The 72,089-nt window shown below is 48.3% G+C and overlaps 1 pseudogene; it reads right to left on the bottom strand.

Annotated features, from left to right (window-relative positions):
• Positions 1–29,505: 29,505 nt before the first annotated feature.
• Positions 29,506–49,591, bottom strand: LOC144098058 (uncharacterized; annotated as a pseudogene).
• Positions 49,592–72,089: the final 22,498 nt, after the last annotated feature.

Here is a 72,089-nt window from a genome sequence, read left to right on the forward strand (position 1 = left end):
CCGATCATACTGCAGCAGCCGCGGGTGCCGCCAACTTTCAATGGATCTCTAGGCGAAGACCCTGAAGAATGGTTGGATCAATTTGAGCGCGTGGCGTCATTCAACAAGTGGGAAGATGCGGCAAAAATTGGACACGTGCTCTTCTCATTGGATGGCTCGGCACGCACGTGGCACGAAAACTAAGAGTCGTCCCTTGCGACATGGGAGCTATTCAAGAGAGAACTATTGAAGGTATTCACCAGTGTCGTGAGGAAAGAAAGAGCCGAACGACTCCTCGAGCCAGGATCCAGCTTCCGAATGAGCCCGTCCGCGGTTACATCGAGTCGACGAGATGAAGCGCCCATTTCGCCGCGCCGACCCCGGGATTACCGAGGAAAAGAAAGTTCAGTTTTTAATGCGCCGCGTAAAAGAACAACTCTTTGCAAGCCTCGTCCGCCAGCCGCCAAAAACAGTTGAGGAATTCATGCAAGAAGCCTGCACGATTGAGAAGACCCTCGACGTCCGAGCTCGGCAGTACAATCGCCCTTCCTCTGCCTGTGCAATTCGTTCGGACACGCCGGCCACCACCAGCGACAACTTGCGGGAAGTTATCCGCGAAATCGTCCGAGAGGAGCTACGCCGATTACTGCCATCCTCCCCACAGCCACAAGCAGCGACTCTGATGGACGTGGTACGGGAAGAAGTGAAACATGCACTTGGCACCCCGACGGCCACAGAACCCCAGGCCATGACCTACGCCGCTGCAGTAATGACTGCCCAGCCCCGACGACAACCCCCACGTCCTCCCTGAGATGAGCCCCTTGTTCCACAACGCCGCCTCCTAGCCCCCGCCCGCCCAGCCTATGACCGACGCTCAAGCCCCAGGAAATGCGACGCCTGGAGGACTTCCGACAACCGGCCGTTGTGCTTCCATTGCGGTGAGGCCGGCTATATTCTTCGTCACTGCCCGTACCGACGTATCGGTCTTCGAGGATTTGCCATTAACGCCCCACGACCACTCTTCGGGCAACGTCCGCAGGAAATCGACGAGTACCTGCGTAGAGAAGAGTACACGCCGAACCGCTTTTCGCGCTCACCATCGTCGTCAACCTCGCGCTTTGCGTCGCCACGCCGCAGCTACGCAACCGCGGCACGAGGAAGGCCTTCCAGCCCCCGTAGGGGAAACTGAGGGCAGCAACCTCTGGTGGTGAGGTTGCTCAAGAGCGAAACGCCGAAGATCCTCCACCGACCACGCCCCATGAAAACGCTGCACCCGCGATGCCGCATGAACAACCGGCGCTCGCTGCACCGACGCCGCACACAATGAGAACCCCGACCACGACGCAGGCTGCCTTGAAAACGACGCCGCCACTCAGAAGAGCTTCGACCACACGCCCCACCCGCGACTCGGATACGCGACGAAGCCGTGACCCGACGCCAAGAGCGACGTGCAATGCAAGAGCCAGGACCTCTGATTTATAAGAGACAATCGACGGCCGGAAAGTTACCGCTCTAGTCGACACAGGAGCCGAATACTCGGTGATGAATGGGACATTCGCTGCGCAGCTGAGAAAAGTCACAACGGCTTGGGACGGCCCACAAATTCGCCCCGCAGGGGGCCACCTCATTACGCCATCAGGACGATGCACAGCGCGAGTGACTGTCAAAGGACATACCTATCCTGCGACCTTTGTTGTGCTACCGCAATGCTCCTGCGAAGTGATCTTGGGTATAGATTTCCTTAATGAGCATCAGGCGATCATCGACCTGCGATCCAATCTGATCACGCTTTCGACGGACGAAGCCATCGCTTCGATGAAAACTCGGGAAAATCACGTTGCCCTGAGTGTCCTGGAGGAAGAAGTGAGCGTCCCACCCCGATCAAGCGTTATCCTGACCGTAGGCGCCACGAAAGCCATTAACACTGAAGCCATCATCGAGGGCAACATGCAGTTGCTCCTAGACCGAGGAATCAGCATCGCAAGAGGCATCGCACATTTGCGCAATGGCCAGGCCGAAGTACTGCTGACTAACTTCAGCGAAGAATACCGACACATTAACAGAGGAACGACGATTGCTTTCTTCAACGAAATATCTGACGTACGAGACTCCTTCGCCCTCTCCGACCTCTCCGCAGAAGTTTCGCCTGACCAAGAAAACTTGCCCACTTTCGACATCAACCCAGCCCTGCACCGGTACAGACAAGACCAGATCCGCAATCTGTTTCAAAGCTACAGTGAGTGTTTTTCGACATCGCCGAAGGTGCGACAGACGCCAATTGGCAAGCATCGCATTATAACGGATCAACACGTCCGACCTCTCCGTCAAAGCCCCTACCGTGTGTCACCGCGAGAACGACAAGCCATCCTAGACCATGTCAAATAAATGCTTCACAACGACGTCATCCAGCCTTCAAACAGCCCATGGGCGGCACCGGTTGTTCTAGTGAGAAAGAAAGATGGCTCACTTCGATTCTGCGTGGATTACCGCCGCTTGAACAACATAACAAAGAAGGACGTCTACCCCCTACCCCGCACCTCCACCAGATGTAACAGTGGTGACGGCATTCGAAGCAGCGATGAAGGCAGACGAAAGGGTCTTTTAAAAGAACTGTTTATTGGGCTGACCTGCACCAAAAATGGACTGAATCACTCGGCGGCGGCGAAGCGACAAGCGTGCTCGGCGGTCATCGAACAGAATGCCGGCTAATGTCGGCCGTGCTCAATTTAAAGCTCATAGCGAACTTTCGAGGTAAAGAGCGCAAAGTTACTAGAACATTCCGGAACAACGTAGAATCGGCTCTGCCTGGCTGCGATCAATCGAGATAAATCTAGTCGCGTCTTGCGTCGCAAACAAAGCGATAAAGTGATGTGGCGGCAGATTTGAAAAACGAACACACTGCAAATATTCGCGGCAATATATATGTCACATATATTAAGGAGCCTAAATTAAATTTTAAAGGAAAAAGGTGTGAAGAAGACGACGCGAATTAACCGAACGGTTAAATAACTACGGAAGGCAAACATTGGGTTTTCAAATAACTAATGCGTTGAACAGCAAAGACTTACAGTTGAACTTCGATACAGGTCTCCAGGCTTTTAAAAAATACTGCAGAAGCTTCTTGTGAACAGTGATATTAAATTTTCATTAACGTAAATTATTGCAAAAGTTTCTACATGCGTTCTCGTATTCTCTCTTGCGATGTCCCCGTCATTACCCGCAATTTTCTGTACTGTCTAAAAGACTGCCATAGTGTCTCGGCTGCCCATTCAATATCATGGTTGCGCGTGATTGTGCGGTGACTGTTGGTTTGAAACCAATTTGTTGTGCTTTATGTTCCTGCAGCAGACATGTTGCTATTTGCCATTTATATAATGCATTGTTTTATACTTATCATTGTATTGCTGACAAAAGTGTTTGTGATGACATGCTATTCTCGCAAAGACTAGTCCCTTACAATTGCAACATCGACTGCCTGTCCGAACATTATCTTTTTTGTTCACATCGTGTAAGGGGCCCGAGACCTTTGTCAGGTGCGTGGACGCCTTTAGCCTCAACCCCCTTTTAGGCTTTGTCTAAGGAAACAATAAAGAAAGAAAGAAATAAAGAAGAGGAAGAAGAAGCATTCGTTGAGGTGGAGAAGCATACGGTGACGTGGAGAGAGATGATTGGTGGAGAAGAGAAGACGACGACAAGGCTTACGTGGACTAACACCGAGGCTATAAAAGGGCGAGCGAGAGCGAGGCACAGGGGGAACAGCAGAGAAGCGGAGGCTCCGGCGGGTCAGGGACACTTTGGCTGGAAGAGAGCGACGCCGGCTACTGCTCCGGTGAGCTCGCGTTCTACGACATCGCATCGTAGACTTCCTGCCGTGCCTGAGCCCGTTCCGGATAGTCAACAGAGGACGCTACCACCTGCTACGGCCTGGGGTGTCTCCAGCGCTGTTGCAACCCATCCGGGTGGTGCCCCCAACGTCAACAACACCGGCATCACCTCCACGGGCGCTTGAACCTGGAGCTTATACGACGCAGCCAACGACGCCGCCACTAAAGCCAACACCGGCATCATCTCCACGGGCGCTTGGACTTGGAGCTTATACGACGCAGCCAGCGACGCCGCCACTAAAGCCAACACCGGCATCATCTCCACGGGCGCTTGGCCCTTGAGCTTGTACGGCGCAGCCAGCGACGCCAGCCCGAGCACGTCGAATACCACCAGCGACGCCAGCCCAAGCACGGCGAACGCCGCCTCGACGCCGCCTGCTGGATCCATACAGCGCCGCAGCCACACTGAACCAACCGTGAACATGAACGCCGACCACGAATAGTAGAACGCTAGCAGTAGACGCTGGCAGTAGTGTGCCCGGGTCGTGTGTATTTATAGTCTGTGTTTTGTGTTAGTTTTGTTAGTTTTGTGTTCTAGTGTGTGTGCCACCTAGGGTGAATTAAATGTGCGTTTGTGTGAGTACACCCGTCGCCTAGTCCATTCTTTCAGTCCAAGTGTTCTCCGGAGAGATCCGTGACAAAGATAAGTGGCGGGCCTGTGCCAGGATCTATTTCCTTTTTTCTCTTTGCTTTGTCTCGGATCTTTCCGATCTCTCGATGGCAGAAAGTATGGAATTGGCAAGAACGTTAGAACTGGCGCTCAAGCTGGGGTTAAGCAAAGAAGAGGCGATGCGTCTCTATGACGATGTGATGACCCCCATAATACGCAGGTCCACACGGGACGGAGAGGCAAAGAGACACCGTATGGCTCAGTTTAAACAAACAGGTATATTCAATAATTACACATGATTAAGATTATACATCAGAGGCTGGGGCGTCCGAGCTTACGTGCCGACGACTTCATGGGGGCGATGGATTGGCTCCGGAGTTGGGCTCGAGCGGTTGCTGGCAGAAGCTGCACGCCGTCGGGCTTCGGCGCTGAAGGCCCTCTTGGCGAACGATGTCGTCCTGAGCGTGTGTGCAGTAGAATTTCAATAGTCGTCCGTTTCTTCGAGGATGGTTCACAAACCCTTCCTCTAGTGTCGTTCGGCTTGGAAGATGAACAGTAGGCGAGCTTGTAGATGATGACAGCAGAGCATAATTTTACAACATACATATACAGAGAGTTAAACTGGAAAAAGCAGAACTGAATTTACAAAAGAACAAACTTTGCACTACTTTACTCATCGACCGGGCAGGTTAGTGCCTAAGTATCATCACATTACATGCTAAGCATGGAGCCCCAGCTCAGACTCGACTGCATCCGTTTACATGCGCTTTTAAGCACTTGATTAACAAAGGGCTAAGGGCGGTCATTTTCAGTGGCCCGCCCAAAGCATCAATTCTCCAATCAAAAATAACATGCGAGATGGGGACAACCCCTTGGGTTGGGCTTAGCCTCGAACCCAGAGTCTGTTAACAATACAAACTAAATAAACAACAAAAACGCCACCACTCTCTCTCAAGTGAGAGTATACACAGGCTCTCTCTTCGGAGCTAATTCACTAGCGCCTGTCTTTCCACATTCTTGGCGAGTACTGCCTGTCCGCCATGACAGGTGTCCGTCACGGCCCTTCTGGGAAGGCGCTTTTGTTCACGAGGCACGGCGGGAAGCTGTGGGTGCCTTCCCGGCGATAGCCCACGTCGAAAGGGGAAGGAGGGAAAGAATGTTGTCTTCGCGGTAGCGCATAGCGTCGGCTGTGGTACGGCGCGCTCTGGCCCGCTGACAGCTCCCTTGTCCTGGAATGTGCCCGGAAATTGGGGAGGATAAAGCCTGTTTCCCCGCGGCGGCGGCGGCGGGTATGGTTGTTCTGGTCGTCACTCAAAGAGCATGGCTGGGTAATTGATGATGCCGCTGTCACGGCGGCGGGTCCCCGTCTACGCCGCGCCGTGGAACGCGGAACCTCGCAGCACACAAGGAATGTCACAGTCGCTCACCCTCCAGAAGAATGTTCTCCGAACATTTGAGTCCCTGCAGCTCCCCTTGTCTTTCTGAATCGCCTCGCACAGTGCGTCCGACAAAACACTTTTCGCTGCACTCAACACCACTGCACAACACCAATGCCTCCGCTGTCATAACTGGCGTCTCCAGGGGCAGCACTGATCTTCTTTTACCGATAAACATGAAACTCAGCACCCAAGCCTCTCCTTTCTAGTCCAAACTGGACGAAATAAATTTACCACAGTTACAAAGGAGCTCCCACTTCTAGCACGATCACGGCACAGACAAAAATATAGATAACGAAAGGAAGTAGGGCAGGTTCTGCATGCGCTCCGCATGCTCTCCTGTGAAGGTGTTACTTAATGACAGAAAGGTTTAACTATTAACTCCGATAACTTAACACATGCGCATATAGCAATGTTATGAGCTGCGGCATTACAGAATTCTAACCAGTTCACAACTCCGCTCTGTTTACGCCATTAGTCCGACTTAGCTTTCCGATTTCGCAGCGGATATCGGCCTTCATGAGTCATACTAAGTAAGTCTGTGCCCCTTTGTCTGCTTTGGGACTCGCGAGGGCTCGTGGCAGGAGCCTCTCCTGGCGTTATCTGCGCGGCAACCTCGCGCGCTTCTTCTTCTAGCAATGCATGAAGTAAATCCGGTGGCATTCTGGCCGTCACCTCTGGCGCCTGCCGAACAAATGCAGGAGAGGGCGTTTCTTGCGAACTATCTGCGCGCTCCGCTTCACTTCTGTCCCCATCAAAATCCGCGCTTTCCCTTTCCTCATTTCGTGAATACTGAACCGGTGCCGACTTGAGGCGATTTGCGTGTATCCTTATCAAGCGCCGGTTCACGTCTCGGACTCTGAAGTTTACCGGAGAAAGCTTCTCGACAACCTCGCACGGTCCTCTCCACTTCGTCTGGAACTTACGAGCTAGCCCAATCTGCCTTTGGCAGTTTTCAATGTACACGCTGTCCCCCACATTAAACGGCGCGTCTCTAGCACTGCGATCGTGCACCTCCTTCCTGCGCTTCGCCGCTTTCTTTAAGGCCTCCTTTGCGATGTCCCTCGCCACTTGCAAGCGCGATTCTAGCTCCACCTTATAGTCGTCCAGTGAAGCGTATGGGACACGACGGGGGCCCTCTGGCACTTCACTAGGCTGGTCCGGGTCTCGGCCGTAGAGAAGAAAGAATGGCGATTCGCCCGTGCTCTCGTGTGCTGCGGAATTGTAGGCAAACATTGCATACGGGAGCCACAAGTCCCAGTCCCGCTGGTCGCGCGAAACAAAATGCGACAGGAACCCGGCCACGGTTTGGTTCAGTCGCTCCACCGCGCCGTTGCAAGCCGGATGGTACGGTGTTGTCTGCTTCTTAGCGATCTTAAGCAGCTCGCAAACTCTCCTCATTAGCTGCGACACGAAGTTCGTTCCCCGATCTGTCAAGAGTTGCCTCGGGGGTCCATGTCGGAGCACGATCTGTTCGACAAATGCTCTTGCAACCATGTCTGCCTTCTGATCTGGGAGTGCTACCGCTTCCGCGTATTTTGAAAGGTGATCGACAAATACTAAAATGTACTTGTTTCCGGAAGTGGTCGTGGGCAATGGGCCCATTATGTCCATACCTGTCCGCTCGAAGGGAGCCGAAACCTCAGGGAACGGCTGAATTGGAGCTGGTCTTCGTCCCTTGGGTGTTTTTCTTTCGAGACAGGAATGACACTTCGCACAGTAGTCTCTAACATCCTGTCGCATGCCACTCCAAAAGTACAAACGCTCCACACGCCTGCGTGTCTTCGCTACGCCAAAATGATCGGCGCATGGCGCATCGTGAAACGCGCGAAGAACCCTTTCTGTCCACGACCGAGGTATGACGACTCTCTCCCAAGCGGTTTTCTCTGGTCTCCCTTTCCTGGTTGGCCTCGTGCGCCGACGCAGGGTGCCGTCTTTGCCAATGAAATAACCTAGCTGTTCGGGGTGAGACGGTGCGTCCTCTAAGCTTTCGATTATTCGCTTCAGGTCCGGATCTTTGCACTGCTCTGTGCGTAATTCGGCGGGGTCGACTACGGGGACAAACTCATCTATAGCTGCCACGGCAGCTGTGCGGCTGAGTGCATCAGCATTCAGATGCGTCTTTCCTGACTTGTGCTCAACTTCAAAGCAGTATTCCTGCAGGTGTAGATTCCATCTAGCGAGTCGCGAGCTAGGGTCCCTGAAACTCATCACCCATTTCAGAGGATGGCAGTCTGTGACTAGCTTGAATTTGCGGCCGTAAAGGTAGCATCTGAAGTGCTTTACTGCCCAGACAACGGCGAGGCACTCTCTTTCCGTAGCTCCGTACTTTTGCTCTGTGGGGCTCAGCTGTCGGCTAGCAAAAGCAATGGGATGTTCTTTGCCCTCGATAACCTGAGATAGCACGGCACCAACTGCGAACTTTGACGCATCTGTGGCCATAACGAAGGGCAAATTAAAATCCGGGTGGCGCAACAGCGGTGCACTCATTAGCTTCCTTTTCAGGGCCCCAAAAGCATCCTCCGCGTTTTCGTCCCAGCGAAAGGCGACATTCTTGGCTGCTAAGGCGGTGAGCGGCTTAGCGAGCTTGGCGAACTCCTCTATGTGCCTTCGGTAGTAACCGATCAGGCCGAGAAACTGCCGGACCTGGCGGACGCTAGTCGGGGATGGAAAATGCGAGACACACCTTAGTTTCTCAGGGTCCGGTCGCACGCCGTCAGCTGAAACAACGTGCCCGAGGTATTTCACCTCGTTTTTGAGGAATTGGCACTTAGAGGGCTTCAGCTTGAGACCCGCTCCTCTTAGTCGCACCAAAACCTGCTCAATATCGCGCAAATGGTTCTCAAAACTGTCACTGTATATGATAATGTCATCCATATACACGAAGCACAGCCTCCCCAGAAGACCTGCCAGGATAACATCAGCGGTTCTCTGCCAGACAGCAGGGCTGTTGGCCAGACCCATCGGCATTCTTTTCCATTCATAGTGCCCTGAGGGCGTGTTGAATGCCGTTTTCTCGGCATCTGCCGGATCCATTGCTATCTGCCAGAATCCCGCCGCCATGTCCACTACCGTGAAGTACCTGGCAGAGCCCAGCTGAGAAAGCGTCTCCTGTATATTGGGGATGGGGTATGGATCGATGCGAGTTACGGCATTTAGTTTGCGGTAGTCCACTACCAATCGATACGAGCCATCTGGCTTTTCCACCAATAGTGCTGGTGCTCCCCAGGGTGACTTTGAGTGTTCGACAATGCCGCGATCAATCAGGTCCTGCACCTGCCGCTCCATCTCCTCACGTTGGGAATAAGGAATCCTGTACGCACGCTGGTGAACGGGCGATGAAGTGCCGGTTTCTATCCTGTGCTTTATAACGCCACAGCAGCCCAAATCCAGGTTGGACGCGGCGAATACCTCCGAGTATTCGTTCAGCAAACCAGCCAGAGCCTCCCTCTCCCTGGATTTTACGTGAGAAAGATCGAACGACACCTTTGGAGCAGCCGAAGGACTAGCATGCTCTACAGTTGCGGGTACGGTATCGGTGGGCTCACGTTGCTCTATCGCAGAGGTGAAGAAAGCCAATGTGTTGTTCTTGGGAAGGCTCAGTGGCTGCTGGCTACAGTTAACCACCCGTAGGGGCACTCTGTGGGCGTCATTAACTGTCACGAGGCACGCGGCTGCCTTCAGGCCATTGCTGAGAGAGTCGACCGGCTCAAGCACTCCCACGGCGCCGCTCTCTACATCTGAAGGCACAAACGCGTACAAAATGTGCTCCGACCAAGGAAGGACGACCGCCTCATCGACCAGCCTGACGGCAACCCGCGAATATACCTTCTCCAATGATCCCACTGTTTGACGGGTGTCAATATCGGTAATGCGAATCTCAGCCCCTCTCCTGTTCAAAAACGGAACTTTTGAGCCGCCCGCATTAACCTCTTCCTCAGAGAATGAGACTACTACCTTCCCTTTTCTCAAAAAATCCTGCCCTAATATACCTGACACTCCGTTTGGCAGAGACACCGTGTCCGGGCATACGTAGCAGGGGTGCTCCAATGCAATTCCGCCGAGAGAGAAGTGTAACCGGTAGAGTCCACTTATGCCAAGAGGATCCCCCGTTATGCCTACAAATTTGGTTGCCATACCACCCGACGCTTCCAACACCTCGCGGTCCCCCTTCCTTCGAAGCGTGTTAAAACTGCTCTCCTTAAGCAATGTCACCTTTGACCCCGTATCTATCAACAATTCCATGCAGCAACCATTTAACTTGCAACGCACAACAGGGCATGCCTCGTCGGCCACACAAACTACCACCACCTCATCATCCACTGCTCCCTCCCCACGCTCCTCAGGCTGGGGAGGACTAACTAGTTTTTTGTCTCGGTATCTGGAGCCCCGCTGTCGGCTTGCTTAGGGCGTGTCTCGCCTGCTTCTCTTTGTGGCTCCCCACGGCGCACGTTTTGGCAGAACCTGGCGATGTGTCCGCGACCCTGGCAAGCGAAGCATACGATTTCTTCAAAATCTCGCATACCGCGCCTGTAGCTTTGTGGCGGTCTCCGGTTTCCAGCGAATGGGCGCTGTTGAGCGCGCGCTTCAACCTGGCGTTCTACCTGCTGAGTTAGCAGCTGTTCCAAGCGATCTAACCGCTCTGTCAAGAGAGCAACCTCAGGGTTGAGCACCGCTCTCTCTATGACGCGTACTCTCGCTGCGGCTGTCGTTAACGCCTCATTTAGTTCCTCATCCAATGCGGCCTCCACGGCTTGGTCGAAATTGCTCGGCTTGCGCGAGAGCACGAACCGGCGCACGGGGTCTTGCAGACCAGCCACGAACAAAGCGGTGATTTCCTCTTTAAGTATATCCTCCGCTTATTTCTTCCTTAGCTGGTCTCCTTCCTCCTCCCTGCTTAACGTATCGCGTGCTAGGCGCTGAAGCCGCGACGCAAATGTTCGCACGTCCTCCCCTACCATCTGTCCGGCGTCACGGAACCTCTGTACCCGCACGTGACGTGGTTCAGTGTCGAAATGCTCAAACGCGAGCTTCTTAAATTCCGCAAATGATTTTGTGGATTTTACTTTTTCGTCTCGCCATGCAAAATCATGAGCAGCTCCTGCCATCTTACACCTCGCCATTCCCAGCATTTGAGCATCGGACCATCCCCCCATTTTCCCAATCTCTTCTAGCATGGAAAAGAAATCGCAGATTGGAACCCCTGTCTTATCTCCCGTAAACGTCGGAATGACGCTTCCTAATGCCAGCATGCTTGCTCCGAGCGACGGCTGTGGAGTGGGAGCTCCCTCAGATACAGTCATTTTTTTTCAAGCCCTCCAGTGCCTCAAGCCTCTCAAATGGGGGTAAAAGTCCCACAATCAGTCCCGTGATTCCCTTTTGACTACAATTTTGAAGTCATTAATGCAACCGCATTCAGAGGACATTTGCTTTTGAGACCCCACTTCTGACACCAGTGTGATGACCCCCATAATGCGCAGGTCCACACGGGACGGAGAGGCAAAGAGACACCGCATGGCTCAGTTTAAACAAACAGGTATATTCAATAATTACACATGATTAAGATTATACATCAGAGGCTGGGGCGTCCGAGCTTACGTGCCGACGACTTCATGGGGGCGATGGAGTGGCTCCGGAGTTGGGCTCGAGCGGTTGCTGGCAGAAGCTGCACGCCGTCGGGCTTCGGCGCTGAAGGCCCTCTTGGCGAACGATGTCGTCTTGAGCGTGTGTGCAGTAGAATTTCAATAGTCGTCCGTTTCTTCGAGGATGGTTCACAAACCCTTCCTCTAGTGTCGTTCGGCTTGGAAGATGAACAGTAGGCGAGCTTGTAGATGATGACAGCAGAGCATAATTTTACAACATACATATACAGAGAGTTAAACTGGAAAAAGCAGAACTGAATTTACAAAAGAACAAACTTTGCACTACTTTACTCATCGACCGGGCAGGTTAGTGCCTAAGTAGCATCACATTACATGCTAAGCATGGAGCCCCAGCTCAGACTCGACTGCATCCGTTTACATGCGCTTTTAAGCACTTGATTAACAAAGGGCTAAGGGCGGTCATTTTCAGTGGCCCGCCCAAAGCATCAATTCTCCAATCAAAAATAACATGCGAGATGGGGACAACTCCTTGGGTTGGGCTTAGCCTCGAACCCAGAGTCTGTTAACAATACAAACTAAATAAACAACAAAAACGCCACCACTCTCTCTCAAGTGAGAGTATACACAGGCTCTCTCTTCGGAGCTAATTCACTAGCGCCTGTCTTTCCACATTCTTGGCGAGTACTGCCTGTCCGCCATGACAGGTGTCCATCACGGCCCTTCTGGGAATGCGCTTTTGTTCACGAGGCACGGCGGGAAGCTGTGGGTGCCTTCCCGGCGATAGCCCACGTCGAAAGGGGAAGGAGGGAAAGAATGTTGTCTTCGCGGTAGCGCATAGCGTCGGCTGTGGTACGGCGCGCTCTGGCCCGCTGACAGCTCCCTTGTCCTGGAATGTGCCCGGAAATTGGGGAGGATAAAGCCTGTTTCCCCGTGGCGGCGGCGGCGGGTCCGGTTGTTCTGGTCGTCACTCAAAGAGCATGGCTGGGTAATTGATGATGCCGCTGTCACGGCGGCGGGTCCCCGTCTACGCCGCGCCGTGGAACGCGGAACCTCGCAGCACACAAGGAATGTCACAACGAGGAGGCAAAGACGGAGAGAGAGGAAGCAGATAGGCAGAGAGAGGAAAGGGCGCAAGCACGCGCAGACGCCTGTGAAGCAGAAGAACGCGAGGCGAAAAGAGCTCGCGAGGCAGAAGAGCGAGGAGAGAAAAGAGCTCGTGAAGCAGGAGAGCGCGAGGCGAAAAGAGCTCGCGAGGCAGAGAGAAGAGCTCCTGAGGCGGAAGAGCGAGAAGAGAAAAGAGCTCGCGAGACAGAGAGAAGAGCTCGCGAGGCAGAAGAACAGGAGAAAAGAAGGATAGAACGGGAAAAGGAGTTTATTTTGTGGAAACAGGCGCATGTCGCGGGAGGATATGAGGAGATCACGGACAATGATCAGCGTTCTTTAGCGGGTGCAGAATCTCTTAGACCAGCCAGAGTTTGTCCAAGGAAGCTGATGGCTAATTTTGATGACAAGAGAGATGATTTGGATGCATATCTGCAACGATAAGAGCGGATAGCTTTGGGGCAAGGCTGGGAGCGCTGTGAATGGGCCACGGCATTGAGCATGTGTTTAGTCGGAGAGGCGCTGAATGTGTTTGGAAGGATGCCTGCTGCTGATTCCATGGACTACGAGAAAGTCAAAAACGCACTCCTCCAAAGATTCAGGCTTACGGCAGAGGGTTTTCGTGAGAGATTTCGCACTGCGAAACCTGAGGATTCGGATACCACTAAGCAGTTTTCCTGCAGGCTATCCAACTATTTTGATAGGTGGCTTGATATGTCAAACACAGAAAAGAGTTTTGAAGGTGTGCGTGACAAGCTGATCACAGAGCAATTTTTAGCGTGTTGCAGCTCAAAGCTGGCGCTATTCCTGAAGGAAAGAAAGTTGTGTGCATTAGAAGAGTTCGCCGACACTGCAGACCAATTCCTCGAGGCTCAAGGGCTAGGAAATTTGAGTAAGGCAAAGGAGGAAACCCAAAAGGTCCTAGAGACAGATGCGGCAAAACCAAGAGCTTATGGCGGTGCGTCTAAGGCGCCAGTAAGGTGTTTTCTCTGCGGCAAGGTGTGACACCATGCAGCTTACTGTCGGACTAGTAGCGCTGCCCAAAAAACACAGATTGTGTGTCAAGGTTGTAAGAGGAGGGGTCATACGCTGGATGAGTACCAATACAGAATTCAGGACCGAGCTGCATGCGTTGTCGACTCAAGGGTAGAACTTGTCACGCCATCCGAAGTTCCACAGCTGAAAGGAGAGCTAACGGCTCTGGAAAAAGAGGCAGAGAGTGGAACACCGAAGTCGAAAGCAGCAATGCCAGTGGTGGTTGGGCAAATAGGAGGCCGTCCTATATTGGTGCTTACAGACAGCGGAGCTAACAGTCTTGGTTCATAGAAGCCTGGTGAAGGACGAGGATCTTACAGGGGAAGCGTCGGCCATCACTCTTGTAGATAGCACAGTGAGGTACCTTCCTGAAGCAAGGATTTTAGTGTCCACGCCATATTATACAGGACAGGTAGCGGCAAAGTGCGTAGACCAACCCATCTAAGATCTCATCTTGGGGAACATTACGGGTGCAAGAGGTGTCGAAGACCCCGATCCCGAGTGGAGGATGCTCGACGCTGAGGAACATTCACAGGAGGAAATGACTGCGACAGCTCAGACGGGCGCAGTCAGTTTCTCGTAGTGGAGGCAAGAGCTCAAGCGACAGCCCGAGCAACGCAGCGTCCGCTCTGTACTCCTGTTACGATGTGCCTGAGCGTAACACCGGGCGAAATTGCAATTAGGCAAAAAGAAGACCCGAGCATGAAGACCTGCTTCGAAGGAGTCGGGGAAAAAGTGAAAAGAAAGAAGAGTCGCACTTCATTCGAATACCAATTGGTAAATGGTCTTCTGCACAGGGAATGCATATTTAGTTCAGGAAGGCGTGTCCAACAGCTGGTGTTACCGAGAGATATGCGAGAGACTGAGCTACACTTAGGACATGACGCCATTATGGCCGGACACCAGGGTGTTCAAAAAACGGTGTCTAGGATCACCGAGGAGTTCTTTTGGGCAGGGTGTTCAGAGTGACGTTAAGCGCTTTGTTCGGTCATGTGATCTGTGCCAGCGCACAGTTCCGAAGGGAAGAGTTGGTCCCGTACCTCTGGGAAAGATGCCAGCCATCGACCTACCGTTTCAGCGAGTGGCTATTGACATTGTGGGGCCAATCTCTCCAGTATCCGCCAAAGGCAATAGATATGTGCTTACTCTAGTTGACGAGGCCACTCTATCCTGACGCTATTCCACTGAGAACTATTGACAGTATCTAAGTGGCGGAGGGTCTCGTGGTAATGTTCTCGCGTTATGGGTTCCCGAGGGAATTTTTGAATGACCGGGGCTCGAACTTCACATCGAAGCTAATGAAGGAGTTTAACCGCCTTTTGTCAGTAAGAGAGTTCCTGACGACGCCTTACCATCCCATGTGTAATGGGCTTGTAGAGCGGTTCAACGGCACCCTCAAAAATATGATCAAGAAAATGTGCCAGGAGAGACGTACAGATTGGGATAGATATCTCCCAGCTCTCTTGTTCGCTTACCGCGAAGTACCGCAGACGAGTCTTGGTTTCTCGTCTTTCGAGATGTTATATGGGAGAACCGTTAGAAGTCCACTTGCAATACTCAAGGAGCTTTGGGCTAATAACGAGATTGCATCAGATCTCAATACCTCATACACATACGTGTTTGAGTTGCGGAATAGGTTGCAAGAAACATGCAGGCTTGCACATCAAAGCCTGGAAAAGGCGCGTGAACGCCACAAGGGATGATATGAAAAGAAAGCCATTAACATAAATCTGAATCCGGGCGACAGGGTTCTTGTGTTGCTACTTATGGATCATAATAAGTTACTGATGCAGTGGAAGGGCCCGTACCTTGTGACGCGGAAGAAAAAGGACATGGATTATGAGGTAGTGATAGATGGAACTAAGAGGGTTTTCCATGTTAATACTTGGAAGAAATATGAAGAACGAGGTCCCGTACGGCGGTACGCCCCCAGTGCAACTTGTTCGGTAATGGCCGAGGAGACAGGTGATGCTGCCGAGGTGTCCATGTTCAGTGGGAAGAAAATCGCAGGAGGGGATGAGGTACTTGAGAAGCCCAATTTGAATGCAGACAGAGGATTACAGCTCTACTCCAAATCAAGGGGGAGACGTTTTGGGATGGGCCAAGCCAAACTGAGTTCATATGTCACAAATTAGACTTGTATAGAGATAGAGGTAAATGGTCAGCTTTGGGTGTCTCTGGGATATATAATGTTTTTGCTGTGTTAATGTGTCTATGGGATTTACATTGTTGTTGTTGTTGCTGCTATTGTTGGTGTTATGTGATCATACAAGGGAGCATGTTGTGGACATGAACATGTTTATTAAGGACTCTGTGCGGACAGCGGCCGCGGTGTGTTAGTGCTCTGAAAACGCAATTTGGTGTGCTGTGTTAGTGGTGTGCTTTTGGTGTGTCATGGACATCTTCGGTGTGGTGTGTGTTGAGTCCAGAATCGCCACAGAAGATAGTCGGCTGGCTGGATGGCTTGAAGGTGAAGATGACGTGAGCAGTTTTTCATGGAAAAACTCTTGAGAGAGGGGGCCCTTGTCACATATATTAAGCAGCTAAATTAAATTTTAAAGGAAAAAGGTGTGAAGAAGACGACGCGAATTAACCGAAGAATAAGCAAGAGGAAGAAGAATCATTCGTTGAGGTGGAGAGATATGATTGGTGGAGAAGAATACGGTGACGTGGGGAGAGATGATTCGGGGAGAAGAGAAGACGACGACGACAAGGCTTACGTGGACTAACAACGAGGCTATAAAAGGGCGAGCGAGAGCGAGGCACAGGGGGGAACAGAAGAGAAGCGGAGGCTCCGGCGGGTCAGGGGCACTTTGGCTGGGAGAGCAACGCCGGCTACTGCTCCGGTGAGCTCGCGTTCTACGACATCGCGTCGTAGACTTCCTGCCGTGCCTGAGCCCGTTCCGGAGAGTCAACAGTGGACGCTACCACCTGCTACGGCCAGGGGTGTCTCCAGCGCTGTTGCAACCCATCCGGGTGGTGCCCCCAACGCCAACACCGCCATCACCTCCACGAGCGCTTGAACCTGGAGCTTATACGACGCAGCCAGCGACGCCGCCACTAAAGCCTACACCGGCATCATCTCCACGGGCGCTTGGACCTGGAGCTTATACGACGCAGCCAGCGACGCCGCCACTAAAGCCAACACCGGCATCATCTCCACGGGCGCTTGGACCTGGAGCTTGTACGACGCAGCCAGCGACGCCAGCCCGAACGCGTCGAACACCGCCAGCGACGCCAGCCCAAGCACGGCGAACGCCGCCTCGACGCCGCCTACTGAATCCATACAACGCCGCAGCCACACCGAACTACAGAGTAAGGGAACACAAAAAACAGGTGGTCCGGTTTTTTGCGCTTCCAAGTTTACAACATGCAACACCGAACTAACCGTGAGCATGAACGCCGACCACGAATAGTAGAACGCTAGTAGTAGACGCTGGTAGTAGTATTCCCGGGTCGTGTGTATTTATAGTCTGTGTTTTGTGTTAGTTTTTTTAGTTTTGTGTTCTAGTGTGTGTGCCACGTAGGGTGTATTAAATGTGCGTTTGTGTGAGTACACTCGTCGCCTAGTCCATTCTTTCAATCCGAGTGTTCTCCGGAGAGATCCGTGACAATATATATACGAAAAGAGTTAAGAAACTTTACCTTTGTTACGGTGACTGTTGGCTTCCTTAATATGTTTATCAAACGAGCCCTTCATCTCCTTAACTTTGTCTGCTAAAAGCTTAGCGAGGGTTTCAGTTCTGGCAGTCTTGATGCCATAGGTAGCATAAGACGGCTTTCGCACAGTTTCCGCGCTCACCGTTAGATGACGTTCCACAACGAGCAATTCAAACGTCATCTTACGTCATCTTACGCCGTTAGATTACGTGGAACGTAATCTAACGGAGACTGCGGAAGCTGTGCGAGAGCCCTCTTATGCTACCTATGGCCTCAAGACTGCCAGAACCGAGACCCTCGTTAAGCTTAGCAGACAAAGTTAAGGAAATAAAGGGCTCATTTCACGTCACACTCGCGGTAATACAGGACGTGCTACGTCCGCCGCTATGGACGAGGGTGGCACTGGTGAACACACTCAAGGTTCGGTTACACCCAATAAACATAAATACCTACGAGAGCAGCAGACTGGACAGCAGTCGCTGTATTCAGTTGGTAGAGCACCGGACGCGATATTCGGAGGTCGTCGGTTCCGATCCCACCAGCGGCATGGCTGTTTTTTCTGCTGCTTTATAAGTAATTTTCTTTAAGCGATAGATAAATCGAAGTATTATTATCACACTGATCAACACTTGTAAAAAATTAAACATTCGCCTACGCCCCTTTGTTTCGGTGACTGTTGGCTCCCTTCATAAGTTTATCAAACGAGCCCCTCATCTCCTTAACTTTGCTGATATCTTAACGAGGGTCTCGGTTCTGGCAGTCATGATGCCATAGGTAGCATAAGAGGGCTCTCACACAGTTTCCGCCCTCGCCGTTAGATGACGTTCCGCGTCACATTCGCGGTAATACAGGACCTGCTAAGTCCGCCGCTATGGACGAGGGTGGCGCTGGTGAACACACTCAAGGTTCGCTAGCACCCAATAAACATAAATACCTACGAGAGCAGCTGATTGGACAGCCGTCGCCGTAGCTCAGTTGGTAGAGCACCGGACGCGATATTCGGAGGTCGTGGGTTCGGATCTCACCAGCGGTATGGTTGTTTTCTCTGCTGATTTTGAAGTAATTTTCTTTAAACCGATTGATTGGCACTACAAAAAAAATTAAAAACATTCATCTATGCACCTTGGTTTCGGTGACTGTTCGCTTCCTTAATATTATATATATATATATTGTAAGGAAGACGACGAGCGCATGCGCGAGCCGCATGGTCATCGCCTGGTGCACGCTCCTGGCTGGACTAGCTGAACTCGGACTGCTGTTGGCCTTGCCCCGTTAAGCCGTTAAGAAGCTTCTCAGAATAAACCCCACCCTACATTTGGTGGAGGTGCTGGGTTACATCCTCTCGCCGTGGAACTTCGCAACCGAATGCTACCCCGTACCGCGATGCCTAACCACCAAGGCGTCCAAGTGAGCCCGGCCGCCGTCCTCTGTACTGGTTCTCTCCGCCAGCGAGACCCCGCTATCTTCAGTGGCACGGACGACCATGATGTTGAGGATTGGCTCGCATCGTATGAGCGGGTGAGCGCATACAACAAGTAGGACGCGGAAACCAAACTGAACAATGTGATTTTCTATCTGACATGGCGTTGCGAATCTGTGGTATCGGAACCACGAGGCGGACATTACATCATGCTCTGCTTTCAAAGCTAACTTCTCCGAGGTATTCGGTCGCCCGGCAGTCAGAAAACTCTATGCCGAACAGCGCTTGCGTGCGCGGTCGCAGCAGGTTGGCGAAAACTTCACGAGTTACATCCAGTATTTCGTCGATCTGGGCAAGAGGGTGAACGCTCAGATGCCCGAAGCCGACAAGATCAGGCATATTCTCAAGGGCATTGATGACGACGCCTTTCAGTTGTTGGTGGCGCGAGACCTGCGCACCGTCGTGGAAGTCGTCACCCTGTGTCAGAGCTTCGACGAACTACGCAAGCAGAGCGCTCTGACACGAGAACACACCACGAACATCGACTCGCTTGCTGGCCTGAACGATGCAAGAGACCAGTCATCGCTTCTACCGCACATCAAGAGCTTCATCCCAGAAGAAGTTGCTCGCCAGCTCTCGCGTATTTCACGCCATCAAGAGCCATCACCACACATAACTCCGAATTTTCGGCACATCGTTCAAGAACAGGTCGCTGAGGCTCTCCCGCAAGCCCCTCAGCCCACACCTCTCGCGGCCCCACTGACATACGCGGACGTTGTTGCGCGACATCGTCCACCTACCTATGCTCGGCCTCCTGGTCCCGTTCGGGAGCCCGCCGCTTTTATTCCGCCGCCTGCTCATCTGCAAACCTCCTGAGGCATGCCTGATAATGATCGACCGCCTGCTCAACTGGGAAACTCCTGGCGCACGCCTGGCAACCGCCCGATCTGCTACTTTTGCGGCTTGCCAGGTCATGTGGCGCGGCTTTGCCGTCGACGCATGAACGTCTCACGAACACCTCCTGAAGTTTTCGGTTACTGGTCCCAGCGTCAGTACTCACCTCCTGCTGAGCCTCCCCTAAGCCGCCCTCAATCTCCAGAGCGCACCTCCTTTGCTGGACGCCGTTCGCCTTCTCCACGTCGGCGCTCCATCTCTCCGATGCGACGGCGTCCCTCGACTACTCAAGAGGAAAACTAGGAGCTGCAGTTCCTGAGGCGAGAACTGCGCAATCGTCGAAATTTAAAAGGCATCGTCTGTCTGCCGCCAACTTAATTGAAGTTTTTGTAGAGGGCGTATCTGTGATGGCGCTTGTAGACACCGGTGCTGCTGTTTGTCATGGATGCAGCGCTTTGCCAATATTTGAAGAAAGTGAAGACGCCCCTTTATGACCTGGCGTTACGAACAGCAAGTGCGCAGCTCATCCAGCCGTTAGCAGCGTGTACTGCAGAGTAGTCATAGAAGACATTCTATATTTGATTGAGGTCATCGTTCTGGGGTCGTCATGTTCGAATTCGATCATGTTGGGCTGGGACTTCCTATCGCTTCATGACGTGGTCATCGACTGTGCTCGGGCTCAAGTAGCGCTCTCCACGTTGCCTAATCGCGTGCCAGAGACTGAAATTTGCGCTGCCCCTGTTCCTGCCAAAGCTTTGTCGCCGACAGTACCGATGTTCCTGCGTGCTCTTCCGTGATTGGGCCTCTCTCCTGTGCTTGTGTTGGCGACGCCAGTGTCCTTTTCACGCCGTCTGCTACTTTTCTGCGTCGTCATTGCGTGCCGCTACCTTATGCCCTGCTCACTATCTCCGCCGGCCTCACCGCACTGTGGGTCTTCAACGCCTTTTTAAGCCCCTTCACTTTGCGCCGTGGAGAATGCGTCGGCACCGTGCAGCTCTTTGATTCTTTTTTCAACCATCCCGACGCTGCCGCAGAATGACCGCCGGTCACCATGGACGCCCTCAGCTCACCTACTCCTGCGTCCGCCCTATTGTTGACCGACCAATTCCTTCGCTCTATCGACGCCACTCTACCTCCAACTCAGCGAACCCAGCTTCTTGCGCTTCTTGAGGAGTTTCGCTCGTCCTTCGATTGCCACCAACGCGGTTTGGGGCGCACGTCGACTCTCGAACATCGCATTGACACCGGCGCCCATGCCTTTCTGCGTCAGCGCCCATATCGTGTTTCCGCCACTGGACGACGAGTTATTGAACAAAAGGTAGACATCATGCTTCAGAGCGGCGTTATTCAGCCTTCCACCAGCCCCTGGGCCTCCCCGGTTGTCCTCGTCAAGAAAGAGGATGGCTCCGTTCGGTTTTGCGTCGATTACCGCCGCATTAATAAGATCATCCGCAAAGACGTTTACCCTCTTCCCCGTATTGATGATGCCCTGGACTGTCTACAAGGCGCAGAGCTCTTTTCTTCCCTTGATTTGGGCTCTGGTTATTGGCATGTCCCAATGGCAGCTGCAGATCGTGCCAAAACCGCGTTCGTGACCCCTGACGGCCTCTACGAGTTTACTGTCATGCCTTTCGGCCTGTGTAACGCTCCTGCTACTTTCAAGCGAATGACGGATACCGTTTTGCGTGGCCTCAAGTGGAAGACTTGCCTGTGCTACCAGAAGGATATCGTTATCTTTTCACCCGACTTCCAAACGCATCTATCTCGCCTGCGGGACGTCTTGACATGCCTCACAAACCTAGGCCTGCAGCTCAACTTAAAAAATTCACCTTTGCAGCCCGTGAACTGACAATTTTAGGTCACGTTGTGTCGAAAGACGGTGTACGCCCTGACCGAGCGAAACTTCATGCCGTGACTGAATTCCCCAACCTTCCACCACTAAGGAACTTCGCAGCTTCATAGGGCTCTGCTCTTATTTTAGGCGTTTCATTCGCAGCTTTGCCTCAATTGCTGCCCCTTTGACTCAGCTCCTCGGCGCCAATGTCGATTTTTCGGATTGGTCACCCGCCTGCGACGACGCCTACAACACCTTAAGTCGTCTCCTCACGGCACCTCTCATCTTGTGCCATTTCGACCCGGCAGCCCCGACTGAAGTTCACACGGAAGCCAGTGGTATTGGTCTCGTTGCAGTGCTCGCTCAGCGCAAATATGGATACGACGAATATGTCGTTGCCTATGCCAGCCGCACACTCACAAAGGCTGTCTCACTACACTGTGACTGAAAAAGAGTGCCTCGCCATTGTGTGGGCCTTAGGCAAGTTTCGCCCTTTCGTGTACGGCCGTCCTTTCGATGTCGTTACGGATCATCACGCCTTTGTTGGCTTTCCACTTTGAAAGGTCCTTCCGGCCGCCTAGCGCGTTGGGCTCTGCGTCTTCAAGAATACAACATCCGAGTCGTGTACCGGTCGGGCTGCAAACATCAGGACGCCGACGTATTGTCTCGCTCCCCGCTGAACTTGCCAGCTTCTGCGAAATCGGAGCCCCAGCGCCATCTCCCACCGTCAGTGACATGTCTTCTGAACAAGGCAAGGATCCCTGGATTAGTGCTCTTCTGGACTTTCTCTCCGACCCCCGGCGGTTAATCCATCCCGTGCGCTGCACCGTCAAGCTTGCCATTTTGAGATCCGGTATAACCTGCTTTATCGCCGTAATTATCATTCTGATGGACGAAAATGGCTCCTCGTCATTCCTCGCCACCTACAGTCCTATATCTGCTCATGTTTTCACACTGACTTGCAATGCGGTCACATAGGCTTTTTCAAGACTTGCACGTGCCTCCGCCTCCGCTACTACTGCCGTGGCGTGTACACTTTCGTTTTGAAATACGTACGCTCGTGCCCCGATTGCCAACGCCGCAAGACACCCACTACCCGTACTGCTGACGATTTGCAGCCGCTATCTTGCCCGCCTCACCCTTTCGACCGCGTTGGCATTGATTTATATGGCCCCTCCCGTATACTGCTTCTGGCAAACGATGGATCATTGTTGCCGTCGATCACCTCACGCGGTATGCAGAAACCGCCACGCTCTCTGCGGCCACGACACAGGATATGGCATCCTTTTTTCTGCGTCGGTTCATCCTTCGACACGGTGCCCCTAGAGAACTCCTCAGCGACAGAGGCCGTGTCTTCCTATCTGATGTCATCAAAGCTCTGCTACGTGAGTGCAGCGTCATCCATCGGACTTCCACCGCTTATCACACTCAGACCAACGGCCTCACTAAACGGTTTAACCTCACTCTGGGGGACATGCTGGCTATGTACGTCGGTTCGAACCACACGACTTGGGACCTTATTCACCCGTATATTACATTCGCGTACAATACTGCTATGCAGTCTACGACAGAATTTTCTTCCTCCTTGATGGCCGCCATCCCTCCGTTCCCATTGATACTGTTCTCCCCTACCACCCTGACGCATCTGTGTGCACCACCGTTTCCGAAGCCCCCAGGCACACCGAAGCCTGCCGCCTGATCGCCCGGTCGCTCACGACAGCTACCCAGTCCTTTCAAAAAACGCGCCACGATGAAGATCAACGTCCCCAGCATTTCTCACCCGGCTCTCTTATCTGACTATGGATACCTCCCAGTACTCCGGGCCTCTCCCGGAAACTGCTGGCTAAATATCAAGGGCCCTATCGCATCTTGGAACAAACATCTCCAGTCACTATATTGTTGAGCCCCTCACGCCGTCACCCAATCTCAGACGCCGCGGCCGTGAGACTGTACATATCCAGCGCATCAAGAAATACTACGACCCCGCTGTCTTGTCCGTCCCTTAAGTCGCCAGGATGGCTCCTCTTCTGTCCGGGGGCCATTGTAAGGAAGACTACGAGCATATGCGCGAGCCGCATGGTCATCTCCTGGTGCACGCTTCTGGCTCCATTGTAACGAAGACGACGAGCATATGTGCGAGCCGCATGGTCATCGCCTGGTGCATGCTCCTGGCTGGACTAGCTGACCTCGGACTGCTGTTGGCCCTGCTTCCGTTAAAGCGTTATGAAGCTTCTCAGAATACACCATATCTTACAATATATATATATATATATATATATATATATATATATATATATATATATATATATATATATATATATAGATTTAAGAGAAGTGGGCACTTCCACAAAGACACTTCTATTTATCAACGTTTCGACCGCGGTGCGGTCTTCTTCAGGACTGTAGTGGTCTCGCGTCAGATGGACGTTTTAAGTTTGTGAGCTCAAGAGGAGGGAGAAAGGAGTGTGACTCGCAAATAGCTACAACAGTTCAAAAAAAATAAAATAAAGATGGGGGTGCGGGGAGCAGACAGGGACAATATTGTTGGAGGAAGCAAAAAATATAAATAAGAAAAAAGGGGGAAAACTAGTATAGTAAGAAAGGGTGGGGTACAAAAGGAGATGGCGAAACGATAGAAAGGGAGAGAAAGACGGTGTGGGGGACATGGGCAGCACGGCAACCACAGGCGTACGAAAGCAAAACGTGCAAACAAAACACACAAACAAAATGCACAAACACAAAGGGCGCCGCGGTAGATGCGTGGCCAAAGAGGAGCCGCTGCGCAAATGACACTGGCAGTGACGAACAGGCCAAACCAGGCGCCTTTTGAGGGTCTCACTAATTTCCGGTGAGCCGAGGGCTAGAACGTTAAGGAAGGAGTGGGCTACGTTAACGAGCACATGTGTAAGAACTTACTCACAGGGTCTGGGTTTCACTGAACGGTGCACCCCTCTCCCTGGGCGGGTCGTTGAACCAAGCTCGCCGGGAATACTTGTTTGTAGGGGAGGAGAGATGGGCTAGCTGTGTGCAAAGATTTCAAATTGTCGGAAAATGTAAGGAAGGAACGTCAAAAGCTTATCAATACTGCACGAGGCAGGATAGTGTAAGTAAGGAGGGGTATGACTGCCTGGGATATACACTAGGAGTTATAAAAGGTATATCTGAGTTAGCCAATTAACGAGAAGTGTAGTATTATTTTGTTTGGAGGTCGTGAATAAAAGAAAGGGTACCAGGCTTTTCGTGAAGACCTTCTTGAATAGTATTAAACTTGTGGATAAAATAGGATTCACGTTGTTCACCTTCTCGCCTGTTTTTGAAGCCCTCATGAATACTTGTTACCTTTAGTTGGTCAAATTGGTGTCCGTCTGTGTTTACATGCTTGGATAGGGGAAGGTTTGGGAGAGACTTGGCGTGTGCGCGGCTATTGTTAAATCGAATGCGGAATGCAGTGTTTGTCTGTCCTATGTATTGCTGGTTACACACAGTGCATTCAAGAAGGTAAATAATGTTTGATGAGTCGCAGTCAAAGTTACCGTTGATTGAATGCTGGAAAACTGACCTCGTACTAGTTGCGGAACATGTAGTCTGCATGTGCTTGTAAACTTTGTAGCGACCTTTACCACAGGGCTGGCATCCATATTTTGGGGTTTTGTGTTCCTTGGAGTGGACTAGATGGTTCTGAATGTTTTTGGCACGCCTGTAAATCACGCGGGGTGCGCATGTAAATATTTTCGATAGTCGTTGACTTTGCTGCAGAATGTTAAAGTGCTTATTAAGAATTCTGTTTATGTTCGGTGCGTTACTGTTAAATGTGAGGATAAGGTTTGTAGTGTAATCATTTCGGTTATCTATTCGGTGCCCCTGGAGTATTTGACTACGGTTAAGATTTGAAGCTCTGCTTATGGCGTCATCAATAAGGGAACGTGGATAGCGCTGTGTTAAGAGCACGTTGCCCATGTGCTCGGAGTTTTCATGAAAGTCTAGGTCGTTAGAGCAGATTCTTCAAAAACGATGGGCCTGCGATTAAGGGATGCTGGTTTTGCAGTGACGGGGATGGGCGCTTTGAAAATGTAGATATTTTTGTGAGTCGGTTGGTTTTCCATAAACGGTTGTACGAACTGACCCCTTATATTTATGATATTATAAAAATATCATCCAAATAGCGCTTGTAAAAGTACGACTGAATTGGACAAGAAGAAAGAAATTTTGACTCTATATGATGCATGAAGATATTGGCATATTTTGGGGCCATTCTTGTTCCCATAGCGGTTGCACTTACTTGCAGATAATATTGAAGATCAAATTCGAAGCTATTATATTCGAACACAATTTTGGCTAGTGTTCCTAACACGTTTGGGCTTGGAGATTCATGAGGTCTCTGCTGTTCATAAGATTCGAAAAGGGCTGCAATGCCGTCGGCATGGCGAATGTTTGTGTATAAGGATGTTACATCCATGGTCACAAGAAAGGCTCCTTCTGGTAATGTTATATTGTCTATCTGGCGGAGAAAGTGGTTCGTATCTTTGATCTAGGATGGATGTGTGGCTGGAATGTGGCTAATTAGAGTGTCAATGTACTTTGATATTGGTTCGGTGAGAGTGCCGATACCTGAAATTATTGGCCGTCCAGGAATACCGGCTTTATGTAATTTAGGGAACATGTAGAAACGCCCAGGACAAGGATGGGTAGCCGTGAGTGCCTTGCATAGTTTCGGGGAGATTTCATTGTGTTTTGTGAGGTCGAGGAGAATGTCAGATATAGCTTTTGAATGCTCGTCGGTGGGGTCGCCATGCAGTTGTTTATAAAAATGGTTGTCAGAAAGCTGTCGGATGCCTTCTGCTATATAGTCATCCCTGTTCGAGATAACAATGCCTCCGCCCTTATCAGCTGGCTTTATGACGATGTGGTACGGTTGCTGAGCGCCTCGAGAGCAGTACGTTCTCTTTTAGGAAGATTGACTGGTCCTATCCTGCGGTTCTTAAAATTTTCAATAATGTCATTTTGAACTGACCTAATATAGATATCCAAGTGTTTTTCCCGCCCGATGTTGGGAGTCCAATTTTGGTTTGCTGGGTGGAAGTCCGAGTTTTGGTGGGGGTTTTCGGGCTTACCAAAGAAGTATTCTCTCAGGCGAAGTTTTCTGGCGAAGTCGTCAAGATCTTTCAGGAGTTGGAATTCATTGTATTTGCCTGTGCAGGGCCAAAAATCAGCCCTCTAGATAGGACGGCTCGCTCATACTCTGTGAGCGGTGTTAGAGATAGATTTGTGATGTTGTTTACACTGTGATGGCCCTGTTTTGAGAGTGTTTGCCCTTGGCTGACCTTTGACTGAGCGATATCGGGGTTGGGAGAATTTGATCCAACCGCACTTAGTACTTCTTTCATCCATTCGTCATGGGGAACTTTTGTCCCATGTATATTTTCTAATTTTGATTATGCCAATTTCTGAAGTTTTTTTTTTGTTTTGAAACGTTCTAGTTCCTCGGCCTCCAGCGCGGAAACAAGAATATTCCGAGCCCGACGCTCCTCTGTTCCCAGTATCACCAAAGCTTTCTCAGAGTGCCGAATTGTGATTTTGAGTAACTCTAGGGAAGCTGATTTTAATATGTCGTTCCATTTCTTTTTGTCTCCTTCTGATAGATTATTCATTGCTGGTATCAGCTTCGCTTGTAGACCTTTCGGTACGATATTAGCCCGAAGGTACGTTTTTAAGGTTTTAACATGAAGGTCACGTCTAAGCCACTTATCAATTATTTTTCGCAATCTAAGAAAAGCTGAAGATTTGAAACAGGGCTGCCGGTGATATGAGAACAAGGGAGGCGGAGTACTCACGCGGCCTGTGTATCAGTCCCGGCGCACTCGGTGGGCGGAACCACAACGCTTCCGGAGGTCATATGATATAAAACAGGGGTGCTGGGGATCAGTCCACAGTTATATGACGGGCTGCTGGTGATCGGTTGCAGTTCTGGTGCAGAATCCACGGCAGGTTTCCGTCTCGGTTGCGTACTTCTCTTCGGGCTTGCCTCTCGACACGATGGCTTGTTTGATGTGCTCGCCAGGGCTGAGGTGCTTGCTGTAGGGGAATGTGCTGCTGCTGTGCCACTGGTGGTCTGGGGTGGCTGTTTTAGTGCTGCGCTGCAGTGTCCCCTCGATGTTCGGGAGGTGAGTAGTGGCTTGGTGGTGATGTCTGGACGGCTGGCTGCTGCTTGTCTGGTAGACATAGCATTTTGGCCTACGACTTGTGCAAATGTTCGAGGCTCTGGAGTACTCATCGAATTTTGTTGCTGCCGAGGCTGTGGATGTTGTGGCGCGTAGTCTCTCCATTGCCCCAATGTGAGGTGGCGAATTCGGAGGAGTAAGTTATAGATATTCCAAGACAGCAGCGAGACTCTACCGAAGCTGGGGTGCACGCCATCTGCAGACAGAACTGTGCTAGGGTGGAATATTTCCATTTGGTGGTCTACGAAGAAGGTGTTTTGCTCTCGTCGGCAGATGTCGACAAGAAGAGCAAGGAAGGAAGAGGAAGGAAGGGCGTCAGGCAAGGAGGCACGATCTCGCCAATGCTATTCACTGCCTGTTTACAGGAGGTATTCCGAGGACTGAACAGGGAACAGTTAGGGATAAGAAATAAAGGAGAATGCCTAAGAAATCTGCGATTCGCTGATGGCATTGCCTTGCTGAGTAACTCAGGAGGTGAACTGCAAATCGTGGTCAGTGAGTCAGACAGGCAGAGAAGTACGGTGGGTCTAAAAATTAACATGCGGAAAACCACAGTAATGTTAACTGTCTAGCAAGAGAACAGAAGTTCACAATTGGCAGCGAGTTGCTGGAAGTGATAAAGGAATAAGTTTACTTAGTGCAAATAGTGACAGCTGATCGGTATCATGAGGGGGAAATACCTAGAAAGATAAGAGTGGGGTGGAGCCCATATGGGAGGTTTTCTCAGATTATGAATGGCAGTTTACCAGTATCTCTCAAGAGAAAAGTGTACAACAGCTGTATCTTACCGGTACTCACCTACGGGGCAGAAACGTATAAGTGTAACCTTTGGAGACCGGAAGCAGGCGGAATGGTCGATGGAACAAAGGCGGGTTAATGACATCCTAGTCGAAATCGAGAGGAGGAAATGGCCTTGGGCAGGGCATGTAATGCGAAGGGAAGACAACAGCTAGTCCTTAAACGTATAGGGGAGTGGTTTTCAAGAGATTGCAAGGGTAGCAGGCGGCGGCAGAAGGTTAGGGGGCGGATGATGCATTGGAGGTTGCATGGTGATCGAATGCGGCGTTGACAGGTCCAACAAGTGTGTATATTGTCAGCGTAGGCGCCACTTATCTCGCCATTCAAATATGTCCTGTGTTAGATACCAAGGTGCGTAAAGACGCGAGCAAGGCGCGAACAGTTTTAAGCTCCCTTAAAAAGCGAGTTTTGCTTCTGCTCTGCGCATCGCTACATTGACATGTTAGGGAATAACGAGCCACTGTTACATTTTTCCCGGCCAGTTGTATACATTCAACTGGTTTTATCGCCAGAAGACGAAGACTTTTATAACTTGTACAAGGTAAAGCATGATCAAAAAGTTATCACGGTCAGAAGCATCGAAGGAACAACAATGCCATGTGCACACGCTGACATGAGGGTCGATCGAAAGCCAGCCTGCACCTTCCAAACGATAATGAAGGCGTGCTGCCGCACCGTCACCCATTTTAGAGATTTGAATACTTCGATCACGTGCATTTAGGTCGTGTTGTTCGCTTTTCAATTCTAGGGTTTTGGTGAAATCAGGCCTACAGTCTATACTTTTGCAGTCTTTGGTGTGCACAGGCTCATGACTACCAGTGCTTATGCAAAGGCAGCCTAGTTCAGCGCAGCAAGGAGTGAAGTTTGCTGATGCAGCTATTGACCATTGTTTACCTTCGCCTGCATGGTTCCGATGCTTACATGCAAAAAAAACTAGCATTACGTGGCCAGTGACATTAGAAACGCAAACACACCAGTAGCAGTGCGAAGTTTCATTTGGCCGCCCCATTTGCGTTCAGACCCCCTAACCAAGCTGTGTTCAAGCCCCGAGCGCTGCCTTAATGGATTTGAGGCGGGCGAACTTTCCCTTGCCGCAGGTGTCCTTGGAGTCGTCCATCTCAATGTTGTACACCGCCAGTCCGGTGTAGACATTCGGCATCACTCTCAGCCTGGCCTGAGTCTGTGGACGGTAAGGAGATGAGAGGGAATTAAGCACTCTGCTATCTATTGCGAATTTCATGTCACGATCCATGACGATGATCCCTTATAATGGCAACCTTTCCTCCCTTTTAATCTTTCATTCCAAGATTAGTGGCTATTTGACTAGATATTTAGGATAAATAAACAGCGAACATGATGAATTATTGCAAGAATGAATCGCTCAAATGCTAAAATCTGTAGCTTCAAAAGAGTCTAGGCGACTTCGAATGCTCTTATTCCACAACTCCACACGTAGTATGTGGGACCCTTTTTGCTTACTAAAGCCCGTGTCGTAGCAAGTGAAGCCTGACAATTGAGTGGAATCTTGGAAATTCATGCAGTGCTTGAGACTTGCGAGGCATGACACGCGTGAAAGCCATTTGGCCAAATGCGATTACGTGAACGTCTCGGTTGGCCAAGGTGGGCAATCACCTTCGTTTATGAATAATTACCAAGGTGATGCTGAAGACAACCTTTACATTTACAAACTTCCTTGCAAACAGCAGGCTCTCCTTCAGACCACTTGTACTTGCTTGGGGGTGCTTCCATTGCGTACAGGCTTGCACTGCTGCTACATGCAATATTACGCTTATAAATGAAAATCATGTTCCCAGTTCTTGTAGTCAAGCATTTAATACTCAATAGTAAGGCGAGGCCAAGTGAAAATCCCATTTCCTGACAACTATCACCTCCAGAACCTGCAAAACTGTCGCAGTGATCCGCGTAGCAGCTGCGCAACAAGGATAGGTATCCCGGTTCTGCCTGCGGCTTCACATCGGGCGATAACTCTTACTGCTTTGAACAAATTCATAAAGCGGTAACGTCGGTGCAAATGTTTCAACGCTACTGCAAGAACAAGGTCACGTTAGTTGACAAGACTTAATTGATAGTCCACAGTATTCAGTTGTTTACCAATCTCGGTTGCTTCTCCCAGTTCAACGCGATTATATTGCAATCAATTCCAATCATTCGCTCTTAACCGCTAAATTAGCGTAGCAGCCCTCCTAACGTGAGGCAGGAAAAACTCTGTCCACAGATAATGAAGGCGTGGTGCCGCACCGTCACCCGTTTTAGAGATTTTAATATTTGGATCACTTGTATTTAGGTCGTGTGCTTCGCTTTCAATAATAAAGTTTTGGCGAAATCAGGCCTACAGATTGAACTGGCTGCACATTATTCGGAACGCTAAATGACAAATGACGGTGATGTCTGTGAAGTCTCTTACCGTAATTTGCGACCATGTTTTACGGCAGAGTGTGCTCTGAAGTTCTGAAGTGGGAAAAAAATACGTACTCTTTTCCTTCCTTAAACGCAGTGCCCCCCTCCGCGCCGTGCTACACAACCACAAACGATAAGGTTATTTTTTAGCCTTTCGCCTGGCGCAGGTCGTTTACCTTAGTTTTAAATGTGACTGCCGTGTCGAAGAGCGCGAGGAACTTCTTGTGCTCGTCAGCCGCATAGACCGTCTCTTCTTCGGTGACGTCCTTCACGGTCTTCATCTTGCACACTTTCAAATTGGAAAGAAGGTGTGCTGATAATTAATCGATTCATGGCTCAGCACTTAAAAAAGCCATCAGATGCCTCCTGCTCACACAATCCTTCAGCCATCATGATAAGCAACAACGTCGAAACCACTGCAGAAGGAAATAGTACTTAAACGTGCGAGTTGTAGTGAAGCGTTCCACATGAGCTTATAATAAAGCTAAGTGTAATTTTGGGAAAGTCGAAATTTAGTGAACGATGTTAACGTTATATAGAAAGAAAATGACAGCATGCCAGACCGTTATTCACCACGATAGTGTTTGCCTTTCCTTTATATCCCTGCTCATCCCTCTCATAATCGTTATTTTGACTAGGAAAAAATTTGCTCGCACCTGTACACTGATTATCTTTGCTCTCTTCCCGTCATTTTCCTTTCCATACGCTACACGTTTTTGCCGCATAGGTTAGCACTGTAAAGACAAAGTTGGTTACCCTTTCCTTTTGAAGGATTCTGGTAAGCCGCCAACCATAACCTAGAGGTATGTGACAGATACATTCTACCATAGTTGAAGGTAACTTATGGAGCCAGCATTCTGCATTTTCTCTATACGCCCTCAATCTTCTCTAATGCGTGCACAGAGTTCAGCGGGGCAGAACATCATTCGTTAATGTAGGTAACAAATATTACGTATACGCATGATGACTTTCATCCACGTACTTTCCGCCGCGTAGTCCATGTTGAGGGTGCTCTCGGACATTTCTCGGGCTGAGGCTTCATTCCATGTAGCCTTCATATGGTAGCTCCTCGCGTACATGGCGAATGACAGGAGCGCGTACCGTCCACGCCTAGCTATGTCCGTCAGCTCGTTCCTCAAGTCGTCTTTGATAAGGGCCTGAATAAAGAATAGAGTAGCACGAGCAGACGAACAAGGGTGAGTACCGAGCAGGTAAGATAATTAGATTCGCGGAATTTTGCACCTGTAATGATATTAAGGAAATATATCAACAGAAAATGGAGAACAAGTGAATTCAGATGGGGGCTGGGAAATGAGGGCTTGCCTTCTACACCATCACTCGTTTCAAGCCGAATGCTAGACTTAGTTTCATTGTGCGAGAGCCGCAAATCACTAAGGTTTCTTCAAGACCTACATAAAAAAATTGGCTTCCATTGTCCTTGCCGTCATTAAGCGTTTACACTCAGTACTTGAGAGCACGCTGAGATGAATGGTAGAACGCCGAATGGGTGCTGGCTATATTCTGACAGAGGAGAACAAAGTTAGAATTTGCTGGTTTGCAATGAAGATAACCATATTTCGCCGGAACCACGATAGTTTGCAGGGGCTACCTTGCGGCGGCATTGGCGGGCTGCAGAGGAGAATTTATATCACGTCCGATTAGCAAACTAAGCGTCCTCTTTTTGCTTGTACGACTAGGCGAAAATCAGCTGTCGAAGTCAAAGCTGCATATCTACCAAGTCATGTACGACGATTACAAAAGGCAGGGAGGATGACCGACGACTGACTTTCCAGACCCACCACGGAGCTGGCTGCTGCTGGTAGTTTTATTGTCCTGAAGTAGCTAAGGCTACCACGCACCAAACGCAGGGTTAGAGAAATCTGCTTAGATACTGCTATATTAAGGTACATCTTACAAAACCAGTGGTTGTTAACGATACGCTGAGCCCTCAGGGCGATTTATTATTGTCAGAGGCATAGATATTTCTGCGCTGATAGTTTTTTTATCAGGAGCATCCTGTGTGGTGGTCAGGAAAATGGACGCAGCTTTACTACAGACTTAGACTGCATCAGACACCATTGTAAATTTTAGTTACCAAGATGCCCTGGTTTTAAGTACCTAAGTCCTTACTTAAATCTAATATTGAATTCTTCCTAAGAATAAGTTGGGCTGGAAAGAAATGCGTTGTCAAATAGTGAAAGACTGAAATGCAAAAAAATTATTACATATAAGCTGACAGGCTTATCGCATTAATAGGCGAAAGCAGATTGGCATTAGCAGCCGAGAGGTGTGGCGTGACTGGCCCATTTATATGTTTCACAGGAAACATCCTTGTTGGGCGTTTCATAGGTCCATTATGGTGTGTATACGCTCACTTTTCTTCCGCAGGTGGTCTTGGGTTCGATCACATTTCCGGCAGACTTAACAGATCCCAGGGCCCGCTAGCACGAAACGTATTCTAGTACCCAGCGTTGACTTATTCGCAGGCTAAGCCCTCCGTTGGGTTTGAAGAAAGGAAGACAAGAAACTGGCTGACTGCTTCAGAAAGCCAGCACGTAAATCGTGCTGTGAGGTGGCGGCGGTGTACACATACAAATTGAAGCAGCTATGCAGCTGCATGCCTGCCACACCGGAGATTCCTACGATACAAACGTAATAATTGGCCGGTTGCGAAGTGAATAATAATAATAATTGGTTTTTTGGTGGAAAGAATATGGCGCAGTATCTGTCTCATATATCGTTGGACACCTGAACCGCGCCGTAAGGGAAGGGATAAAGGAGGGAGTGAAAGAAGAAAGGAAGAAAGAGGTGCCGTAGTGGAGGGCTCCTGAATAATTTCGACCACCTGGGGATCTTTAACGTGCACTGACATTGCACAGCACACGGGCGCCTTAGCGTTTTTCCTCCATAAAAACGCAGCCGCCGCGGTCGGGTTCGAACCCGGCAGCTCCGGATCAGTAGTCGAGCGCCCTAACCGACTACTGATCCGGAGCTTCCGGGTTCGAACCCGACCGCGGCGGCTGCGTTTTTATGGAGGAAAAACGCTAAGGCGGTGGCGGCTCTGGAATTGGATCCTCTACAACTGATATTTCAGTGTTCGTTCTTAGCAGTAAGCGTTTGGGAAGTAAAAATAGTTCGAGTAGATTTTAAGCTCACTGTCTATATATGGATATCAAATTCGATCATTAAGTTGCATGTTGAAGGTTCAATTTTTCAGATGTAATTTTCCTTCATTCAGGTTTTCAAAAGGGATCTTGCTGTTTTCAGAAAAGTCATTGAAGTAGCATGGACATTGCCTTTTGTCTGGAGCATCTGTTTCTATATGAAAATTGTAGAGAAGTACTGTGAGGAAGGTATTGAACGCTGATGCTGCCTTAAGCTCTTCCTGTGCCTAAACGCTATCTGCTGGTATGACTACAAACAGCTATTGACATATCTTGCCGTGGCGTACTGTAAGATGGCGTCCTATAAAGTGGAAACGATATGCGGAAGGAATGTTTATTTTAGCTGTATTTATTCATCAATATCACCTTTATTGTCCGACAGGTGACTATCCGTGTCAGCATTCAACCGCAAGCGAGCGTCGAGCAGTCTACTGCCTTCCGTTACATTATGATGACATTCTTGTACAGTACTGGCACAGTTCGTTCGGAGGTTGTCAGATGCGAAAGAACAAGCTATATAGGTTCACATGGATCATGCTCGTTTACGAGTATCAGGCAGCGCTGTGTCAGCTGCAGTGCGCGCCATTAATCTTATCTGTCCGAATTATCAAAATTGTCCCAGCTAAAGGCCGGTCCATGATTGTTATGGCGCAATAGCAGTTTTAATTACTGGACCATCAAAGCTGAACACACGAGTTGGAATGGCGAGCGAGCCGCATTTAGGTTACACTTCCGTCCAGTAACAGTTGGTTTGGCGCGCAATCTCTTCCCATCCATTTTTCATCGCTTCCTTAACTTCATGGTTCATGTGCGAGTCTATATAGTCAGCATGTTTATTCATAGTAGAGAGTTTTAGTTTCACGTACGTAGAGACTTCACGTACGTATAGCTCTTACGGGTGACCAGTGCGCATGCGCAGAACGCAAATGGTCTGCGCGAGTCTCACGTACGTAGGTGAGATTCGTATTAGAGAGTTTTTGTTTCACGTACGCAGAGGCTCCACGTACGTAGAGCTCTTACGGGTGACCAGTGCGCATGCGCAGAACGCAACGGGTATGCGCGAGTCTCACGTACGTACGTGAGATTCGGATGTTTACGTTGCGGTCTTTGCGTTGCTTGCGTACGTAGCGTTGACAAACATGGCGGCGCCCTGCCCGCCGCTTCATAGCGATAACAGCTTCGTAGCTAATCCCTCGAGGCGATATCGTGTTCTAAACGGTTGTATTCGCCTTCGATTTGCTCCTTTGTTACCCTCGCATAAGGTTTCAAGCGACAAATAGCTTTTGTTTTTCAGACAGAAGGGTGATTTTTCAGCAGTTAAGCCTGACGAAGTAGCGTTGGTCGTCGTCATTGCAACGGTGTCGCTATGAATGGCTTGGCTTACAGACTTGTCTTGGATAATTTAGGCTGCAACCAGTGTCTGTGTTTCTTAGTAGACGGCGCTAGGCGTAACGCGCAGCGTGCTTCGCGTACGTGTAACTATAAGGTTTTCAAACGACCTACGTGCAGGCTACGTAGACTTTTCACGTTTGCGTACGTGAACCCTCTACGTACGTGAAACTAAAACTCTCTATTTTTACGTTGCGGTCTTTGCGTTGCTTGCCTACGTAGCGTTGACAAACATGGCGGCGCCCTGCCCGCCGCTTCACAGCGATAACAGCTTCGTCGCTAATCCCTCGACGCAATATCGCGTTCTAAACTGCTGTATTCGGCTTCGATTTGCCCATTCTTACCCTCGCATAAGGTTTCAAGCGACAAACAGCTTTTGTTTTTCAAACAGTAGGGCGATTTTTCAGCTGTTAAGCCTGACAAAGTAGCGTTGGTCGTCGTCATAGCAACGGTCTCGCTTTGAATGGCTTGGCTTAAAGACTTGTCCTGGATGACTTGGGCTACAACCAGTGTGTTTCTTAGTAGGTGGCGCTAGGCGTAAAGCGCGGCATTTTTCGCGTACGTTTAACTATAAGGGTTTCAAACCACCTGCGTGCAGGCTACGTAGACTTCACACGTTTGCGTACGTGAACCCTCTGCGTACGTGAAACTAAAACACTCTAGTGTCCTCTCTGATGTTCCCCTCGTGGAATTTCAATTTTTACTCTTGCCTTCCTTCCTTCCTTCAGAGCGCTGTACTAGTGACCACACAGATGTGAGAGAATTTACTCCGCTATTTCATTTCCTCAAAATATAAAATTTCATTTTCGATGAATATGCGGGGTAAAATTTGCCGAAGAAATAATAATATTAATTGGTTTTTGGGGAAAGAAAATGGCGCAGTATCTGTCTCATATCTTTGGACACCTGAACCGCGCCGTAAGGGAAGGGATAAAGAAGGGAATGAAAGAAGAAAGGAAGAGAGAGGTGCCGTAGTGGAGGGCTCCAGAATAATTTCGACCACCTGGGGATCTTTAACGTGGGCTGACATCGCACAGAGCACACGGGCGCCTTAGCGTTTTTCCTCCATTAAAACGCAGCCGCCGCGGTCGGGTTCGAACCCGGGAACTCCGGATCAGTAGTCGAGCGCCCTAACCACTGAGCCAACGCGGCGGCATAATCGCACTCACTGCGTGGTGGAGGTGTCCACCGAGGGCCAGACGTTTACTGCGCCTTTTCTTTTCTCTAAGCTAAATTATTTTTCTTCACACTGGGCAGCAACATTTGATTAAAACGAAGTAGAGCGTTAAGTATCACAAAAAAGTCCCTCATAGGAAGACAATGGCGCAGAAGAGAATGAAAAACACAAGGAAGAAAAAATACTGGTTTTGAGGAACACACACACACACACACACACACACACACACACACACACACACACACACACACACACACACACACGCACACGCACACGCACACGCGCACGCGCACGCGCACGCGCACGCACACACACCCACACACGCGCACACACGCGCACACACGCACACACGCACACACGCACACACACACACACACACACACACACACATCACTGAAAATAACCCACGCTGTTGGTCGTTTTTGGAGAATGTAATTAAATGCTGCTCACAGAGCAGCCATCTCGGTAGCAGTAGTCGAGGTGCAGTAGCTCGGTAGCAGTAGTCGAAATTGTGGTGCGCGTTGCCAGAACCCGAACGCCAATCGCTGATGAGAGCATGTGACAGAGCCATCAGTGTAGATGTGACGCTATGCACTGTAGCATCCATAAACGTGTTCAAGAGCAAAATATTTAAGCGCAGGACCGGGGGTGTTTGTTTTTCTTTTGATGCCAGTAACTTGTCTTGATTTGCCATGCTGTGTACTTCCAACGTGGGGAGGAGGTGACAGGGCGCTGCGCACTGTAGCATTCATAAATGTGTTCAAGACAAAAATATTTAGGTAAGGGCAGGGGGTGTTTTTCTTTTGATGCCAGAAACTTAAGTCTTGATCTGCCATGCTCTGTAATTCGAAGGTGAAGAGGAGGTCGTGACAGGGCGCTGCGAGTGAATGGTGAGGCACACGAGCCACAAACCGCACCTGGGCACGAAGCAACTCCTTGGTTAGCAGTACTGATGCAGATAGACGTTTGCTCTCTCTAGAGTGCCCACTGTGGAGGTGGGTGTTCTTGCGAAGGCCGAGGCAGATTCTCAATGGCTTAGCTTGCATAACTTCAAGGAGTTTGATATTTGTGAGATACCCTGAAGAAGCTGGTAGACTAGCGTAGGAGGCTTTCACAGAGCGCACCATACAGGTGTAGTAATCAAGGTGTAGATCAGCCTGTTCTGTTGGTGGAGAGCATGCGAAAGATAGAGGCGTAAGAGCAGAGCTTGATTTTAAGCTGTTGTACATGTGGCGACCATGAGAGTGACCTGTCAAATGTCACTCCTAGAAATTTATGGCTTGTGACATGGTTTTGGGGTACCAGCCACTTTCAGCACGTAGCGTGAAAGATCGCGCCTCGAAAATGCAAATGCGGAGCTTTTATCTCGCGACATGACGAGACCGCGCTTACTTAAAAACTAGGGTTGTGCGAATATTCGAAATTTTCGAATATTAACCGAATACTATATTTTTAGTATTCGTATTCGATTCGAAAACCAAGTATTCGTGTTGTTTCGAATATTCGATGCGACGCGAATATTCGTATTTAGCCGAATATTTTACTGCGGGCACCGTCGTTCGTTTCGGTCCCCAAGTCCTATCGACATCGACATAGCAACATGGCGGCGCTCAGAGCAATGCGCAACGTCGGGCCATGCTGTAGCTGATTGTGCTGGTGAGCTTCTTTGTGGCTATACCTGCGAGGAGCGTCCGACTGATTCGTGCCATGGCGAACCAAGGTTGTGGAAACCGGAAAGGAAAGAGCGCTGTATGGAAATACTTTGTGAAGACATCGCCGTCGACGGCGGAGTGCACCACGTGCAGCAAAGTGCTTCGAACGCCTTCAGGTACGACAACGCCGCTTGTCAACCATTTGAAGCTGCATGCGGCCCAGATGAAAGAGTATCGAAAGATGGCTGCAGGTGTGCCGGAGAAAGATCAGCCGACCATGGCCGACTTTGTGCGCCCGACAGAGCCGCTTTCAGAAAAGATGACGCAAGCACTAAATAGCAATGTCGCTGCCATGGTGGCGCTTGATTTGCAGCCCTGCAGCGTCGTTGCAGACCGCGGGTTTAAAGAGCTGTTGGCAGCTGCTGTTCCAAACTATCGCCTACCGTCGCGCTCTACACTTTCGCGGGTGCTTGTTCCGCGCATGTATGACGATACGCGGAAGAAGGTGAAAATGGAGCTTAGCAACGCTTTTGAAGGCGGAACTGTAGCTGTTGCCTTTACCAGCGATATGTGGACATCGCGAGCGAACGAAAGCTACGTAAGCTTCACTTGCCATCTCCTAGCTCCTAATTTTCAAATACAGCGGTTCACGCTTAACACGCGTCATATGGCTGACAGTCACCGTGCTGAAAACATCGCAGCTATGCTGGACGAGATGTGCAGTGAGTGGGAGATACCCGACAACTGTGAAAAATACATCGTGACAGATAATGAGCGCAACATCCGTGCCGCTGTCAGGAGGCTCCCGTGGACTGAGCGATCGTGTTTCGCCCACACCCTGCAGCTAGCCCTTAACGACGCAAGATCTCGTACGCCGCCCATTGATCGTCTGTGCAAGAAGGCCAGACACATTGTTGGTCACTATAAGCACAGCTCATTGGCACAAAAAAGGCTAGAAGAATACCAAAAAAAAACAGGCAAAGATCCTCTCCGTCTGGTGCAAGACGTAGAAACCAGATGGAACAGCCAGTACCTAATGCCATCTCGTCTCTTGGAACTAAAGGAGGCAGTCACTGTTTACCTTGCCACTTCAGACAACAGCATTGATGGGCTCAGTTCACAGGAATGGAAAGAGGCTTCTGAATATGTAGAAACGCTCAAGCCAGTCTTCGAAGCCACTGTTATCGCCAGTACAGATACGTATCCATCACTTTCAGCTCAAATACCACTCATTTTTGGAATGCTGCATTATCTTGCAAACTTCTCTGGTACTACTGGATTTCATACAGCCCTGGCATGCTCGATCAGATCAAGGTTCCCCCTGTATGCAGAGGACAAGGAGGCATGCCTGGCCATGTTTTTGGACCCACGCTTCAAATCCACCGTATTCAGAGCCGACAAGGAAAAGCTGATATGGCTAAAAGATTTAGTGCTACAAAATCTGTTCCGGTGTGCTCCTGACACAGAAGCTAAGAAACAGAGGCCAGAACTCTGTGCACAGCAGTCTTCTAATGTCTGGAATGCATTTGACAATTTAGTGAAAAATGCTGTGGAAACTGAAGCAGTTTCTGCTGAAGGATGGGAGTTTGCTGATTACTCATAGGAGGCATTGTTGAAACGAGACAGTGACCCATGCGACTGGTGGCGGAGCGTGGGTTCTTTCAGGTACCCTAGTCTGTCAAAGCTGTGCACGAAGTACCTCGCAATACCCGCCACTTCAGTGCCAAGTGAGAGGGTATTTTCTGTGGCTGGAGAAGTCGTTTCAGCTAGAAGGAAAAGACTTCTGCCTCACCATGTGGAGCAGCTGGTGTTCCTTCGCGACAACCTTTAATGTTCATCCCAGCAACGTGCTTTTGTGCTTATGGCAAGATAGCCTTAATCAGTGCTGTGTACTAGTCATTTTCTATGATAATTGCACTCTTCTAAGATTATTGTTCTAGACTTTGGTGCTTTTTGTGCAGTCGCACACACCTTTTGTGTTCATTTACTCATTGATAGTTGAACTGTGATGTTCTTGAATGCTCAAATAAATGTTTTGTAGTGATTAAATCCGTCTGTCCTAGATTATTCGATATTCGATTCGATATTCAGAACTAATTATTCGTATTCGATTCGTATTCGAAAATTTTGATATTCGCACACCCCTATTAAAAATGATTCTATGCAACCTATTGCCCTCTGTAATCGGGCATGCACAATGCGCCTGTTGCGTGCGGAACACCATATACAGATGTCATCGGCGTAAAAGAGATTTCAACTGTAGGAGGCAAGCATTTTTCCAAGCCACCAAGTGAGATATTGAAAAGGGTGGGACTTAAAATCGCCCCCCCCCCCCCCCCCGTGGCACTCCGGGAGATATTTCATAGAGCTGTGTCACCTTCACTCGTTGACATGAAAATCGATCTTTCGTGCAGATAATCGCACAGCCAATTATACATCCGTCCACTGATGCAAATTGATTGAAACGCTGAGTTAATTGCTTCATGTGTGATATTGTCAAAAGCTCTCTTGACGTCAAGAAACACAGCAATAATCATAGACCGCTCTGTTTTGCTGCGTGTGACAATTTGCGAGGGCAATAACGTTGTCAATACATCTGCGTCCTTTTCGGAAACCAGACATAGCCGAAGGGTAAATTCCCCTGTTCGTGAGGTCCCAGGTAAGGTGGGAGCGTACCATTTTGTCAATCAGTTTTCTGATGCACCTTAGAAGCGCAATTGATGGTTTTCCAGGCTTGAGGATAACTATCACACGCGCACGCTTGAACCGCATTTCAAGGCTGCCGGTCTCCCCGGAGATGTTATAAACTGCGAGCATCTGAACCTTGGCCTTACTTCTCAGGCGAGAAAGGGAAGTGTAGCTTGCACCATCCGGTCCTTGGCACGATGTTTTATAGGTAGCTGCCAAAGCCGCGTGAAGGGCTTCCACAGTGAACAGTTCATCAAGTTTGGAGAGTCAGTGACACCGATATGGCTGTTAATCGAGCAGTGATCCTCCACTGCATCGAGACGAGAAATATTCGCATTTACAGCTGCGCAGTCAAAAGGATTTAGAGGGCCGGGCTGACTATTGAGGCTGCGTACAATGCTCCATACCATAGAAAGAGGATTTCTGGGATCAAGCTTCGCACGAAGGGATCTCCATTCTCGTTTTGCCAGCTTGTCCAAATGACCTTGAACATGTTTCGTTGCGCGCCTAGCAACCCTGATGTTTTCTCTACAATCTGTTCTGCGTGCTGGTCTCTCTGGTCTGCAGCGAAATGCTCGAAGTCACCCATAATCAGCATCTGCAGTTGAGTACACTTTTGATAGAGTTGTAACCTTATTGCTGGACGTTTTAGCAAGTGCTACAGCAGCGATGAAGCTTTCATAATGGAAGTTTGAGAGGTCCACTTTTTGAACTGTGTGAGCGAAAACTTCCTAATTCGTGTAGCGTACCACACGCTGCTGTGAATATAGCATCACCAACCTCTATGTACGTAGGTAGATTATCGCAGGCATGAGATTCTATGTCAACACACCAGGTTGTTGAAGACGACAGATGAGCAGAAAATCGAAATGTCAAGGGCACTGGATCTTGTACCTTAATAAAAAGTTGCCTGGCCGTTGTTGAGGAAAGTGAAATTGTTGGACTGTGCGAAATCAATTAACTGTCTTCCTCTGGCTGTTGATCCGATGCCTCCCCAAACAGGATGATGCGCGTTGAAATCTCCCGTTATGATATGCGACGCAGGGGTACTGCGTACGATATCCTGAAGGCGGTCGACGTCAAAGTTGACACGCGAGGGTATGTACCCAACGATCACTGTGAAGGACAGGTTCATGATCTTCACGGTGGCTGCAACATATTCATTCCGTGAGTCGGTAGGTATAGGTTGTGGAATAGAGGTGATGTCTTTCCGAGCAGCTAAAAGAACTTTGCTGATGTCAGCACCTGTCATCGAGTTCAAAGCGGTATAGCCTGAAAGACTGATAGTAGTACGCAGACGTGATTATAAGATGGCAATTATCGGGAAACGGTGCTTCAAAACTAATTGTCGGAAATCAGACAGTCGAGGACGAAGGCTGCAGGCATTTCATTGGAAGACGGTGGCCTTGATACGGATGCTTTGCACGCTAGGGAGAGTAGCTGGTCTATTGAATTCTACCGCCATTTTGCAAGAAGAGGCGCAATGAAATCAAGAATTGTTAGGATGGCCTTCGCCACCGGCGAGGATGTAGTGTAAGGAAAGCGCGGACAGCCTCCACAAGCGAGCACAGTAGGGAACTGGTACTATCGGAGTTTGGGCGAATAGACCCTTCGCGCGGGTGGTTCCAGGTTGCATACTGTGGCTGCCGTGGAGTGTTCTCTTTTGTACTTCCTACGGGAGGTGGCTCAACATTTTGGCGTGGTGGATGAGGAGGAAACTTAACCACGTCCTGAATCCTAAGGTGTCTGGCTTTATCTTTGTCCGGTGATTGGGGAACTTTCTTCCCCGGCAATGAATTTTTCCTGCGGCGACTTTCCCGAACTTCGTTTTGCTCAAGTAGATCAGTTTTTCACATATAGTCTGCATTGTTTGAGTTCTTGTACTTGTAGACGATTTTCTGCTTTTGGTCGGCAGTGCAGCGAAAAAACGTCGCCTCATGCTGCTTACCGAAGTTAGGACAAAAGGTTATCACTTACACATTCATTTCGGTCATGGCTGCCACCGCAACGAGAGCAGCGCAGGGCGAATCGGCAAGCGCTAGCCACATCACCGAAGCGTTGATATCTGGTGCATTGCCGTGGTGTTTCAATGTACTCGCACATACGATATACATATTCGAGAATAATGTATTGCGGAGCAGATTCTGTCGCAAATACAATGTGGATATTTTGTGAGTTTCAAAGTCGGCGGACGGATTTAATCGGAGCTCTCTGTAGCAGCGCTGAGTAGATATCTGATTGAAAAAGTTCCAGGGGAACACCCTTAATTACACCCAGGCCGCAGGTGCTGGGAGAGGCTAGTAGGCTTGATCTGCAACACCAGCTATGCTTGTTATTTGCAAGAGGTCTTCAGTTGAGTGCGCTGAACGAGTGTCAACGGCCAGAAGGTGTAGGCGCTTGTTGAGCCGAACTTAGAAACGCCGTCTGGAGCCAATGATTGTAAACCTTGTCTCAATATCAGCGGATTAATGAACGTAGTGCGGTGCCCGGAATCAAGTGATTTGATGATAACCGTAAGGTTGTGCTTAAGAGTTTGAGGTACGTTCGGAGTATCTGCACCCACAAGTGACCGCTTTGAGCTGCGACGGCGCTTTGAAGGCACATGAATAAATCTCTTAGACCCTGCTCCGGACTTCGCAGTAGTGTCCATGTAGATGATAGTAGAAGAATCTGACGAATCATAAAAAAATCGTCCTGACCTGAAGGTAGTGGCAGGTTACGGCTTGAGTTGTAAGCATCAGGGGTGCTTTGTCCATGAGGATCTGGAAATCTTAGTACTGATGCAGCTGGAGCAGAAGAGTGGTTGTAAGGCACCAGGTTTGAGGAAGCAGGTAGGGCTTGCACAGCAGGTATGGCCTGCTGAGTTAGGCCTGACAGAATGCCAGGTGAACAGTCAGGTGTTGAGCCAGGGTGCGAGGTATCATACCAGGATATAGCAGTGCAGGTTATCGAGCGGGCACAGCCCGACAGCACTCTGACTTCGTCTTCCTAAAAAAAGAGGTGCCGCAGTGGAGGGCTCCGGAATAATTTCAACCACCTGGGGATCTTTACGTGCACTGACATCGCACAGCACACGGGCGCCTTTGGCCCCGCCTTGGTCGGGTTCGAACCCAGGTACTCCGGCTCAGTAGACGTGCGCCTTAACTACTGAGCAACCGCGGCGGGTCATACGCACGAAAGTGCACAGACGCAGCCACTCACGAGGGAGAGGGCGTTGTGTTCGGACACGTCCACTCCGTCAGGGTTAGGCGCTAGGGGCCAGCGGTCGCCATTGCCCGCGCTCTGTGTGCAGCTTGACGATGATCATGGTCAGTCCCGGGAAGTCACTGGCAGAAAAGGAAGACATTAACACACAACAATGGAGTGAATCAGTGACCGGTGAAACGTTTTGTTTGACAATTCCTATAATTTTGCACGATCTCTTTATGCCTTATCTGAAGTCTATATGGAACATAATGAGTACTTACGGAGAGTGCATACCGAAGAGTAAATACATATGGACATGGCATGGAATCCTCCAGAAAAGGGTACGAAAACTACAAGCACTATATTAGAGCCTTGGTGGTTCCACTCATATCAGGCTCACGAAGGTTGCGCAGAATACACCTGTTGCAAAATTTCGTTTCTGTTAGCTTATTCTTTTGGCAGGCGCTTCAGAGATTATTCGGTGATGATAGATGTATCTCCTTGCGGCTATCTCGCTAGGTGCATATTGTTCATTAGAGCCTGGTCTTGTATTGAGTCATACAGCAAAATTTAAGCCCAGAGTTGCTTCGGGCGAGAATGTCACCTGAGGCAACTGAGAATTTCGTCGCCGCTACTTGAGCCCAATTCCTCCCAATCCAACGCTCAGTATTTAGCTCGGATTGGATTACCTGTTTCAATCTTACTAAATATTTTTCGGGTAAGCAGGTCTGTCGCGGTCAAGGATGACCCCCGCTGCAATTAATCTTACAATGCGAAACGACATGCTGCCACGTACCAACAAAATTCTGAGAGAAGATAAAAAACCTGGTTAAAGCACGATAGCTTTGATCTGGTAGCACGCTGTTCACAACACCACATGCATAAGCATGGGAGACCTTGACGGCTCTTATACAAGCGCCGAATTTAGGGATCGATAAGGAACTATAGCACGTAATGCTGTCACCTATCTCAAAGACAGCACGCCAATCGAACTCGACCAAGGATGTTAAGTTTATCGCGAGCGATTGTCTGATGCGAGATGAAATGATGCACGCTTCTGGACATCGATACATTGACCATTTGTTTGGTTAACTAGGTTCTGTTTGTTTGCTAGTACATTTTTTTCTTTTGAAATGCTGGTTTATTTTTGTTTTGCGTTTCTCCAAAACTAACATGTTTATATTACGGTTAGCTTCGACGGTGCCTGAGGGTATAATGACCTGCAAAGATATTGTTTTTTTAAGTTTAACACCGTTATCGTTGCCCGTCCTGTGTGATTCTCCACAACATCAGAGATACTCATTCACCGAGGAGCCCTCTTTGCAGCGTCCAGAATCTTATCGCCTTTAGAGCCGTCTCGGAGCGAGACTCCCAGGACGCAGTGGTACTGTCGTTTCGATGACTTTGTCTTCAGGAAGTCGGCCACGATCTGCACAGTCGGCGCGCGCAGGAGGACATAAATAGACCGGATTCGACATAGCAATAATTTTATGTTCGTTTTAGCGGTCTTGTGCCTGTTTTGAAGCTTTGTTCGATAGTCCTTGCCTATGGCTGTCCAGTAATGGAAAGGCTGCTGAGGGCATAAATCATCCTCCGAATGTCAGTTTCTTGTTGCGTCTATTCACTGGTTAAGTGGCAGTGAAAATTTCCGTAGTCAGGACTGACACACACACGCTCTTGACTTGATGTAAATTCATATGGAAATCACACCATGGGAAGGAAGTTTTGTGCAGCGAGGTTTACTGGCTTCAACTAAAGCTGCTATAGCTTTAGTTTAGCCCTATAGTGCCGCATTCTGCCATTGAACCTCTATACGTTTGTCCATTCCTACACCCTCGTCATTACCTACATTCCTACAGCCAACCTTTGTATTCCCGTCGCAGTGGCCTTCGGGTTGCGCATTCGTCCGCAATTTTCCCGTATCTACTATGGCGCCTGAGAAATTTGATGGGCACCTACAAGGCTTAATTTAATTAATAAGGGAGTTATTGAGAGAACTTACGGTTGATGCTGTAGATTTCCAGTAGAATGTAGAGCTAGCAGCCTAAACCAAAGCTCTGCCAGCTTTCGCTGTAACTGAAAACTTTGCCCAAAACATGTGGATGTCACAGAACGCCATGCGGTAACGCCATTTGAGAAAGCAGACGTTTGTGAGAGAATCTTAACCCGTGCAGTCGCGGACAGTGTCAACCCAACCACACTTCGGCGGCGAGACTTCTGACGCATGACTAATTTTTGTGCACGTAAAAATGGCTTGCACGGTGGATAGCAGGTAATTTTCGTGATGCGCCACGAGAAAAGGATGAGAAAGGTAGAACGTGCTCCGTAGTTACTACGGTAAGTTTACAGCGGTAATAACGAGGCATCAGAAAAAGAAGGAATAAAAACTGTCGATAGAAATTTCACCCAGTCACGCATGCACGCGTTGGGAAGCTGAAACTTGAGACTGTAAAATCATGCGAGCACACTCACCAATCTCACTAGACTGGCTACAATTAACAATAAGCACGAAGTTCTCCTTCAAAGCGCACTTTGCAAAACCCAACAGACAGGCACGTGACAAGAATAATTTTGTCACCTGAAGACTACTCACAGTGAGATGCAGCAAGGTGTGTATTCTTTTATAGGAAGAAATAATTGTGGAACGCGACTTTTGCTCACTTATGAGGTGAGATAATATGCGGCGACACGCCGTGATTGGTGACGACGTCACTGGCAGCATCGATATAAATCTAGCAATGCGTGTGGCTCAATTGTAGGCATGACTTCCAGAGAGTTGAGCACTGTTCTGAGCTGGCCAAGGCCATGCAATCCCTGCAAATTTCCTCATCTGCCAGCCTGACTCCATTGATTTAACTAAACACTGGTTGTATGCGTTCAGCATCCCATGCTCGGTCCAATCCGTTTCTTCGTTTGAGATAAGATATAATCAACTCGCGTTTGCATCAACTCACGTGGCTACACGCGAAGTACATCCAATGTCTGTGCCGCACAACTACCACCCTGCTAAATTTTCGCCGTGGCAATTACGGCCACTTTTGGCTTTCCACCAGCCAGTAGTGGGGACAAGGCTTGTGCTCTCACCTTCAGATACTGCAGGTCTGCCCCCTTTAAGTCATCGTAGTCCTCGGCATTGTCGACGTTGAGCATGCCAAAGTGAACCAGTCGGGCGCTGAACAGCTCGTCCAGGGACGACGCCAGCTCGAACTCCTTCTCCTTCACAACATCGGTGATTGATCTGGGGAAAAACGAGCGTATTAGCGGTGGTGACGGGCATTAATAATTATCGCAACAAAGAGGGTGGTGCAAATGCGCACCACGCAAGAGTTACGCAAGGTGCCACAAGGGCACCAGAAGAGAGACGCCGTCCCACAAGTACTGCACCGAGTCAAGCACGATTTTCTGCACCTGGGCCAACTCATGCTATGACAAATTATTGACAAACCACGCCTACACACGCACATGACTTGAGTAACAGTCGTTTTATACTCACTTTCGTGAATCAGCAACACTACGATACGACGCCTTCGGGGTCCCTAAAACGACCGCGAGCTCCCGCTTGACAGCTAATGCAGCAAAGCACTGTGCTGGAGCAACACCTTGCTTCCTTCCTGCTTAGAAATTCCTAGGTCTTGGCAAAACCTATTGTGACCACAAAGAAGGCTGTGGACTGAAAACTCCAGGGGAGGTAACCTGGCCTGGGCTCCATTGACATCGTATTGCATCCTTCTCGTGTGCCACGGTCGATAAGTGACGAAAATCTGACTTGAACAACTAAATAAAAAAATAGCATCACTTAGAAACATTTGTCAGTACATCGGAAATGTCATTAACAAAAAAGGCGCGTCCCATAGTAATTCCGCACATGTATTCCTGCTGCTGTTTTTGGTGCAAATGCGCATCACTCATTTTTGTGCTCTCAGTTCGGTGTTTGAGGACACATTTGCGGTTCTCACAAATAAACCAGCAGGTATTATCCTGTGTGTCCATGTCGTTTCTGCGCTTAAAACATTACATACGTGTACCGAATAGCCCGGTATGCCGTCCTTCTGCCTTTTAAGCATCTGCCCGGCTCATCTAACTACTCTATGCGGCTCTCACCCGGTAGCCATGGAAGCGCCGAAGGTTGTCTTGGTGTACTTGCTCGCCGCCGACTTGAAAACGCTGAAAGCTGGGCCTCCATCGCTCGGAACAATGATATCCTTGTCGCAGTCGTATTGCACATCAGTGTAGAACATGATGTCACACATGCCATCCGCAGGCACCGTAGCACTAGTCACGCCGGATTCTCCAAATGTGCACGCGAGCACCTTCTTGCCTGCGCGTTGATAGGCGGAAACGCAGCGAAGTGTCGACAAGTCAAAACTAACACTGAAAGTCATAGAAAACGGGCTAGAGAAAACGTTACTTGGGAATCATAGTATTATGTAGGCTCGAAGTTCGCAGATGCCCACAGGGTATGAGTAATGCTAAACGAGGGTAACTACGGGGTAACTACGGCAGCAATGCACTCGTCCTATTTAGTTTTGCGCACCAGGAGTGCACAATTATATATTTAAAGGTTGAGCCATTGCGTCTTCATATCACTAATTACGAGGAAGGTGAGAAGTATTAACAGAACGGGAATAATAGTAGTGCTGAAATAAATACAGTTCAAAGAACAAAAATTCCTGGGTCTTTCCGTGAGTAGCAATTTAGAGTGGGATAACCACGGTTATGAAGTAACAGGGTGATTTTACAGATTACATAGCGTGCCACGGAATACTAACAGGTCCGCCATGTAACGGAAAGAGTTGATTTAGGTATTTAGAAGTAACCCCTGAATTCATACTTTAACCGATATGCAAGAACGTCCGTTCAGCTGCAAATAAATGCTGGCCTTCATGCTTCAGTAATTTATCAGTTATGTTCATGCAACCTGACAATATCCGTTCTTTTCATTCAGCTCGCAATAAGCCTATTCCAAAAGAGAATGGAATTCTGTAGTGATCAAGGAAGCCATACGAGGTTCCGAGAACTCTCGAACTTGTAGACTTGGCCAGTGACTTTTGGTTTCCTTTAAAATGAAAGCCCGTCAACCACGAATGAATAATAAACTTTTACACGAAGTTGGCCTGTCATCAACGACTGAAGCAAATTTTTATGGAACCCATTGCTTGTACTTTGAACATCAGGTCGCGCATATAAATCAGCTTATTGCAAGAACATCTATCAAACACTCTAAAACACCTCGATTTCACACACATTACGAGAGCTGTGTGCACTTTCTGCATAAGCACGTTCAATGCTTTGTGTTCTCTCACTTTTTTCTCCTTTGAGGGTCTGGTGTCCTGAACGGTCGCGTCTCTTCACTGCGCGTAGGCGTCGATTGCCGGTAGTAGCAGCAGGCATGGTGGCCGGCACAGTCAGGTTGTTTGGTGGGGGCAGGTCGAACTTCATTAACATTGTTGTTTGTTGTGGTGTCACGCTATATAATGCAATCCATTTATACTGGTCCCAGCTCTTTGCAGGCAGCTTCAAGATTAATGTTTCAGGCGTTTTTGCGTCAATCTTGTCGCTGAAATAACGAAAGGTGCGCGTTTCATCAAGAGCGATTTCAAAAACTTCAGAAGGCTAGCAGCAGAAAGATACCCGGGAATGAAAATGCGCACGCAGCTGTCCCTTGCTGGTGCGTGCTCCTCCGTGAACTAGACCCGTTGACAACGGCAGCTTCGCGGTTCGAATCAAGGTGGTACTCATTGCGGCCGATGCATGCGGCTACAGAACACAGTTCTGTCTCCTCTCGGATGAAGGGGCGGTCACCAGCGTAATAATATCCTCCTTTCCTAGCCTTATCCTCCGCCATCGTCCAGTTTCCCACTGAGCCCGAGGTATTCCATCCAGTACCACTGCTCGCACTAGAACAGATACACCGGCAAAAAGACTAACGACATAGCGTTAAGGCTCCCGTCCTCCAGAGCATCCAAAGTCGTCGTCATTGCGAGCGAAAACCCGCTGCGAAGCAACCTAGGTGGGCCGCCGAGGTCATGTGATTTTGTGGCGCCATCACAACCTGTCCAGCGGATTGTGAGCAAAGTGACAACCATGGCGAGTGGCAGGTAAATAATAAATAGCCGCGTAAGGGATCCGATCAACCTGTGTCGCACCAGCCCCACCTGCGTCAGCACCTGCCATAGCAGTGCAGTGGCGGATCGCTCAACCGCTGCACCACTGTGCCAGGGTTGGATTGAGGACTCCAAAAGATATATAAATGCAAATAGATAACGATCTCATTAAAATATTAACGTTATCTCGTTACACCTTTAAGCCATAGCTTAAGCGTCCTCTCAAATTTTCTCTAGCAAAAATCTTTGCTTCACAATACTGTCAACCGTGTAGTATTTTACTGCAGGACTAGACAAAGGTTTAAAGATCAAAATGAACGCTAGCGAGAGTGCATCAGTTGCCGTAATTTTCAGACTATGATCGCACACGTTGGAGATTTGGCGGCCCGTGATCAGATGTGCTTAATTTTCGTTTTGCGGTCTTTAACCTCTTCGACTGCTTTTTCTTGTCAAAGAGGCCGTGGACAACTCACTTCAGCTTCGAAGTCTTCAGCTCCTTTCCTCCTTTGGCGCGGGATGACATGCCGCACAGTTGTCACTTCGCCATTGAGAAAGCCTCCAAGCTGGTTCAGCAAGCTACTTCAGCGTGTCATGTAGACACCTGCATTCCTCACCCCAACGCGCAATTCACCTCATTGGCTTGCACAACACCGAGAGTTGAACGGGAACGTAGAGCGCCCGCTTTGGCAAAACCACGCTCGCTGAATCGCCGCGACGTCCGAACGGTGGTGACTCTGCTTCAGAGATGGGCAACAGATGATGTTCGGCGTGAGTAGAGATACCTTGGTCACTTAGAAACATCAGTTATCGGTTCCCGTATGCCAGTCGACATGCGAGAAAAAAGGGTGCAATGTGCCAGCGCCTCAGAAGACCGCGCCAAAGGAAGAAAGGAGCTGAAGACTTCAAAGCTGAAGTTAGTTGCGCACAGCCTCTTTCACAAGAAAGAGCAGCCGAAGAGGTTAAAGACAGCACAGCGAAAGTTATGAACATGTGATCACGGGCCGCCAAATCTCCAGTGGGTGCGATCTTAGTCTGAAAATTACGGAATTGCAAAATGGTAATTTTGTCTCTGTAACATCATGATAAAAAAATGGCTGGCGATTTAGCATTGCTAAGCATGAAATATTGTGCAAAAGCAGCTTTTATAGCACCATCAACACGTACCTCAAAGCACGACTGAGGTGTCCACTGACCCAGACAGGCTGTTAGCGCATCTTCAACTTTATCATCGTGAATATAAATTTACCCAAATTACGCCGGCGGCAAGCAGTTCAGGGCCGCGCTTCGGCAGCAATATTGTCAACGTCAACGCGTATTGCTCTAATGCATTGTTCCTGGCACAACGTCGTCCTCGCTAATGCATGCAGCACACATATCGCCACATAGATCAAAGCAGGAATATTAGTTTGATAGCAGCATAAGTTGATGAAGACAATGTGAAATTCATAGCTCTAGGCTGTGTTGCAGTTCAACAGGAAGCGTGACCGTCTGGGGCAATAGCCTAGTGCTCTCGTGCAGCGGCCAGTAGGGGAAGTGTTTCAATTGACACAAACGCTGGACGAAGCTCTGTGAAGCACCGCATCGACACGGGGGATGCCTCTTCTATCCGTTGTCGACCATACGAGTCTCCCACGCTGAGCACCAGGTAGTTAACGCCAAGGTTACGAAGACGCTTGCTAAGAACATTCTCGAACCCTCATACAGCCCCTGGGCCTCACCAGTACCAATTTTGCGTGGCGGAGCGCTGAACTAAGGAGGTAAAAAAAAAGCGTTAAAGCACTAAGGGACATGTGCGTTTCATCCTCTGGCAAAAACCTACATCTGAGCAGTGAGACAAAAACAATTTTTCATGAATCCGCAAGCTTTCTTCGATCACTGCATTCAGAGTAAGGATATCGACGACGGTGAGTCGTGCTGAACGCGGCGTTTTTGATAGCAGCGGAAACATTGAATGAAGGCAGTGCCTGCTGTGATCAAACTCGACAAGGAGGTTGCGTTTCACGTGCGATATCAGCGAGGCTCAATCCTTTCAATTCGCGTGGCGCAAGCGAAAAGCAGACGAGCTGAGAACCGCTGCTCACAACAACGGCTGACGGGCAAGCCGGCCAGCAAATGGGCAGAGCAAAAACCAGGGTCCAGGGCAAAAGCCAAAGCAACAGCCAAAAGCTACGGTCGGCACTCCGGTGACGAAGTTAAGGAATGGCAGTACATTTAAAATCAAGGTATTCTCATGGAAAGATTTATCAATCCATTATAACACCTTTTAAGGCTGAACCTTTTAAATCCGGCGGCGGTTCAATCCACCTAGGCATGATATGTCAAATTTTACTCTTTTTTTTTATTTTAGCCACCAATCAGGTAACCTTCGCTTGGTTACTTCTACCCGCTTAAAATCTACTTTTCCTTCACTGTCCTTAAGCCCGAATGCTTTGACTAAAATAAGCCCCGCTGCTTTTCACTGCAGGGTGAAGCTCTTTACTGAAAAAGTATCAAGTGTTCAGCCGTTTCTTCCTCCTCTCTACAAGAACCGCACAAAGTGTATCTCGTGGTACCCAACTCTATATGTCTTAGCCCGCAAAACTCCCTTCCTGGCCTCAAACAACAAAGAGCTTCCCCTACAAATATCATAGATATTTTCTTTTGCAATTTCCCGCTTAAAGATCCTGTATGTTCCCAGTGCCGATTTAGTCAGCATCACTTTTCCACAGAGCTTTCTGTTTCTTTAACCTTTTTCTTAACCGATAATTGCCGATTTGGCCCCAGACATCACATATTTTCTGGTCAGTTTTCTACTTCGCTTCGGAAGCAATATTGTCGACGCCAACATTCCTCAAATGCTATCTTACTGCTAGCTTCTCTGCTCTCGAACGACACCCATCCCGCATCACCCTGTACCCCCTGATTCGGTGTTTTGCCATGCGCTCCGAAAGCTACCCTCGCTATGCCGCGTTGTTTGATTTCTAACCTTGCTTGAACATCTGGTCTCATGCACAGGACCGCATTGCCGAAAGTCAGACTAGGAATCATCATCTCTCTCCAGATCCCTCTTACCACTTGATACCTATTCTAATTCCATAGCGCCCTATTTTTCATGACAGCTGCATTCCTACTAGCTTTATTCATTACATATTTTCCATGCTCTGTCAGATACTCAACACCGTTATTTATCCGCACCCCAAGATTCTTGTACTCATCCACCACTTCTAGCGTGAACTTCTCTAGCTCCCCACCCTCATCATTAAATATCATGACTGCAAATTTTTAATTACTAAACTTGAATCCTAATCTATCTCCCTCTTTACCACAAATGTCTATCAACTTCTATAAATCTTCCTTGTTGTCAGCCACTAGCACTATATCATCGGCGTATATTAGTCCCGGTAATGACTGTAATCCATTCTCCTTTCTTGAAAAAAAAAAGGTTGAAGCCTAATCCGCTCCTCTCCAACCCATGCAGGTACAACATTAACAACAAATGAGCCAGAGGACATCCTTGCCTCTGTCTCCTTTCCTTCATATATCATGTTCATTCTACTTAATCGCCATTCATCGGGGGCTTTGCCACCCACTATCATTTTGTTCACTACCGCTGTTAATTCCTGCTTGGATTTTGGTCCTAGCTGTTTTTTAACATAAACGGAATACCATCTGGTACTGTCAACGTGCCACTGGTAACCAGTCTAGCATCCGTCGATAAATTATGCGCAGCATTTCTTTTTCTGTCATCCTTGTTCCTATGTGTTTCATTGCTTCATCACATTCTAATCGAATACCCGGATCATTAACAATAAACCTTTGCTCTAGCCTAGTCTGATTACTCATTGCATTTAGAAGTTTCCAGAATGAGCTGCTTTTCTACCTTTATTTACTTTTGAGATACATTGGGCATCCTTTCTTCTAATTTTCTCATTAATCAAATAGGATGCTTCTCTTCTACACTTTATGAAGGTCTCCAATTTTACGTCTATTTCAGCGGGTGGTTCGCCCCTTTTCTTGTTCCCTGCACGCTTCTTTACGTTTCTCTATCGCCTCCTTGACCTCCTCATCCCATCAACCCTTGGGTTTGCGTCTTTTCCAGTTTGGCTTGACTCGCACCTTTTTGCTATAAGTCCATTCTTATTCATTTTCCTCAAAAATTACGTTCTCAATTTATTTGGCTTCTGGTTCCAATTGCTGTTCTGAATACATATTTTCCTTTGATGGTTTATCTCGCTTCAGTCCTACATTGAATATTCCACTGAAACCAAAATTGCTACGTTTGCGGTCACTACTAGACTTCTGGAACCATGTTCATCTATGCCCATTACCGCTAATATATTATACATATTATGTGGCATAAGTGTATAATCTATCGTCGAGTGCAGACTCCCTGCCTCCCATGTTATGAGACCTTCACACTCCTCGGTACTGTTGCATAAAACTAAATAATGCCTGTCACGCATATCAAGCAGCATGATTCCTCTCGAATCTGTGTACCCATCCAGGTCTTCTATGTGTGCATTCATGTCGCCTACTATAATTATCTCGCCCTGTCCTCCTAGCTTATCAACGTGGCTTGCAATACATTCTACCATTTTCTTCTTTGGCTTTAGCTCCTGTCCACAGGTATAGAAAGCCAGGGAGTGCTTGCTCCCCTGCCACAATTCCTTTTAGCCATACATGTTCCTTGTATCCCAGTTAAACCCTTTGAAAACTGATTTTTATGAATGAATTCCCCAAATCCACCCCCTTCCTGCTTCCCTCTGTTCTACTGCAATATTCCCATTCGTAGCCTGGGATACTGGGTTGCTGCATGTCTGAGATATGTTTCCACTAAACCATTAATAGTGCCTGTCACACATATACAGCAGCATGATTCCAGTCGAATCTGTGTACCCATCCAGGTCTTCTATGTGCGCATTCATGTCGCCTAATATAATTATGTCGCCCTGTCTTAGCTTATCCATGTCGCTTGCAATATATTCTACCATTTTCCTCTTTGGCGTTAGCTCCTGTCCTCAGGTATACAAAGCCAAGGATGTTTGCTCCCCTGCCACTTTTTCTTTTAGCCATAAATGTTCCTTCCATCCCAGTTTAACCCTCTTAAAACTCACTTTTATGAATGAATGCCCCAATTCAATCCTCTTTCTGCTTCCCTCTGTTTTATTGCAATATTATCATGCGTATTCTGGGCTAAAGGGTGGTTGCTCCATGTCTGAGATATGTTTCCACTAAACCATACACATTAATTCCTCCTGCCTTAACTGTTCTATTTCATCCCATTTCAGCCCATTGCTGCCCCCTTGCATGTTACTGTAACCAATATCTGAATTAACTTGGCCCTGGTGGTCTATTTCTTCTCCCGATTCTATCACTTCTTTGACTTTGGTTCTTCCTTGTCTGCTCTGGTTCCCTCAGAGCTCTGGGTCGCCCCCAAAAAGCTGTTGCGTGGGGACCTATCCTACTCCCTACCCATTTGCCAGTGGCACCACCGTAGTGAATGCTATCCTGTGCAGAAGGGTGGGAGCTAACCTCAAACACGTCCCTGCCTCATGTTATGAGACCTTCACACTGCTCGGTACTGGTGCATACAACAAAATAATGCCTGTCACACATATCCAGCAGCATGCTTCCTTTCAAATCTGTGTACCCCGTATTGTAGTCGCAGACTCATTAACCTAATTACATGGTTAGTCTCAACGACCCTCCTTTCCGTTCCACTAGACTGCCTCTGGGTCTCTGGGATGGTGCTTATGGTCACATGCACCCTCTCAGAGGCCTCTATAAGCCTAAGCATCCCAACTTCTGTTTCTCGAGGTTCTGGCTCCTACCCTTCAGCACATCGCTGAGACCAGCATCGATAACGACAAGGTGTTCGTTATCCATGTTGTCCCCTACCACCTCCTGGGCTTTGGCCATTGCATCTACTATGCACTTCCTTGACTGGGCCTCCACCTACACCCGCATGTCCGCCTTCACTGTCGTCAAAACGCCTTTCTCTCTATCGCAATGTTCGAGTCACCGACTACAGAACCCTTTTGGGCTCTAATCATTCGGTTCCTGACTGCGACTGTTGCCCTCCGGATCGCGCTAGATGTCTTGCCTGCCGCCTTACGCTACTGTCGCGTCTCACCGTGCACATTTTTACCTTTGTCTTACCCAGTCAAAGCCTGCTGTGCTACAACGCTGTAAAATCGACGAGCCTCTTTTAGGTTTACCACGTTGTCCTCGTCCACCAACTGAAACTGCTTCGAACAGAGGTGTACTACCGGCCGCGACTTGAGCGCTTTTACCTGCTCTTCTAGATGGGCCCGTTTTTTCCGCTCTTTCAGCTCGCCCACAAATCGCTCCAACAGATCGGCCTTAGCCCCCTCTCTCTTAAGTGACTCGGCGACCTGAGTATCTAGCTTAATCCGTTCCTCTTGTTAAACCTTCAGGTCCACTTTGAGTTCTGCATCCTAGCTGCCCATTCTTCCTCAAACGACCTCCTCTAAACGCTACATAACCTGCACGCGAAGCTAGCCCCTTCTGCCTCGGCGAAGGTCCCGAATTCGATCTCGTCTAAATAACACCAACGTTCGCCCTCCTGGCACTGACCTAGCTCCTTCAGCCTGGGTTTCCTAGCTTGCTGATCCATCTTTCGGCCGGCTACGTAACGTAAAAGCGCGCAAAAATTCCCACACAAAGCCCTACGGCGCATACACCTCCGCTAGCCTTCCTACCCCTAAGACGGTTTAAAACTACCGCTGCTACAGCATGTACTAAAGCAAGTACCAAAAATCACTTAGCTCCGGACGAAGCCGCTAGAGCTCCGAAAAAAGCGTCCTCCTCAGAAGGCGTCAAGAGTCTACAGGGCCGCCACTAAACGCCCTCTAGTGGCAGCCGTGAGAAGCGTAGGCAGGCTTACGGCGGCCGCTACGATTATGGCAGAGGACGCTTGCGTGATTTATTCGTGCGCGTCCCGTACAGTTAATTTTTGCTGTTAATGCACGTGCAAGTGAATCGCAGAAGTAAATTGAAATTACAGCTTGTAGGTATGATATTCTGTCCTCACACGTTACCAAAAAGCTAGATGAAAAGGGAGCTAGAAAACGTTTCGACAAGTGGACTTCTGTTCGTTTCGCGTCGGACGGCGCCATGTTTTTACTCGGGTGAGGATTCTAGGATATCGGATGAAACATTATTGATTGGGTAAACTTTTGACAGATCAAACTGCAGCAAAAAGAAAACAATCCGCTGCTCGTCATAGCGAGGCTCACCGACGCTGGTGTGCGACTAGCAACTTAATGAGCATACGGCAGAGAGGGCATGTAGATGGGTTTCTTAACACAAAAGGTGAAAAAATTGGCGGTGGTTTAGCTCTGGTTAGACCTCGAGTGACGCGATAGCTACAGCTTGCCGAGTGGAACTTGATCAGTTGAATTGCTAAGTCAGTCTTTCGCCGCTCCGTTTCGCTGGGCGTTCATCTCCTTCCCACTAGACACTGCGCATGCGCACAGCTGTTGCAGCTCAGTTTTGCGAGCGCGCCCGCGCCGCCGGCAGCAGCAGCTGCTCCGCACTACGTGACGTGACTGGTCACGTGACCAACCACGTGAGGAACCACGTCAGCCACGGCGCCGCCAGCTGCTTCGCACCACGTGACCAACCACGTAACAGCGTGGCGGCGCAGCCACGCTGAATGCTCGAAATGCTACTGCACTGTAGCTATCGCAACAAAAAAAGGGAAGGAGAGCTTCATAGTGCTTGTTTACGTTTCGACAAGAGGACCTCTCATCGTCCGCGGAGATGAAGACAAGTCCTGTAGTCGAAACGTAAGCAAGCACTATGAGGCTCTTTGCAGTTTGCGGGCATAGGGTGGGCAGAGCTGGCAAAGGACCGGGTTCATAGGAGAGACATGGGAGAGGCCTGCGTGCTGCAATAGATGTGGTCAGGCTGATGATGATGATGATGAGGATCGTCTCTTGTCGAAACGTAAGCAAGCACTTTGAGGCTACCTTTTTTACTGTTGTTTTAGAAACCCATCTACGGGCCCTCTTTGCCATATGCTCATTGAGTTGTTAGTCGCACACAATCGACAGTCAGCCTCGCTATAACGAGCAGCTGATTGTTTTATGATTGCTGCGGTCTGATTGGCAAGAGTCTACCCAGTCAATAATGCATCTGATAGCCTAGCACACTCACCCGAGCAATAACACGGCACCGTCTGGAGCTGTGCAGACAAATCCTGAATAACTGACGGCCAGTGACGTGATCAGTGACGTCATCAGACCGGAAGCGACGTTTCCAGATTTGGAAAGTCCGAAGGCCCAACCTGACAACCGCCATAGGCGGGAGGCAGTGTATGGGAAGAGCAAGCGAAGAGTATCCTGCATCTCGTCAGCCCCACCGGTCACTTCCTACAAAGGCATCAACAGCTTACAATGCTATCACATTGGCAAGAGAATGGTACTGGGTGTTCTCTTGATGGGGCAGCATGGAGTCTTCACAGGAACAAAAAGCCGGCGCCATCCTGTTTCTCCAGAAAAATTCGAATGGCTTGTGGGTAGTAGAGTCACCACCGAGGAAAATGTTTAGGCTAGAGGATTGTGACGTCGACAGACCGGAAAATATCAACTGGCTTGAGGGTAAGTGATCTCACCAGACCAGGCTTGTCTGTATGAGGCCTCCACCTGACGGTTGGCAGGTGGAAGAAGCTTTGGAAGAACATCTTAGGTCTCAAGCCCCACCAGTGACTTCCGGCAAAGGCGTAGGTCGTATTGCTACTGCATTGCCAGTACACAATAGAATTAGGCGAGACTGAGCCTAACTTGTTTACCGTACAAACTGTCTTCTGTTTCTGCGTAATTTTCGCGTTTTTATGCACAGGCTTCCCGTTTTCGTTTGATTGAAACAGGTGCAGGCCCGATAATCGCGCTAACTGAAGCAACCTATACTGTCACTTGATGGCAATGAAATGAAATTTGTTTTGGGGGAAAAGGAAATGGCGAATTACCCTGAACCGCGCAGTAAGGGAAGGGAAGGGAGAAAAGAGAGACTAAGAGAAGAAAGGAACAAAGAGTGCCGTAGTGGAGGTCGCCGGGATTATGTCGACCACCTGGGGATCTTTATTGTGCACCGACATCGCGCTGGATACGGGCGCCTTAGCGTTTCGCCTCCATCGAAACACGGCCGCCGCGGTTGGTTTCGAGCCCGGATACTCCGGATCAGTAGCCAAGCGCACTAGCCACATAGCCACCGCGGCGGGTACACTTGATGGAAAGTTGATTGTAATTATTTCAGAGCATTCGGCTGTCGTCTGCTATGTAACTTTGTGAACTGTAATAGGAAAGGCGATAGTATGATCAGTCTGACAGGGAAGCGCAGACTGAAGTTCAGCAAATTTTGCTGGCCGAGGTGGTTTATGGAAGGTTTTTTTCTGTAACACTGTTAACTACCGAACACAAACTTAAAAAAAATTGCTCATTATGTTCTAGCGCCCTCTTTTGCCTGCCCGGCTTCACGGATGCCAGATTTTTTTTCGGGGCAAGCGATTGAGATCGTATACAAAAAGCCCTTCCCTAAAACGTAACCAACTTGCTAGGGCGGATATTTTTGTAAGGTATGTATTTAAGGAGCGAAAAACATTTGTTTTGCCTTGCTGAGGATGGCTTTTCTAAGCTATACTCAGTGTACAGCCTACACTGTCTAGTCGTATTTGGTCCGGGCTGTTCCATTCCATGCACAAACATGCTCTAAAATGAATGAATAGCAGCAACTAGAGAATACAGTAATAAGACAAAATGAAGCTTCGTGAAATTTGCGAAACAGCATGGCGCGTAAAACATTTGCGAGGCAGCATGAATGTGTGAGCTACCTACACCATGGCTGCAAAGTTCAGGCTTCTTGAACCGTGCCCACAGACACAGCTGCAATAAAGACCGCGGCTATCCTGGCAGATTATCACGCTTACGGAGGCCAGTGTCCATCGATAATCTGAAAGCGACAGTTTGAGCTCAGGTGCAACCTTATAGGAAGCAAAAATAAGTTGCTCGAGAGGCGAGAGTAGGCGGTCTCATGTAAGCCATTTTAATCGTCACGTGCTTCTCCGCAGCAAGCCTTTACTGGAAGCATCCAAAAGCAGTTAGCCACTTTTGTTCTGTGTGCTGCGACTGGGATTTCCAATGACTAAAACGCGCCAACATCGAAAGACTGTGGCGGTGGCTTTGCAATGAACGCGCGCATGTGTTGCAACTCTGACTATAAAGGAGTGAGTACGCTCTCCTAATGTGTACAGTGACATTAAAGCAAAGAAGGCAATAATCACTGCTGCGTTCAAATTGGACGCGAGAAAAATTTCTACTTTTCTCGTAGATCAGCCACAGTCCGCTGCTGTCTCTGCTAACGATTGAATGCGAAGGAGCGCGCTTTCCAGTTGTACGTTTTTGGAACGCCAACTACGCAGGTTTTTTACCTGTAGTGATTGAATATCTAAGTTAATGTTTCTGTGTAATTTTCGCGCCTTTAGGATGTGGCGTCAGATTTTCGATTGATTGAAACAGGTGCAAGCCCGAGAATGGCGCTAAAATGAAGCAACCTATACTCTCACTTGATGGAAATGAAATGAAGTTGGTTTTGGGGGGAAGGAAATGGCGCAGTGCCCTGAACCGCGCAGTCACTTGTCGGCGGGGATGCCGCCAGGTGACAGCTATTTCGCACGAATGGGGTCGTCGCAGCTGAAACAGGACAGCTTGGGAACCGGCTCTAAATGCAGCCGCCTGCACTTACCCGAGCCTCACGGATTTCACTGGATTGTATTCTCCGTCTCCGACCACGACTTACACGTCTGTCACACGAAAAAAAATAAAAGTGAAGCGCAGGCTGCGAGTGCACGTTACAAATGGAAAATCGCTTGCACATCGTCACTCAATGTATACACGCGGCGAAAATTACTTCTATGCAGTGCAGTTTAAGAAGTATCGGTGCTGAAGCAGAGAGGACGTGTTTATTTGGGGTTGGTCATATTGGCGCGCCGGTGTGATGAGATCTCGCACCGAAGCTTAAGGCGTAGACAACACAAAGGTCGGGCCTACTTCCTTGTCCGCGGTACGTGTAGGTAGCGCCAGTGCTTTTGCAGTCAGCGTAAATGGTAACGGTCGGCAAACAACAATAAACAGCATTAAATGCAAGGTACTTACTTCAAAATGCTCGCGTATTTTTCAAAGAATACTCAGTGCTCTGAAACTGCTCACGTAATTATGACTCACATTATGGCCAGGTGTGCAAATCGAATACAATGAAACCAACACAGTGCTTTTGAGTGTCGTGTGGCTTAGTCTGCTTTATTTATTTGTTGCGAAATATCAATATGTTACGACTAAGTATCGAGTTTAAACACTGGCTTTGGGAGAAAGGTTGTAGGTCACATCGAAGAACCGCCGGCTTAAATTTTTGCCACTTCATCTGAGCGGTTTTATTGATAATGCAGACAAGATTCGCCGCATAAAAAAAAACGCACGTAGAAGACAAGGAACAAAGAAGACAAGACATTTCGCCTTGTCTTGTGTGCGTTTTATTTCTGCGAATCTTGTCTACATTATGAATAGCAACCAATGAAAGCGCATGCTACCCCTCGGGAACGGTGCTACATTGCCAACTAGACACTGATAAAATTCGCTAATATCCTGAGGCCAGTGCAAACACAAAGCCCTGCTGGCAGACTTTTTTCATAGGGGAAAAAAGAATTCTGTCTACGAGGCCACACTGCTCTCAACAGCCCTGGGACGATTTCAGTCGTCTAAAATAATGCGCCAACGTAAGCCTGATGGCCAACAAGGAAGAATGTTGAGGTATTTGCGGTTTAACATCTACATGAACGATTTTGTACAAATAGATTATGAGGTTTACAGAGTCGACCACTGTTTTATAGAGCGCTCGAGCGGTGCGCTGCGGAGAAAATGAAGGGAAATCTTATTACAGCCACTTTGCTAGGAGCCAGGCGCTGGTGCCAGTGCGGTTCGTTCTGCTGCTCTCCAGCGAAAGTATTAGCAGTGAAAGTCATTACCTGTTTTATAATTTATTTCCCCCTGCCGGCAATGTTTAAGCGCTCTGGACAAGTGGGATCGACTCCAGATCACACCTGCGTATGGCAATCGTGTATATTCGAAGGGCAAGCGAAGTGGCGGCTTAATTTCATGCATTGTCTCGGTGAACTGCAATGATTATTTGCTAAAAGAGTAAAGCTGTGAGACTCAGAGCCCGAAATGTGGACTCGCCGCTGGGAGCTTGATCGTAGGTGGCAACACCACAGCTTTAGCAAATATGGTCCCCATAAAAGTGGGCACATAATAGCTCGCACATAATAGTTCAGCGAAATTTTGCACAAATGAGAACTAAAACTGGTCTTGAGTTAACACAGCCGCCTCGTTGTGATTACAAATTACAGTCAATTAGAGCAGGGAAGCCCTGTCTTTAATTATAAGAAGAAACTTGATACAGCAGAAAGCTGCACTGAGAGTATATTGCATGCCGTAATGCGTAATGCATGCTGTGTCAAATGTCTTATGAGGAAATGCCTACTATGACTGTTTCAGCTCTGCTTTTACTGTGCATGAGGCGATTTCCTGCTTTTTGTCTGCACCCTAAGTATCTTAGCACTGTACAGATTTGTTTTCTGCGCTGCTGTGTTGAATATTACCAACGAAATAGGAGCCTTATGAAGCCAGCTCCTTAATACTCAGAGATGCACGGTTGTTTCAAATAAACACAATTAAAATAAATTGAAATTCAAATCGCAGCATGGTGGCCCCCGTAAACGTGGACACGCTTACCTACAGCTAAGGCGTATTTGCCGTTCGGCTAGCGTCTATACGCGTCAGAGTGCTTGAAATCACTTAGTGTCTCCACCTTTTCAATTGCAAACACGGAGCCGGAAGCACCGATGTTAAAGCAGAATACTTCGTTGTAGATATGTTTTAATCGACATGCTCCTAGATATCATTCGCGCACCCACGCAGCTACAATCACGCAGCCGTTCCGCGAGGAACCCGAATGTCTCAAAGCATAAAAGCAAAATATGCCGGCGCAGGGGCTGTGCCTCTGGTTTTGAATTTAAAGCTGGGGCATCCAGAATTACGCGCCTTTGAGATGGTTGGCTGGATACCCACCTTTTTGGTCTTTAATTTTTAACGAGCTGAATTAGACCGTTGTCGCGTCCTTCAGTGTAACTGCGGTAACATTCGTCCGAGCTTCTGACGGAATGTCTAGTTTGTTATCCTCTGGCGCTTTGAAGTTACCCCCATCGCTCTTGATAGAGGCGAGGATCATCTGCAATTAAGTCCGAGCGTTCAGTGATTCACTGTGCGGCCTAGTGCAGTAAGAACGCGAATGCTCACGTGTCAGCAGTTTAAATGAGGGCAAAGAAATATCATCTGCATGCAAATTCTAACTGCATATGAGACCTTTTTAAAAAAAATTTTACGTGCCCCTGCATAGCAGCCTTCACACTGTTCGGCGGCATTTGCTTTCATGCATGCATGCATAGCCTCCGGAAATGGAGGTAATGCAATATCTTCTGAGCGCCGATCGCACCTCGGTTGGCCAAGCGCAGTCGCATGGCACCAAGGTATCCATTCCTTGCTGCCGGAATCTGCGGTTTGCGTACCGTTCTTGCAATTTTCCGCGATTTTTTTTGTTCAAGCAGGCCTTACGGTAGGAAGAGTTGTCTCATCTTCAAAATTAAAGCGATTTGTGGCGTTTACAAGAGATAGCGCCTACAAGGAGAGTTTCCGTAATATTTTAACTATGTCTCTGCGCTACCCGCTCACTACCAACAAGCTGTCGCGTAACTTCGAAATGGCTCCTGCTAAGTTAGAGAAGTGAATAATATTGCCATGTCTGGTGCTTGCATGTGATACACGGGAAATTGAATTCTAATTTGAAGTTATTTGAAGAGAGTTGAAGAGAGGGCACGGCACCTGGACAACCGGCAACATGTCTAAGCCTCCGATCCTGCTGTTACAGGTTCTGCCGTGGATTGCTGCCGCAAGCATTTCCACCTGTGGAACGGATGAAAAACCACTTTTCTACGCGACCCATCACGACAGCGATATCAGCGATAACCTGTTCAAGGGGCGTCTTCCGTCGATGACAGCGACGTCACCAGTGGCTAGCCTACAAAAGGAACTGCGCGACGCCGGAGCATTCAGAGGGCACGGCACCTGGACAACCGGCAACATGTCTAAGCCTCCGATCCTGCTGTTACAGGTTCGTTATTTGACTAATATTGGAAGTGTTAGGAGTGACAACCGCTTTCTGTTAGTTCTGCCGTGCCCTGGAAGATTGTTGACTGCTTTGACTGTTTTGAGTGACACTTGGTCTATGTTATTGTCTTTGTTGGTTTCTGGTGATATTGAGGAAAACCCGGGGCCAAAGACTGCTGAAATGTTGCAGTTAATTCTAGAAAACCAGGCCACGTCGGATGCTAAAATAGATAAACTGAGAACAGAAATGACCGAACTTAATGCAAAATGCGATAGGATGACTGGATTTCTTGATATTATCGAAGAAATGAACAAACGAATGCAAACTTTAGAGACCCTTGTTCGTCAGCAGGCAGATAAGTTGACTGAATATGAGAACAGGAGCAGAAGTAATAATCTTTTGGTTTTTGGTGTCAAAGAAGCAAAAGACGAATCAGATTCCGATCTGAGGGAAGCTGTGGTTCAGAAGATATTTAATGAAAAATTGGGCGTTCAGGCGAAAACTGTAGACAGAATTCATCGTATAGGCAAGAAAAAAACTGGTAGCCATAGACCTGTCATTATGCACTTTTTCGACTCTAGAGAAAGAGAGTTGGTATTTAAGAATTGCGGGAAGTTGAAAGGCGGCCCGATAAGTGTAATCCCAGACTATGCGAAGGAAACAGTAGCAGTACGAAAAAAACTGTGGCAAAGTAGTAAAGCAGAAAGAGATAACGGAACAAAGGTCAAACTGATACATGATAAACTTAAAATTAACAACACCATTTACGCATGGGATCATGAACGACAAGAGCGTTGTCTGTATCGAACCCACCAAGATAAGATAGGACGACCCAAAGTTATCGATGAGTCTGCTGGTCATAGTTCGCTATCCCCGATCAAATCAACTGCAGATTGTGATGATCATAGCGATTGCTCGCAAATATAGCTCAGAATTATTCTGTTAAACGCCCGCAGTGTAGCAAACAAAACAACTGATTTAGAACATTTGCTAATTTTCGAGAACCCTGACTTATTGTTAATAACCGAGACCTGGTTACATGAGGGAATTAGTAACGATAGCATTTTCCCACCAGGCTACCATGTTTTTAGATGGGATAGAAATTCTAGAGGAGGGGGGGGTGGCTATTGTTGTGAAAAGCACAGTAGCTGCAGTCGCTCTTAACTGCAGCCTTTCTGAAATGGTATGGTGCAAGGTTTCTTGTGGGAGCCTTGTACATTTAGTAGGTGTTGTGTACAGGCCGCCTTCTACATCTCCTGAATTTTTGGATGAATTGCTTTTGTTCCTTAACTCTCATGTAAATAAGAACACCAGACTGATAATGGCTGGCGACTTTAATTTGCCACATAATAATTGGGAAACTTTGTCAACAGGTAATGTAGAAATAAGCAGTGCGAATAAAGTAATGGAAATTATGTTTGCTCATAACCTTAAGCAAATAGTAAAGGATTTTACAAGGGTTACATCGGGGTCCCAGTCATTGTTGGACTTGGTTTTCTTATCCCCTAAAGTGGCAGACCACACTATATCTGTCAAGCCGGGATTATCTGACCACAAGATGATCTGTTTGAATGTGCGGTTGAACACAAAAGTTCGCAAAAAATCGCATGTTTTAATACGGGTCAAAGATTACAGCCGGGCAGACGATACGTCTATCTTAGACGTCTTAGAAGAAAACTTGAATCAGTTCGCAACTGCATCACACCATGAAAGTGTCGAGGAATTGTGGCAACGTTTTAAGGGCACACTAAAATATTGCATTGATAGGTTTGTTCCCACTCGCTCAAAGAAATCGAAGCAGCTCAATCCTTGGATCACTAGAGAGATCATTCAGTTAAAGCGCAAGGTAAAAAGGCTGCGAAAGCAAAAAAATAGAGCGACAGAACTTTCAAACATCAAAAAGAAGCTGAAAACAGTGTTATTAGATTCGAAAAAAACTTACTTCAATACAACACTGACTAATTTTCTCACAAGCACACCACAAAAGTTCTGGCGATATTTTTCAGCGAAAAAGAACGCAATCACACAGGTAATGGATGGGGACGATGAGGTGACTGATAAAAACGATATTGCAAATCTGTTTAATGATTTCTTCCAGTCGGTCTTTAGTAGGGATGACAATGATATAGAGAGTGATCATACAATAATTTACCCGTTGCCATACTCAATGCACGAGATTCGCATCAATAGGGAGGGCATCTGTGAGCAGCTGCTGTCTCTGGACCCGAAGAAATCGAGCGGTCCCGATGAAATACCGACGGAATTCCTTAAACGGTATGCTGAGTGGTTATCATATTATTTGCAAATTTTATTTGAAAAGTCATTGCGAAATCATTCTTTACCTCGTGACTGGCGCAGCGCAATAGTAGTTCCGGTATTTAAAGGTGGTAATCGACTTCTTGTAAAAAACTACAGGCCAATTTCACTCACTTCCGTATGTTGCAAGGTTTTTGAACACATAATAGCTAAACACATCCTTCATTTTTTGGAAATAAATGACCTATTGTGTCCATTTCAGCATGGTTTTCGGACCGGCCTTTCGACAGTAACGCAGTTAATTGAAACAGTGAACGACTTTTGCAAGGCTATAGATGAACGTCAGCAGGTAGATGTGGTCTGTGTAGACTTCTCGAAGCCTTTCGATAAAGTTCCGCATCATAAGCTTCTTTTTAAACTACGCAGATTAGGAATCGCTGAAAATATAGTACTGTGGATTCAGGCCTATCTAAGTAACCGCTGTCAAGTCGTCAAAATAGAAAGTGCAGTATCGGATAGGCGTGAAGTTCTGTCGGGGGTGCCACAGGGCTCCGTTTTAGGTCCGCTTTTGTTTTTATTGTATATAAATGATATTTCTGCTATCGTCGAATCGCCTGTCAGAATGAAACTTTTTGCCGATGATTGTTTGATTTACTCTCCTGTGGCTTCCCCGGCAGATCAGATGAACATAAATAGGTGTCTTCAGTCGTTAAACTCGTGGTGCCTGAAATGGGGTATGGAAATAAACTACAAAAAATCTAATTACATGCAAGTAACAAGGAAGCAGAATGTTATGATGTTTCGATACAATATCGGTGAAAATTCCTTAGATCAAGTAAAGTGTCTCAAGTACTTGGGAGTGACATTAACAAATAATCTTGACTGGCGCACCCATATTGAAAATGTCTATTTAAAAGCCTACCAGAAGATCTGTTTCCTGAGGAGGAAGTTGCCGAATGCGACTAGAGAAATTAAATTGATTGCGTACAAGACGTTCGTGCGGCCAATCATAGAGTACGCAAGTGCAGTGTGGAGTCCTCATCAAAAGGGTTTAAAACGGCAACTGGAAAGATTGCAAAGGATGTCAGCACGTTTTACATGCTCTAAATACCGCCGCACTGATTCAGTCACAGCAATGCTAAAAGAGTGTCAGTTAGAATCACTAGAAGTAAGAAGAACAAAGCAGAAATTGAAACTTTTTTTTCTGATAATGAATGATAAAGTCAAAGTTAATAAACATCACTATGTTACACCTCCCCTGAAGCGTTGCCCTCGGAAAAATCACAGTAAGGTATTACAACCTATTATTACACGTACTGATGTCTATCGCTACTCCTTTTTTCCCGATGCTGTAGAAATTTGGAATCAACTACCAAGTGACGTTGTGGACCAAACAGATGTAGAAAAATTTGTGATAGGTGTGAACGCGTTCCTGGAAGATTGCTGTGCAAATTCTGTGCATTTGAGTGTTTCTTTTTTTTAGCGAAGAGAATTGCACTTGTGTCTGTATATGTTTCCCTCCCTGTAATAACCCTCATGCAGAGGGTTAACAGTATGAATAAATAAAAAAAAAATATCACGAAACTCAAGCGCTAAGCATGCGGCACGCATTTTCAGTTGAGAAGTATAATTGTATAGGTCTTCGTTTTTCTAGAGTTTACCATGCCAAAGCAACTCAGGCTATAAGGGACACTGTAGAGGAGGGCTCCGATAATTTCATCTAACTGGGGTTCTTTTACGTGCACTGGCATCACACTGTAGATATCCGGTTTGGCTCGGGGGTCTGAAGAAGAAATTGTAGGAGGCAGTTGAAGAAAGAAGACACGAAGAGGTGCCCAATAAAAGACTCCGGAATAATTTCGACCATCGCACAGCATGCGCGCAACTCTCTGGCTTCCATCGAAACACGGCTGCCGCGGCCGGGATTGAATCCGCAAGAACAACTACTTGTGGAACGGTCGTCATGACATTGGACTATCCATAATTTTGTTGGCGCCTTTGGGCAATTTGCTTTAAGTGCATAATATAAGAAATGTAGTTTGTTTAACAAATACTAAATTTAATTTTGAAAGCGTTGGACGAGAACGAGTAGCGCGGAACCTTAAGCAGGCAGATATTGACGCGTAGGTGTATCTATCCTCCTAATGCAATGTTTTCCGTACATCGGCAGAACATCCGGGATATAAAGCAGTGTCGCGTAGTAACCTCTGCGATTTGTATCATCACAAACCAGCAGGTTTCTAAGACGAAGTATGCCAACCGAAAAAAGACCGGTTGTATCGTTTGGCCCCATATATCCAGGAAATGAGTATGTGTGCCAACGAAGATTTGACTAACAGCGGAGCAGCAGCTGAAGCGCAAAGCGTACCAAATAAGTAATCTTGCAAGCCACTGTGAAAAGAAAAGTATTGGTCACCTGGTAGCCTACTGGAGAAAGATTTTGTTCTGAATGAAACACCAAGACGACAAGATGGCCTTGCTGTTCTCGTAAGACGACGTCCAGGTTCACGGACAGCCACAGAGGCTTTGCGATGACTGGTACGAGGTCTGGTCTCAAATATGAACCTCTAAGCACACAAGGCAGGACACAGAAGGTTAACATAGCCGAGGTCAGGACAAAGTGAGGCATGAGATTTTTCTCAGATTTTATTTTTTTATTTGCTGGAATAAAGGGTTTTAGTTTTTACTTAATTTTCCGCGATACGGCGGACTTGAATGGCGCAGGACCGCTGACTGGAAGTTAATGAGGGGGGCCTCTGCGCTGCCGTGAAAGTAACATTGATGATGTACACAAAATAACAACGGTAGCTGCCGTTGAAGCAGATAAGCAGCTTCTGTATTAGCAATGCAGGAAATGAGGCAGGAAAGAGCTATTATTTGACGTAGACTGGTACTCGAACAAAGCGACAGAATCGGCATCTTTTGTTGCGAACCATGCACCAAAAAGCTGCACCGGAAGGAGAAACAACTGCGTCCGCTACACCCTCTCCAGTGAATAATTGTATGGGACATACGAGAGGTCTGCATGCACGAGGGGCTGAAATGAACTAGTATTCTCATAGTGCATTATGGGAATTTCAGACACTTGAGGGTTTGCCCCACCCGGGTTGTTTCCTTCATTACCGGTGTTTAATCTCTTATGTACTGACATCAGAGAGCACGCGGGCTTTCTTTAGAGCGAAAATGCTGAGCCATGCTGAGCCTGAAGGTCAAGTGAAGGCGCGCTGTATATGGCAAATCGCGCGTGGAAGGTGCCTCATCTCCTTCGTCGACGCCGTAGCTCGGCGCGTCGCGGTCACGTCAGCAGCTGCGCTGCTGCTTCTCGGCCGCTCCTCACCAGTTGGAGCTTATGATGTGTCGCGCGATTAGCTCTTTCGCTTGACAGCCACGTTCGCCACTGCGCCGACCGTCGCTTGCACTTGTGGCGGCACATGATGCGTCACGTGATTTGCTCACGCTGAAACTATTTCCTCGCGCTGAAATCTAGAAAAAATGAACCAAAGCTAAACAGTGTCTAACCATGCTTAACAGAGATCTCGCTCTCTATATCCTGGCTCACGCCAATTGAGCCACAGCATCTTTTTTAAACTTGCTCGCTACGAACAGCCGCAGCATCTTTTTAAAACTTGCTCGCAACGAATACTGCTTCTCATCACGCTTTTGGGAGTGCACCGGTCTCAAAACAGACTATACTCGGCTAGAAAAAATTGGCTTCCCTGACTTAACGAACCACTGAGAGGCCTGCGAAAACCTTTTGTTTAGATTTTTGAACTGGTGCAGGTTTCCTGCCATCTATCGACTTTCCCATGGTAGACTCTCGTCCTTGTGTCTCCATTGCTTGCTCTAGTACTTTTCACGCTCTGGGCGCTACCGCTTGCATTTGTGGCACGTGCAATATCACAAGATATTGCTCTGTTTTCAGAAGAACAAGAGGACGGATATGGCCTCCTTGCTTTTATCCGAAGAGCATAAAGCTGAGAAAGTGGTGATCCACAAAGCCACCATTACGGGAAGTTGCACCTGCCAATAGATGTCGCGCCACAAAAAACCGGTCAGCGAACGAATTTCGTAAATAAGTATGTATAGCGACCGTACAGCACTTACCAGGACTGGCCTGGATATCATCACTTCGAAAGCGCCCTTACCATTGACTTGCTGTAAACACTGATGTAGCTGTATTCACTGATAGGTTTGTCTAACGTAAGCTTGATGTTGGCATTCTTGTATGACTGGAGTGGATCCGTCCTGAAAGTGGACATCTCAAGGTGAGCGCTTGCAGCAGTCATCACAGGTTACTCTGGAGATGCTAGCCGCATAAGAATTAGGCGACCACGAGAAGGGAGATCGATTTGTGTTCACTTCATCGGTGCTTCCTTTCAGGTAATTTAATTAAAGATCGTTAAATTCGTATAAGGTGTTGCTGCTACACCCTTTCCAGTGACTATTTCTATGTGACATACGACAGGTCTGCATACACGAGGGGCTCAAATGAACTAGTATTACATAGCGCATTATGGGAATTTCAGACTTTCGAGGGTTTGCCACACCCGGGGCGTTTCCTTCATTACCGGTATTTAACCTGTTAAATATTCATGGCCTCAAATATTACGCTTGGCTTCAGCAAAAGACAGGTGTCAGACTGTTCGTAGAGGTTTGTGACTTGCGCTAAGAAGGCACAGGGGCGCATTTTGCATTTCGCCTATATTAAACGCGACCTCCAATATAGGTATTGGAGCCTGCAACCTTGGAACTCGTCGCCAAGAAGTAAACGTCTTTAAAAAAATGAGCCGAAGCTGAGGCAGCGATCGAATATCGAACGTTAACACACCTAACATAAATCGCCGGTTTGAATATCTGCCACTTAAATAGTAAGTTTATGGTGAGCGAAACTCTGAATCGCATGACACCATCTCAAAAATTCTGCGGCAGACTGTTTGCCCACAAATTTTACTCTTTTACACGAATGTCGGGACTAAGTGGCACGACTTTGACGTCTCGCAGACGGATATATTTATTTATCAGATCGACATGGGTTAATGTTGCGGTGCTCAGTAATCATGCTGCCGCCTGTTATTTTTTACAATATGTAACCACCTTTGTTACCATGGCAACCACTGGGATACAATGTCGTTGCTATGGAGGCCGCCATCTTGGATTCTATTCGTGGAATCAGCATAACTCGAATGCACGAAAGGCGACCAGTAGAGCTAACGCTCTAAAAATATTTAACACGATTTCTAACCTCAGAGCGCAGCAATCCAATCATTTTCATCAATGACACAATAAAACAAGATACTACACACTCAATACGTTACCGCAGCGTCACGTCACTCACTTGCCGTTCTCGTCCTTGATCTCGTCCCCTG

Source organism: Amblyomma americanum, chromosome 7 (assembly GCF_052857255.1).
Source record: "Amblyomma americanum isolate KBUSLIRL-KWMA chromosome 7, ASM5285725v1, whole genome shotgun sequence".
NCBI lineage: Eukaryota > Metazoa > Arthropoda > Arachnida > Ixodida > Ixodidae > Amblyomma > Amblyomma americanum.